The following is a 72089-nucleotide window of genomic DNA, read 5'->3' on the forward strand; positions in this document are numbered from 1 at the left end:
ATTGGATTAGGAGGCCATCCTACTTCCTGTATGAGTTTATCTTCACTAATTTTGGCAGGAATGACTTTATTTCAAACCAAACTCAAATTTTGAGGTGCCCTGTCTAAAGATTCCTACAAATAAGTTGGGAGACTTGGGGTGGTGAGAAAAATCTCATCTCCTAACCTTTTATCTTCCTCCCAGATTTTTACTGTGTGCGGCAGCGTGCCCCTTCCCCTGACCTGACCGGAGCCTTCAAATGATGCAATTCCTTCTTCTGTCCACCTCTCTAACAGCGTACTAACAATGGCCTTCTTGTCACTGAAATGTCACCATGTGTCGGAGGCTTTCCATATGCTGTTTTAAGCTTCATGGACCACGCTATTTCACCCATGTTTTAGTGAGTTAGGAAGTCAAGTCTTGCATAAATGGCTTACCTGCAGGTGCTAATAAAAAGGAACTGAGGGAGGCTTGTCTGGTAGAATGCCCAGCTGTCGTCCGCTATCCCCTGGTGACTTTTGACACACCAGGGGACACTATTCTGTCCAAAACAGGACAATTAGTTTGTCACCCATTGGCTGCTCTGGCTAGAATATGCAGTGGGGCAAATCTGGTCATTACATTATTTAATAAGCATGCGTTGAATGGCGTCAGTAGGAGAACAATTATCTGTTTGTGGAAAAAAAATAGTGCAAAGTGACACCAATAGAAATGGTTTCAGGTCCTACCTGCTGAGTGTGCTAGCTACTCGCTGGCCTTGCCAAAACTGTATCTATTCTTTGAGACACATATCATTAAATTTAAACCATTGTTTAGCCACTCTCATGTAAGAGTGTGGGGATTAAATGATACCATGGAGAAAAAAAAGTACCCAGCATGTACTGAGATTCTTGAAAACTCCTATTCTTCCCTTGTTCTTTGCTGCCTGCCTGGTGTTTTATGTGTGTTTCCTCCTGCAGCTATTGCTGTGGCCAAATTATACAAAATATTGCATTTGCTTTAGCAATAATTGCACTCAATGGCAAAGTAACAAATTAAAATAATGCGAACCAAAAAAGTGCTAATCCCACAAGGAAACAAAAAGAAGATAGTATTTGAAGGTCAGAGGAGCCGAATGTTTCTTCTGGTTGGCAATCCAACCCACTGGGTTTCAGTGATAAATGTATAAAGCCTAAGACACTCACTGCTGTGAAACTAATTCCTCTAGGAAATAGTTTTAATTAAAAATAAGAAGCTGTGAGGCTAGAGAGATGGCCCAGTGGTTAAAAGCACTGGCTACTGTTCCACAGGACCCAGGTTCAATTCCCAGCATCCACAACAATCTAACTACAAACCTTGGGAATCCAACAGCCCCTTGTGGACTCTATGGGCACTGCAGGCATATGGTATGCATGCATACATACATACACATGGGCAAAACACCCACTCAGGAAGAATAAAAATAAAGAGTAACTAAAAAAATTATTTCCTAGGGTTTGAAATGCAAGCAGGACAATGCTAGAGGAAAAGCATGGGGATCATGGTAGAGAAAAGTGACAGACCTTAGGTCCAGCTCCAGGTCAAAGGCTGCTGGAGACTTCTGTGCTTTCTTGGTTTCCTTCCTTCCTGACTGCTGTGGTTTGAGCATGGTGGGGGCATATACACACAAGGTTATGTGTGAGCAAGGCAGTGGGAGGTATATACACGCAAGTTCACGTGTGAGCATGGCAGTGGGGAGCTATACAAACAAGTTCATTGTGAGCAGGGCAGTGGGGGGCAGATACACAAAGTTCATGTGCTGAAAATTTAGCTCTGACTTTATACATTAATGGTATGTGGAGGCATGACCTTTGGGTGGGGACTTAGGGTTAGCTGAAAGTGGGAGTTCTTATCATAGTGTTAGTGGCTTCATAAACCACATGTGACCATCGTGACACATGAATACTTGAAAATAGGTTTCTGGGTTTTTGTTTGTTTATTTTGCATCAAATTCTTTGCAGTGGGTTTTGGTCATTGTGATCTCTGAACACAGTAGACATTCACAGGAGCTGCTCAGGTCCGTGCTGTTAGGAATCATAAAGAGCAGGACTGTAATGAGAAAACCAAGTCAGGTTGCTTTAAAGAAGAAAGAAAAGACATTCAGACGACATTCTCTGCCATGTTACAATATGTCCACACTCCCCTGACCAGATACTAGCACCATGCTCTTGGACTTCCCAGTCTGCAGGATCATGAATCAAGGGACCGTCTCCTCTTTATAAGTCACATGACCTACGGTACTGTGCTGTAGTCACAGCAAACAGACCCCAGGATATCAGCAAGAGGCTTACAGATATATACTTGTCCTAAAATTCTTTTTTTTTTTTTTTTTTTTTTTTTTTTTTTTTTTTTTTTGGTTTTTCGAGACAGGGTTTCTCTGTAGCTTTAGAGCCTGTCCTGGAACTAGCTCTTGTAGACCAGGCTGGTCTCGAACTCACAGAGATTCGCCTGCCTCTGCCTCCCGAGTGCTGGGATTAAAGGCGTGCGCCACCGCCGCCCGGCTTGTCCTAAAATTCTAAGAGTGTGTACTGCAGAGAAAATACATGTTTTTAAATTCTGAAATTGGTTCTGTTGGGTCCGGGGCGGGGGGGTCACCAAAGATGAGAACACCACCAAGTCTAATAAACCAGAAGTGAACTTTATTCCAGAAACCAGATCCTAGGGAAACCAGAAGCAAACTTAAAAATAATAATAATAAAAACACTGCGGGGCACAGAAGCTTATCAGTTAGCTGAGACCACAGCCAGAGATGGTGTTTGTTAGGCTGTGGCCAAAGGCCAGTTTCTGAACCCATCTTTTATAGTTAGGGCACCAAGCATTAGGTCTGAACAAAGGAATTTTTACGATCTTATCCTGACCCATGGGTCAGTCAATAGAGACCCTAGGGAGGGGAGTGAGTTCTAACATCAATGGGTAACTAGGCAGCTATCATGAAATATGTTTCAGAGTTGATCACAGCGAGAGTCACTAATTGCAAGAAAACAGATGTCTTTAGCAAGAGTCAGACAAAGGACTGCTAGTAATACTAGAAGGTTAATAAATTAGGATTAATTGGTTCTTAAGCTGGGAACTTAGGAGATAGCAGAAGGCTTTTCACACTATCTCAAGGTAAAACTCAGATATTGACTGCCATACTTTACAACCTCCATTTTCAGAGCTCATCAATTAAACCAGGGTATTTGTCCACTGTCTCCTGTGTTCCAGGTGCATACTGGAGTCCCATGCCTTCCCTTTGGTGGCGCCAGTTTTCCGTAACAGAGACAGTGTCTAACCCAAAGGTCACACATCTCTGTCTCCTAAAGGTTAACGCAGTTCACATCTGTCATTTATCAGGGATGGCCAGGACACTACTCTCAATTTGCAGGGAGAAACTCTGGCCTTGTAAATAAAACAGCCAGTTGTAAACTGAAATGACCTAAGCTGATGGAGGCTTCCCAAGCATCCGAGAAAATAGCTCACTGTGAATGACTGATCCTTGATCTGCTGAGAAAGCTGCTGACAGTTTGTTCTCATTCTCCTAGACTTACAACTTTATATTTTTTTAATCTTTACATTCTTATTTTTGGAATCTACATTTTTATTTTCTTATTCTTGGACTCTTCAGGTTCCTGTTTAGAGAGCCCAGATTGGATAAACTATAAATCATATCACCGGGGGTGGGGGCACCTATTCACCACCACTTATTCCAACCTTAACTTGCCTGTAGTTTGCTTTCTGGTTTCCTTTCTCTTTCTCCTCTGTCTTTATTTTCTTTCATGGTGGTAGTTATTATTAATATTGTTATTATTATTTGATTTTTGTTCTCTTTTTCTTATGACATATTTTTCTCCATATTTGTTAATTTCCCTTTTTAAAAAAAAGATTTGTCATGCGTGCGTGTGTGCGTGCGTGCGTGCGTGCGTGCGTGCGTGTGTGTGTGTGTGTGTGTGTGTGTGTGTGTGTGTGTCAGATGCCCTCTATGGTTATAGCAGAGAATCACATCCTCTGTAGCTGGAGTCACAAGCGTTTGTAAGCTGCCCAACACTGGAGTTTGGAACTGAACTCTGTTTCTAAGGGCAGCAAGTACCTCTAACTCCTGAGTCATCTCTCCAGCCCCTGCTTTTTCCTTCTTGAATTGGCCCAAATATGGAATCGGAACACAACAGCCAAGTATTTCATGTAACCATTTTCAAGCGAATGCTTTTTTCATATTCTTAATTAAGAATATTCTTGATACTCTTATTAGATAAATTGAACATTTATGACTGTCAAAGCTAAGTTAGTTAACATTGCTAGCATTAATTTTTGATGGCTCATTGACTTTTCCTCCAGTGATATATTTTGCATCCACTGACAAAGGGTACAGAAAGAAGGACATCAGTATGAAATGAGGAATTTCGAGAACAGCGTGTGAGTTTTCTATACCATACAGTCATGTTTTGCATTTAGAGTTTAAGAATGGAGATTGCTATTTGACCAGACATCAGGAAAATCCTTCTGTATATTTTCAACATAATTTTCAAAATATGTGTGTAAGGGTAGCAGTTTGTCTTCCTATTTTTTTACAGCTACTTTAGCAATGTAAAGACAAAACAAGACTCACATTGAACCTGGCAGGGCAGCATGGGTCAGGCTCTCCTCTTCCCTCACAGAAACTGTAATTCAGTTTCCCGTTTCTTTCCCATAGTTTCAGAAGATACCAGACTTCCACAGTCAATGGCTTCTATAATTTTTTCACTTCTGAGCTTTGTCTTAGCCATTCCTTATACATAACATGCCACCTCCTGTGTTCCCAACACACTTTCACGCCCCAGCAAAAAAGCCATTTATCTTACGAGTCGAATCACCTCTCTTGGATGCCCGAGTCGATGAGACAGCAAACGCCTTCTCCATTCCCACAGCCTGTACAGACCCTGGCAGAGCATGCACAAATGCTCTTTCCACTCACTGTCTGGGTCATGTGTGACTCTTCTTCTGCCTGTCAGACAGCAAAGGTCAGAGGTCGGAGGGGAGGGGCTCATGGCACATATACTTCTTTGCACTCCACACAGGTCCTCACGGGAAGAAAGGTTCAGTAAACAACCAAGCAGACCTGTAAGGGAGGGGAGGCACAACACATACATGAACAAAGGAGATATTGATGTAAGCATGTAGAAACAGGTGAAGGAATGAGCAGAACTAAAAAATGATTAGTCAAACAACTCTGGAAGGAGAAAGAAGGTCATGGGTTCTCTCCAGGGGATTAGAACACAAAGCTCTAAGACCTCGGACTTTTTTTTAAAATAACTCTGCAATAAGTTTGAATTAAATCAGGTCAGAGTTGAAGACTAGAGGTGAAACATTGTGTGCCTGTGTGCGTGCATGTATTTATACATGTGTAGGTATATATGCATGTGTATGTGCATGTATGTGGAGGCCAGAGGTTGGGCATCTTCTTCTATTGGTCTCCATTTTACTTTTTGAGATAGGGTTTTTTACTGAGCCTGGAGCTCACTGATTCAGCTAGAGAAGGTAACGACCATGTCAGAGACACAAATCCATCTGTTTCTGTGATTACAGGCACATGACACCACACCCATTTGTGTGTGTGTGTGTGTGTTAGTGCTTGGGATCTGAACTCACGTGCTCATGCTCTTGTAGTTAGTATTTTCCTGAATGAGCTATCTCTCCAGTCCCCAGAGATCCATCTTTAGGATGGGAAATACACATAGGAATAAAGTCAACATTCACCACAGCAAAACTAATGGTCAAGCATTGTCTCAAGTAGTTTTAGTGAGCGGATTCCTTGGAAACTGAGATGTTCAAATGACCCATCGCTAGGCCTGCGGTATGAAGAGGTAGCCCAACCCAGCCTTGGTTACATAGTTGTGACTGGAGGGGGAATGGAGTGTGATGAGCTGTTATGCACAAAAATAACAACCGGAAGTCCGGGTGTACAAATGTGATTACTTGGAAATAATGGAGTTGTAAAGTACAGACCTGAGCTTGTTTCATTATTTATTCCATCCCCCATACCTCACGCATCTCTCAAACCTTATGCATTGCCAGCCCCTCCTAGCAGGAAGGTATGAGTAACCAGCCTCACTAGAAAATGGTACTGCTCCGATCTCACATTTGGAGAACACAGCCGGAGACCATTGGGGAATCTTACCTTAAACAGTTGCTTAATTCACGAAGAGAGTGACCAGACGGCAGATCGTAAGACAGAGCCCCGGTTTCCTCATCCAATCAGGACCCGCATTTGGGGAGCACTGGAGTCACAGTAGGGACTGTTGTTTTCTGCTGCATCTGTTGGTCTCTCTCTACCTTCTCTTCCCAGGCTCACACCACGGTGCTCTTCTTCCCTATTGGAGCAGGATCTTTAAAGTGAAGGCTGGGTCCCCTTGCCCAGGACCCATGAGCACTGTGCTGCGTCACCACCACTCGGATAGACGGCTGGGCATTCAGTGTGGTTTCCGGGGCACACTCCTTACTGGGGTCCTTGCCTCGGCAGTCATACAGCACGCAGGAGATGAGGAACACCAAGAGTAGGATGACGTAGCTTGCAACTAGGATAATGAGGTTCAAGGTGACAGGGTCGATCTCCAGGTAAAACTCCATCACCTCTCGTACGGCGGGGGAGTGTGTCTAGAGAAAGGCATTTGGGGTCAGTTTGGGAATCGCAGGGAGCAGACACAAAGGCTGCATTGACTCTGGAATAAAAATACAATAATCCCCGCTGCTCCAGGAAACCTCGGGGATTAGAGCTGCTCAGTTTAATAACGTAAGCTCTTTGTGTTAATACCGCAGACACCAACGCTGGAGAGAGGAGTGCAGGCTGGAGAGGGAGAGCCACCTTAACCCAAGCGCTGCTAATGAGTGCACACTAAGACAATAGTCGCACACTTGGACTGCCCCGGAAGACTATGAAGTAGGGTTGCATTGTTAGTCTTTACCTAACGGAAGCTCAATGCCAAGCTTGGAGTGGTTTGGAGAGCCAGGCCTTTGGGGTTTAGATAAGCCTTTTTAATCAGGAGGAGTGTACCAGCACCTGGTAAATTCACTGTGGTGGTTTTGAGTAAGAATGGCCCTCAGAAGCTCCTGTGTTTGAACACCTGGTCTCCACTTGGTAGAACTGTTTGGGAAGAATTAGGAGGTGTGGCCTTGTTGGAAGAGGTATCTCACTGGGAATTGGTTTTGAAGCTTCAGAAGCCTCAAGCCATTCTAAGTGTGCTTCTGTCTGCTTCTTGCTCATGGGTCAGGAGGTGAACTCTCAGTTGTCCCTGCCACCATGCCTTTGCACACCCGTCACAACTCACCCCCCCTGAAGCCCCCCTGAAAAAATGGTGTATTTTATAAGCCGCCTTGGTCATGGTGCTTGTCGCAGAAATAGAACAGGAACAGAAACATTCACCCTCCTTTATTTTTCTCTTTCCACTCATCAATTTAAATACCTTTTCAAGTACTTCCGATGTCTCATAGTCTTCATTAAACGTCAGGCTGTGGTAAAGATAAGATAGTCTTGCAGAGAGACAGATGTTACACAATTCATTGCATAAATCACCATTTAAGGATGATGAGGTAGGCTGGAATCACGGCAGAGCAGTTAAGAGCACTTGTTGCTCTTGCAGAGGGGGGTTGAATTCCATTCCCACCACTCATAGGGTGACTCACAACTGCCTGTAATTCTGGCTCAGGGAAATCTAATATCTATGGCTCTGAAGGCATTTGCACTAATGTGTACATACTCACACACAGACACACTTATATACATAATTAAAAATAAAATAAGGCTTAAAAATTTAAAAACTGAAGGGTAGAAACAGAAACACATGTATAAGGGACATAACAAAAGAAGGGGTCCAGGATGGGTTAAAACAGTTCCATAAACAGAGTCAATTAGAAGGCTCAGCGGATAAAGGAGTCTGCCACGAAACCTGGTGACCCGAGTCTTGATTCCCAGGACTTTCATGGTTGAAGGAGAAAATCAACTTTCAAAAGTTGTCCTTGGGCTACCTGGAGCAAGAGTGTGTGGCGGCATGTGTCTTCCATCTACGAAATAAACAAGCTAACTAAAATGTAATTTTCAAAAGGCCAATAAGGAAGCAATATTTAACCCATGACCTGAAGGGTAAAATTTATCTAGCTAGGAACAGGTAGGAGGGGTTCTTCTGGTCACAGAAAATAGAGCATGTGGAAGATCTCAGAAGAAAGAAGCCTGGAACATTAGAAGAATGGAAACAGAGGTTTGTAATTGAAACAATGAGAAAGAAAGAAGAGCAAGGCAGATGGGTGGCTTGAGGGCTACACTAAGGACTGCAGGCTTGGCCCTAGAGCAAGGGTACCATTGGAGTTTCACTAGGAAGTAACAAGATCCTGTCTGCATTTTGAAGAGACCACATTGGCTGCAAGAGGGCATGCAAGTTGAAAGGAAGGTCATATGAATTTGAATAAATTATTCTTTTGTTTATAAATTTTTCCTACCTCACTTGTAGTCTTGTCCCATAGTGCTAAAGACCCATCTTCATCTTCTTATGATTTACACAGATGCACAGAACCCTATGCTTAGAATGTTCTGCTGCTGGCACCTTGAAAGTATCAATAAAAAAGTTTTTACTGGGCTTCTATAATAGCAAATCTTCATTGTTAGCTTGACTGGATTTAGAGTTGCCTCGGAGATCAGAGAAGTTCATTTAGGAGTGTCTGTGAGAGAGTTTTCAGAAAAGATTAACCCAGAATGGAGACAGACATTGAATATGGGTGGTACCACCCAACAGGCTAGCGGTCTGGACAGAGGAAAAGGAAAAAGGAGCTCTGTGCTAGCATTTCCCTGTTGTCTGCTTTATGAACCACGCAATGAACTTCCTATGCTCTGCCACACCTTCTTTGCCATGATGCACTGAACCCTCCAAATCCATGAGCCAAAATGGATTCTTTCTTAAGCTGCTTCTATGAGACCTTTGGTTGCTATGGTAAAAGCTAACTTACTCCATTCCCACAATTCATTTTTTATTTGTTTTTAGTGTGTATTTTTGGTTGTACAGTACATCAATTTCTCTATCCTTTCTCTAATAATAATGGCAGTGTTTTGATACTTCTAATTAAAGACTGATGCAACCAGAGGTTGAGGCTGGAAGGTTCTTTGTTTTGTTTTAGCATCTTAAATTAAGCTCTAATTGACAGCTTCTGCCACACCCATTTATACCTATCTTCCACAGTAACCTGAGAATTCAGGAATGCTTTAGAGGGTCAATTTTAATTCTCTGGAGATTTTTTTCCTCAAATAAAATATTCTATGATGGTGTGCTCCTGGAGTCAGGATGAATGTTTCTTGTATGCTGTAGGTTTGGGGATCAGCCTGCTTGGGTGCCCCTGGGCTTCTTATTATGGCAGATACCTGTATCTAACCAAGACAGATCTGGTGAGAATCTTTGGGACTTGGGTGTTGGATTCTGCATTAATAGAAGTCTTCATTGCTATTTTGCTATGCAAGTATGTTTGAGTCTTAAGCATAAAATATGAAAGTAGACTCTATGATTATATCACTCTGAATGTGCCCAATCTCATCTAATCTTAGAAGCAAAGCAGGGTGGGGTCTTGTTGGTACTTGGATGCAAGAATATGGAAGCAGAAGATGAGGGAAATGATCAAACGGACCTTGAATATTTGCCAAAAAATAATCCAGGGTGTGTTCAATATACAGTTCAAAAACTGTTCAATTGATTCAGAGAATTAATTTTACCAAGAGACAGTCCTTTTCCTGGTGACAGTTCCCATTTACCAAGCTTGTAGGAGACAGGTGTTAAAAATAGAGTGCCAATATATTGAACTCCTGGCTCTCACTCTGGAAGGACCAGGGTTTGCTTTCTTACTGGGGGCAAATCTATAGAAAAATCCATCTGCAATCAGGGAGTCTCTTGGTGAGCACAGGAACCCAGGAAGTGGGATTGTCAATCTGTCAATCACATGTAATGTCCCAGGCTGAAACCAGACTTCGAAAGGTAGCAGTCTGCCAGCCAATCATGTTCTTTTGCTCACAGTAAGACCTGGCTTCTTAATATCTGCAGTGAATTTGAATGCCCCAAACCCAGGTGTCTCCATGGGACAATTATGTAGGGTCACTTTGGCACCTTTAAACAAATGCATGGAGACTTGTTAAAATTGGCGAAAAAAAGCCGGGCGGTGGTGGCGCACGCCTTTAATCCCAGCACTCAGGAGGCATAGGCAGGTGGATCTCTGTGAGTTCGAGGCCAGCCTGGTCTACAAGAGCTAGTTCCAGGACGGGCTCTAAAAAAAGCTGCATAGAAACCCTGTCTCGAAAAACAAAACAAAACAAAACAAAAAAAAAATTGGCGAAAAAAATCCATATAGTATGGTCCATATTAAATCATGTCTGTGCAACCACTCTGCTCTTGTGAGTGGGGTTTCCCCACCAATTCTAGATTCTTTTGGCTATGATGATAAATCTGGTCTGGTTCTCTTCTTTCATCAGTCCAATTGTGCTGGTCTTACACTTGGTATCCTATAATATTTTGGTTAAGATTGTTGCTTCTGGCTTCAGGTTTTTAGTACCACCAGCATAGACTTCTGTTCCTCTTGTTCTGGTTGTCTCGTTGTTCTATCTCTGCTTAAACTTGATTTTATGGGGGGGGGCGGGGTGCTGGAGAGATGGCTTAGTAGTTAAGAACACTGGTTTCTCTTCCAGAGGACTCTAGGTTCAATTCCAAGCACCCACATCTGCCTGTAACTTCAGTTCCAGGGCTTCTGAGACCCTCACACAGACATACTTGCAGGCAAAACACCAATGAACATAAAATAAGTTATATACACACAAACCAACCAACCAACCAACCAACCAACCAACCAACCAACCAAACAAACAAACAAAAAAGCTTCTTTCTACGAACATCCCTTCTGATAGGTCTACTTCCTGTAATGTCTGAGGTGGAATGCAGCCTACAGGTTTTTTCTAATTAACACCAGGATGCCTGCTTCCCCCGACCCCACACACATTATGGCCAGCCTCTCCAATGGGATTGCCTTCTTTTAATGCCTAAAGCCTTTTCCTTTTGTGCCATCTAGTGGTTACTAAATAATGAAAACCAACTTGGCAATAGGCCAATGACAATGCTTGGCAGGCAAAGTTAATGTAAATACCAATAAGGAGTCAGGGTTCCTAGCAACCCCTCAGGGCAGGCAGGGTGCACTTGCTCCCCATTCCCTGCGAGCATTATTTGCACGCTTACCATGCTCGCAGGTGCTTGGGGATTTTGAGCTGGATTCGTGTAGCTGCAGCACACATGCACCGCTGCAGGCTCAGGGGGAAGAGTCAACTTCCGTCTCACTATTTGAGATTTATTCTCTGAATTTAGGAAAGATGAAGCTTAGAGAAGCCATACCATTTTACCCCGCCCCCCCCCCGCTTCTCTTCCTCCTCCTCCTCCCCTCCTTCCCCTCCCTCTCACCCCCTAGTGCCTGAAACAGGGATCCAGTGTCTGTATGGAACACTCTATGGTGGAGAGGTAGGCGTTCAGAACCCATGAGAGGAGTAGGCCATGTTTGTACTGAAGTCCCTTGTGACTGCTGACCTGGAACATCACTTGAGAAATACGCATTCCATCTTATTGCAACAGTATTGCGTTTCAAGGCAACTGGAGTTTGTTGCTTAAAATACCAAAGTATTTTTTTTCTGTATTTTAAATACTGTGGCTGGGAATTCATTCCTGATATTATATACAGAGCTCTCTGTATTCTATATAAGATACAAAGTCCAGGATTAATCTTTAATAGTGTCAGAGGCAAAAATACTACAAACCGGCCAGGCAGAGATGGAGCATGCTATTAATCCCAGCTCTTGGGAAGTAGAGACAGGCAGATCTCTACAAGTCTGCCTGGTCTACAAAGTGAGTTCCAGGACAGCCAGGGCTACACAGAGAAACCCTGTCTTGAAAAACCAAAAACCATAAACCAAAACAAAAAACAAAAAAAATTACAAACCTACAAAAATCATGGGAGATTTCATAATTTTCTTTTAGTTGAGGACAGTTATATTCAAAGAAGTGCTATTTTAGGGTCAAATAGTAAATGACAACAAGAAGACTTCTACCCTGAGTAGATAGGAAAGAACAGGTTTTGTAGCCCAGCCGTTCCCAGCCTTCCGAATGCTCCAACCATTTAATACAGTTCCTCATGTTGCGGTGATCCCCAACCATAGTATTATTTTCACTGATACTTCGTAACTGTAATTTTGCTACTGTTATGCACTGTAATGTAAACCTCTGAGTTTACTTTTTTTATGGTCTTAGGGAAGCCCAGTGAAAGGGTTGTTTAATCCCCCCAAATGGTCTCAATCCATAGCTTGAGAACTGTGGCTGTAGACACCTATGGAGCAAGAGCAGCAAAGGCAAACCATGTTACTAATCTGTATTTTCAGAAGAACACGTGACCTCACTGAAGCCAGGACCCTCTTCCAGCTCAGGCTTCCAGCCCTTCTGCAGCACTGGGTTGAATTGCATCTTCCCCCATCCCCAATTAACATCAACCTGGAACCTCAGACTGTAGCCTCATCTGGAGGCAAGGTGTACTTAGTTAAGGACTGATGCTGGTCTATTTAGTATACCGTGAGGACAAGATGCCTGAAGAGGAAAACACTATGTGGAGACAAGGGTGAGATGGGAGTCCTTATTCCATGGAGCATTTAAGATTGCCAGTAGCTACCAAAATGAGACAGATCTTCCCTCTGAACCTCCACAATGACTTCAGACTTCCAGTCTCCACAATTGAGGGATTAAATATCTTTGCTTTAAGTAATCCTTTGTGTGTGTGTGGGGGGGGGGGTCCCTTTTAATAACAGACTCAGAGAATGAACAGACTATGTCTTTACTCTGTGGGTGAGGTCAGATTCAGCTCAAAGAAAACTGAGGCTTACAAGGTTTTGAAAGACCCTCTTCTGCTTTAATTTAGGACTTGCCCCCTTTTGGTACTATGCTGGGCTCCTGGCTCCATTTTCTCAGGTATGGCTCCAGAACAAAGGGAGATGAAAGAAAATGCCTGTGTGCGGAATTTACTTCCATAAAAGATAAAGACCTTCGGTTTAAAATAGTTTCTTTTCGGCAGCCCTCAGGCGGCCTGTTGTAACTTCCTGGTGAAATTCCTCAGAAGACACAGAAAAAAAGACCCAGGCCTATAAAAATGATGGGGAACAATACTGCAAGGGGAAATAGTTCTTAAAGAGGCTAAGGTCGTCTCTCTCTCTCCTTCTCAAGAATCATTACAACTCTCTTCTCTTCCCCTTTATCATCCAGGATTTCTAAAGGTAGTGTCTCTTGGGAGAGATCCATCCTTGAAGAGTCAAATCCATCATTCTTGAGTTCTTTTGTACACTTCAGACATTTATACCAGCATCCAGAAGCCAAGAATTAGGCACTATGGATAGAGCAAGAGATATTTATAAATTTTAAAAAATATTGGTGTTGGGTAGCAAGAGGCTAAAAACGCTAAAACCTCCGAAACAAGACAAGGAGCAGCTTCCCTACTCATAAGGCAATGAAACTTTACAAGGGGGGGTTCCAAAGGCAACAAGAGTTCAGATGTGAATATGTGCCCCCCCACCCCCAGCTCCCTATCCTACCACATACCGAGAGACAGTCTGGGATCACCCGGGAGGGCATTCCAATACAGAAAAGGCTAGGCTTGTTCCATGTAATGGAAGGCTGGGGATGCATAGAGATGTCCCTCCTTCTCCCCATTCTGACCCTGCATATGGCACCATGCAGCAATATTCTGGAAAATAAAGTAGGGTAACTGAGAGAGGGCTAATAGGACAAACCATGAATAGGAAGCAAGAAAACTAGCCAAGAGTTTTCAAGACTCCGAGATGAGACCGAGTTGGCAAAACTGAGAGATAGTAAAGGGTACATAATTTTACCAAGAGCCAGAGTGGTAACCAGTCTATAGGAGCCTCATTGAGGGGACTATAGAGTTGACTCAGTGGTTAAGAGCACTAGCTGCTCTTGTAAGAGGACCAGGGTTCAATCTCCACTGTGCACGAGGTGGCTTGTACCTGTCTATAACGCAAATCCCAGGAGATTGGATGCCCCCATATGATGGCATATAGACAAGATGGGGGTGGCAATAGGATCAGATGTACCAAGAGAGCTTCTTAGGATGAGTTAATTTTGAGATGCAGGGGAGATGGGTAGATATCTGGGCATGGATCCTAGGGCAAAGGGCAGTGCTGTAAGCACAGACTTCAGAGCCATCAATGTGTAGTGTAGTACTTTGTACCATTGCAGAACTGAATGAGAAGCCTTGTAAAAATATTCAGGCAAGGAAAAGAGAGCTTAGGGTGATGGCCTAATCTTGAGAGGCCTAGCTACAGGCTGGGTGACACTTCCCAGTCACCCAGACCCAAAATAATTACACAGAAACTGTATAATTAAATCACTGCTTGGCCAATAGCTTAAGCATGTTTCTAGCTAGCTTTTATCCCTTAAATTAACCCATTCCTATTATTTTATATTTTACCACGAGGCTCATGGTTTACCGGTAAGGCTCCAGTGTCTGTCTCCTCCAGAGGCTATATGGTGTCTCCCTGATTCTGCCTACTCTCTCCTCCTCTATCTGCTTGGAATCCACACCTTGCCCTATTCTGTGATGCAATAGGCCCAAAGTAGCTTCTTTATTAACCAACGGTATTCACAGCATACAGAGGGGAAGCCTACATCACCCAGCAGAGAAGAAGAATCGGTAAAGGAGGAAGAGAAGGAGTGGCCAGTGGAGGAAGAGGAAACCCAGAATACAGCACCTTTGAAAATTAAGGGAGAAAGGGGTCTAATAAAAATGGATAATGGAACAACTGGGTTAAAAGTTGCTACATGATGGCTTGGCGAGATGGCACAGTGGGTAAAGGTGTTTGTCACCAGGCACAACCTAAGCTTAATTCCTAGGAGCCACAGAGTGGGAGGAGAGACCTGACATCCAGCAGTTGCCCTATTACCTCCATTTATGCTGGGTGGCATGTGTGTCAATACAAGTTTATTTTTTAAAAAATCTCTATTTATTTAAAGCAATACAAATGCTCATAGTCTTTGACATTATAGTACATATGATGATTTTTTTTTTTTTTGGTTTTTCGAGACAGGGTTTCTCTGTGGCTTTGGAGCCTGTCCTGGAACTAGCTCTTGTAGACCAGGCTGGTCTCGAACTCACAGAGATCCGCCTGCCTCTGCCTCCCGAGTGCTGGGATTAAAGGCGTGCGCCACCACCGCCCGGCCATATGATGATTTTTAATTGTTTTTATTGAGCTATGTATTTTTCTCTGCACCCCTCTCTTCCTCTCCCTTTCCCTTTTACCCTCTCCCATGTTCCCTGTGCTCTCAATTTACTCAGGAGATCTTGTCTTTTTTCTACTTCTCATGTAGATTACATCCACGTATGTCTCTCTTAGGGTCCTCTTTGTTGTCTAGGTTCTCTGGGATTAATATAATTAAAAAATGTAAAAGATGCAAAGGGGTTGTATTGTCTGAGGTTTTTGTCCCTCCTGGTTCCCTCAGTCATTAATTACCAAAGAAATCACGCAGAGGTCTACATTAGTTATAAACTGATTGGCCCATTAGCTCAGGCTTCTTATTAACTAATGCTTATAACTTACATTAGCCCATAATTCTTGTCTGAGTTAGCCACATGGCTTGGTACCTTTTTTGGCAAGGCAGTCACATCTTGCTTGTTCTGTGTCTGGATCACAACTGCAGAATGTAGAATCCTCTTCCCAGAATTCTCCTGTTCTCATTGCCTCACCTCTGCTTTCTGCATAGTTGCACCGCCTATACTTCCTGCCTAGCTACCAGCAACAGCATTTTATTAAACAAGTACAAGAAGCAAAGGTTTATAGGGTAAAACCATTGTCCCACAGTAGGGTTGGGTAATATAAGACTAGAGAACCGGTTGTTAGTTTTACAGTCTTCATCAAAACTAAAGAAATTTTCAGAGGAAGAGCAGAATGAGGGTGACATTTCTCCAATGTAGATTACAATACAAAAGAACTTAAAACAGACCATCATCGCAGTGAGTGTATATAGATTATAGATAGCTGTGATGATTTTGACTGGGAAGGATTTCAGAAAATGAGATTCTGTTTGGTTTTAGATGACACAGATAAAGCATAGATATGAGTCCATGGGAACAGTCTAATATAAAAGAATAAAGGAAAAAAAATCATAAAAGTTGCAAAGTTGGGATTCAGAATAAACATGGAAAAATGGACCTTAATCAGGAGTGGGACCACACTTCTATAGTGTACTGGCTGGTTATGTCAACTTGACATAAGCTAGAGTCATCAGCGAGGAGGGAACCTCAATTGAGAAAATGCCTCTGTATGATCAGGCTCTGAGGCATTTTCTTAATTAGTGATCATTGAAATTCAACAGTAGTCCGCCATCCAATTAGGGTATGCCTGTGCTAATCTAAAGAGACATATTAGCTCAAAGCAGATAGATGGTTTGGTTAAGAAGATGGAAGGTTTCATCAGGTGAGCAAAATGGGGCGGGGAGCGTTAGAAAACACTAGGAGGAAATGGTTCCGACACTAGATCAAAGCCTTGAAACTGCAGTGGGGATGAGGGAAACAGAGACATGTGACCAGTGTGTGTGTCTGCGGAATGCCATACACGGGGGAGTCAATGCAATGATGATCCGCGTGTGGGCAGAAGAGAGCTGGGAGATAGAACAGACATCCTGGGAAGATTTGGCGTTAGTAGCTGCAGCCTGGCAGTGTTGAAAGAGAGATTTTAGAGTTCTGGGGCGTGACAAGATTGGGAGAGCACTGGGAAGACACACAGCTGAGGTGGGAGGGACAAAGGACCTATCTTTTGTATCTTTCAAACTGAAACAGTCAGTGATCTGTATGACAAAAGTTTCCAACTGCCAAGCAGGGTGAAGAAGTAAGACTGAAGGGGACAACAGGTGAACTGAGAGCTAAAGGCATCAGGGACAAAGAGGAGGCTAAAGGCAGTCAAAAGAAGCATTTGGCAGTTAGCTCTGACCATGGGTCCATCACGAGCATGCTATCGTAGAATTTTGATGGAGAAAGAGGGAAAAAATGTTTAAAAGTCATAGTTTGGGGTAATAAATTGGCCTGCTGAATGTGCCAGCTTTGGTGTGTGCAGGCGTATCAGTTGCCTGTGACTGCTGTAACAAGGTAGCATAAGCTTTGTTGTTAGATCAGACATTCTCTCACAGTTCTGAAAGACAGAAGTACAAAATTAATACCTCTGGCCGCCTATCAAGGTATTGTCAAGTTTGTGCTTGCACTGGCCGGCTGGGTGAGCATCAGGATCTTTCAGTTTCTACCTCTCTCTCTGCCCTTTTTTGCTCCCTCCTTCCTCCTTCCTTAGTTTTTTTTTTTTTTTTTTTTTTTTTTTTTTTTAACAGTTTCAGGTTGGCCTCAGCCTCCTTAAGTAGCTGAAGCTGAGTTCTTGAACTCTATCCCCCTGCCTCCACATCCTGAATGTTATTGGAATTACAGGTCTGCCCTATCATGTCTACCTCTGCTCTTCCCACTAAGCTCCTGCTCTGTGATTGATCGCTTTCCTCTTTAAGGCCAGCATTTCAAATATGCATTCTGTTTTCTCATTGTCTCCTTTCTGCACATAAAATCTGCTGGTGATTGTAGTTTTAGCCCACTCAGACATTCCAGTTCCATCTCCCCATCTCAAGAACCTGGCTTTAGCTGTGTCTATGTGTGTAGGGTAACATACATGAGTTCCAGGAAATAGAATTATGGGTATCTTCTGGGAGGGTGACTTTCAGCCTACTACACAGAGCGAGGAAGAAACATGAGCCTCCATTTTCTAAGACGAGGATGAGTCAATGTCCCCAGGATTATCAGCTTTCATAAAAATTTTCATAATAATAATAATCATTGTAAAAATGTTTAACATTTAAATATTTTATTCATTGTTTTGGAATGTGTTTCAGGTGCACACATGGCACGGGGCTCACCATGTGTGACTCACACTCTAGTAGCCAATCTCGGTGGCAGTTGCTATTATCTGAGGATCAATCTTGCCAAACCCAATAAGATTTAATCTTGATTTAAAAATCTCAGACTGCATAAACCAAAAGCAAAGATCTGGGCTCTAAGCGTCATCTAAAATAAGAAACGTGGAGATGATACCACTTGCTCCTACCATCGAATCCGAGAGAACCTGATTTTGTATTTTGCTTTGGAAAGTTCTGACAAGAACCCTATCCAGAAACCAAGTCAGACACTGAACAATTGAACTGAGAAAGTACCCAGTTTTACGGACAGCAGGTTATTATCCCTTCCTGGATCTGTTCTCCACGTCTGCTCTCTTCTCCTCTCTGGTTAGAAATGCTTCACACCCATAATGATGTTCTGTATTTCCTTATCTGAGTCTCAGACCATCTGGAGGCATTCTGTCTTCCTCTTGCCTTTGGACTTTTTATAACCTGTGATTAGGGTACGGATGGTTAAAGACGCCTTCTTTATCTTCATCCAATTTCCCAAGTAGGGCTTACGTAATGCTAGTGTTCATTTATTTAGATATGTAGATTGGACTTGGGAAGACACACAAGGATTTGAGATGTATGCTTGGCTCTGAGATATAGAGAATGCTCAGATGTAACTGAGATTTTTGACAGTGTTAATTGCCAGAATGCTGAAGGCAACCCATAGGCGGGCACAAATGCCATATGGGGTAACAGAATCCCAGTGGCTCTGCACTCAAAATATCCCAGAACTCCAAACCTCTCTTACCATCTTACTGCTTTGGGGCTGTGCCAGGCCTCTGGTACCTTCTGACCAACTACTGCAATCGGACTATCTGCTCAACTCTCACACTGCCCCCTCTCCACCACAATAACCTTGACTGAGCCTCTGAAAGACTGACCATATTTTTCTTTTGCTCAGAATCTCTAAATGGGTTCTCACACTCCCCCAGCAACAGTCAACACTTTTACAAGGGCAACGAGGCCCTGAACAAGGACGTCTGGCTGTTTCCTGTCATTCCAAAGAACTGGTTCTATTCTAGACTCATTGATGGTCCTTGCATTCTCTTGGTCCTTCCCACCTTCCAGTCTTAGTAATGGTTATCCTTTCTGTGGCTACTTCCCCCCTCATCTGCGTATTCTCTTTCCTGGCTTCCTTTGGGCCGTTGCTCAAAGGTAACTCTGTTGGAGAGGCTTTCCATGGTGTTTATAAAATAGGGACTTTAGCCCGGTTTTCTCGACTAGCACCATAGCCCTTGTCCGTCATATTTCACATGTTGTTAATATTTGTCTGTAATAGGATTTTTTCAAAGAGTAAGATGCGTGGGCCAAGGAGTTATCCCTGCACTCTGCCCAAAGCAGAGCACTTGGTATGACTGTTATTGTGACTTCGTTTATTGTTTTATTAAAAGATAAATCTCGGGAGTTAAATATTAGGAAATAAACCTAAGAGATCACAAAACAACAGAGAAACAATCACCTGCTCCTCGTCTCCATCTTCTCAGAAGGAAAAGGCCTGCACATCTCTCGGAGCTCCTCCTTCCTTCTGTGTGTCCCTCTAGCTTTCTCTGAGTGGGCCCTAAAATTCCATGGTCCACTCTGGTCAGCTGAATGTGGACTCTGCCCTCTGAATCAAGGTCTCACTCCAAGGTCAGTCTTGGAGTGCCAACACAAACAAATCTCTCCTTTTTGTCTAAATAAAAAGGAAAGGTTTTAACTCTAAGAGAGTAAAACTATATACAATAAGAACAATTATCAAGTATTGTCTAAATAAAAAGGAAAGATATTAACTTTAACAAAATGAAACTGTGTACAGTAAGAACAATTATCAAGTACAAATTACATTCACAATGTCTAGTCTGCTTGCATTTGTTAAATTTAGAGAAAATGCTCCATTATCTTCACTTGGTGAGTCCAAAGTTTTGTACATAATTTACTTTCTAACATAACTAAGAAAAACTGTAACTGTAACTATCCAGTCTTCAACACCATCAGAGACCTGAAGGGATATAATATTACCTGAGTAAACAGGACTTGCAGAGAAAACAACTTTCAAGACTATAGAAACGATGGATAAATCTGGCTGTCTGGAAAGTCACCCCAAGGTTTTTCTGCAACACTGGGGCATCCATCTTCAGCCTATAGGTCTAGAATATTTGACAATTTTTTTTGTGAAGCAGGACATTTTTAAGGACTGTCCTTGTCTTGGTAAAGTTCAGCTGTCACTTTCTTTTGTGTCCTGCTTGTCCAATTTGGACAGCATACTGTCAGCAGTCAGGACAAGGGTCGTTTCTTGCCCAAATGACTAGCTTTGTCACATTGAAAACAAACTCCATATGGAGTTTCTTTGATGCCCATCATCCTTTTTTAAAGTAAATTGGTGCTGTCAGGAACAGACATGTCTCACTGTCATGAAGAGTCTTATTTTATTAAAAGATTTTATGTGCCTGATTCTGTAGGTCTCTGAAGTGCTTGAAGACTTTCTATTTAGAATATGTATCTATTTGACCTTGAAAAGGTATATAATATGACTATAAGTGAGATTGTTATACATGATTAACTACTAACTTGTCTTTATTATTTTAAATAGCTTCCTTCCTTCCTTCCTTCCTTCCTTCCTTCCTTCCTTCCTTCCTTCCTTCCTTCCTTTCTTCCTTTCTTCCTTCCTTTTTCTTTCTTTCTTTCTTTTTGTTTTTTCAAGGCAGGGTTTCTCTGTAGTTTTGGAGCCTGTCCTGGAACTAGTTCTTGTAGACCAGGTAGGCCTCAAACTCACAGGCATCCACCTGCCTCTGACTCCCAAGTGCTGGGATTAAAGGTGTGCACTACCATTGCCTGGCTCTAAATGGCTTTCAAGGATTAAAATGTTCCATTACATTTTTAAAACGAGCTTCATAGGTACAGTACCTTAGGCAAGAATATAAACATATATATAATATAACAAAAATAACCTTAAATTTGTATCAACATACAAAAATATCATAAACAAGAGTAGAAACATATATACAGTATAGCAAAAAACCTTAAATTTTTATCACTATACAAAAATATCTTAAACAAGAGCAGAAACATAAATACTATAAAATAAAGCTAACTTTAAATTTATATCAATATACAAATATCCATAACAATGTAAATTATTTGAGACTAGTGGTTGCTTTTTTAGTTTAAAAGTAGATTCAATAATTTACCCTCTTATCCTATCATTTCTATAGCACCACTTTTTCTTTTCAAAATGAGATACCTGAATCTAATCTCCTTTTTAGTTTCACCCTGACCATTACCAATAAAAGCTTTTAATCAGCTGCCCTAAATCATGACAAACATCCATCAAATGACCAAAAACTTTGCACACCACCTCTTGGGAATGTGGAGTCATTTTCTTAAAATTACTTCCTGCTCTCTGGGGGCCAAGACATTGTTAGTGGACCCTGAAAAATTGAAATAAAGATAAAACCCTGGGAGAACTCACTGATGCCCAGTCTTGGTGTGAGGGGAAAATACAGGGCTTATCTGAAGTTGTTGCTGGAGTGGTCTATGATGAGGGACCATCTTAGCTAACTGCCTTGAAATTGTCCTGAGCAGTTTGTAGTACAAAGCTGGTCTTTGGTGATGTTTGTCAGCTTAGTAGTGTTGCCACGATTCAGGTGGAATTGTTGTGGGGCACCGTCATCCTTTTGGAGATTTTAAAGGTCACTGCAGAAAACTTAAACATTTTAAATGTCACATGCAGCAGCAGATCTCAGAGAAGTTAAAGAACCATAATCTACTAAATATACCTGGATACAGAAACTTAATTCCTAATTATCTGCTTCAGACTCAAGCCTGAAATCATGGATAGGAAGCTAAATGAATTAGTTAGTTCTCTATATGACCATTATTATCATGATAGAAAAATTAATCTTATAAATTTTGAGATAATATTTATACCTTAAGAAAAGTTTTAAAGAATTAAAATAAATCCAATAGATTATGAGATTAGTGACAATGGAATAAGGCCTAATTTTGTTTTCCTTCTGTCCCATACCAGGTGGCTTTAAATTTTAATTGAGTTGGGACTACAAAAAGAACATTTGTCTTATATGTCTGTAGAGAACAGTAGAAACAAGGGTTTATATTTTTTTTTCTTGTTGGAAATGTATTATACCCTTAAGCCAATTTACTTCTTGGGGCTTTTTCTCTGGATGATTTTGTTCTCCTTCTTCAGATGTCTTATTTGTCCAGTGGTCTTAAGATTCTTTAGTTAGATGCTTTTATTCTCCTGGAAAGACAAAAGCAAAATACTGTCCCAACCCTAACTTTGGGGAGTTTCTCCTTTTGGCAAGTTATGTCTATTCAAATGAGTCAGTTTTATAAGTTAGATGGAGAGGCCATGAAGTTTGGTTTGGTGAACTATAGTCTCTCCTAATCAAGAAGTTTCTCCTGTTTGAAACTAATCTTTATCAATCTTAATACCCATAGATTTTCTTCTCCTGTGGAAACAAAAGCAAAACCTTGTCCCCAACATAATGCATACCCTGGTTTCCATTCTGATGTGATAACATCTTTTAAGTATACAGGATGGTTTAATTCAGCACTTTTTTTCTACTATGCAATGTCTCTCTGCAGTTGTCATCCCTTTCTCATTAGTATTTAAAAAATTTAAAGTTAATGAAGTATTGTGTAATCTATCTCCGGAGGTCTTTATTACCCCTTTCTGTTTATTAAGCATATCTCTTAAAGTGCAATTAGACCTTTCTATAACTGCCTGTCCGGTGGGGTATACCTGTAATATGCTTTATATTGCAATATGCAAAAACTGTTTCATTTCATTAGAGACATATACTGGAACATTGTCAGTCTTAATTTGTACAGGTATCCCCATGACGGTCATAACTTCTAATAAATGTGTGATTACAGAATCAGCTTTTTCAGAAGTCAGAGTAGTTTTCTGTTGAAATTCTGAATAAGTATCTATGGTTTAGTGTACATATTTTAATTTTCCAAACTCTGCAAAACGAAACAAGTAGGACTTTGTCTTATAATTTTCTTGGCTTGTTGTCAAGTAATAGAAAACTCTTTCTTCAAACCTTTGCTATTAGCATGGTGTTTCATTTTTTTTTCTCATTTTTTTTATTAAAGATTTCCATCTCCTCCCCCTTCCCTCCCCTCCCTTCCACCCATACCCCCACTCCACCCCTCTCCAAGACAAAGAGCCATCAGGGTTCCCTTCACTATGTTAAGTCCAAGGTCCTCCTAGTTCCACTTAAGTCCAGGAAGGTGAGCAACCAAACTGACAAGGTTCACAGTGAGCCCATCCATGCTGTAGAGTTCATGTTCATTGCCGTTGTCCTTGGTTTCTCAGTCCTCCTCCACCGTCAGCCACATTCAGAGAGTCCGGTTTGGTCCCCTGTTCCATGAGTCCCATTCCAACTGAACTTGGTGGTCTCCCGTTAGATCTGTCCCACCGTCTCAATGGGTAAACGCACTCCTCACGGTCCTGACTTCCTTGCTCATGATCTCCCTCCTTTTGCTCCTCATCGGGACCTTGGGATCTCAGTCCGGTGCTCCTATGTGGGGCTCTGTCATTTTCTCCATCCAATGCCAGGTGAAGGTTCTATGGTGATATGCAAGATATTCATGAGTATGGCAATAGGATCTGTACATTTCTGGCACCCTCTCCTCAGCTGCCCAAGGACCTAGCTGGGGGCGTCTTCCTGGACACCTGGGAACCCCTCTAGAGTCAAGTCTCTGCCAACCCTAGAATGGCTCCCTTAATTAAGATATATAATTCCTTGTTCCCATATCCACTTTTCCTATATCCCAACCATCCTATTCCCCCAAGCTCTTCCTATCCTCCACTTCACACTTTTCTCTCCCCATCCCTCCCTCCCCCCATCCCACCCCATCCCCATGTTCCCATTTTTTGTCCGGCAGTCTTGTCTACTTCCCGTATCCAGGAGGATAACTATATGTTTTTCTTTGGGTTCACCTTCTTATATAGCTTCTCTAGGATTTTTTACGAATTATAGGCTCGATGTCCTTTATTTATGAAACCAATTATTATTATTATTATTATTATTATTTAGAAATTATTATTATTATTTAGAAACCAATTATGAGTGAGTACATCCCATGTTCATCTTTTTGGGCCTGGGTTACCTCACTCAGGATGGTGTTTTCTATTTGCATCCATTTGCATGCAAAATTCAAGATGTCATTGTTTTTTTTACCGCCGAGTAGTACTCTAATATGTATATATTCCACACTTTCTTCATCCATTATTCCACTGAAGGGCATCTAGGTTGTTTCCAGGTTCTGGCTATTACAAATAATGCTGCTATAAACATAGTTGAACAAATGCTTTTGTAATATGATTGGGCATCTCTTGGGTAAATTCCCAAGAGTGGGATTGCTGGGTCCTGGGGTAGGTTGTCCAAATGGATTAAAGACCTCAATATCAATCTGAACACACTGAACCTGTTAGAGGAGAAAGTGGGAAGTACTCTACAACATTTGGGCACAGGAGACCGCTTCCTACGTATAGCCCCAGCAGCACAGACATTAAGGGGCAACATTGAATAAATGGGACCCTCCTGAAGCTGAGCAAGCTTCTGTAAAGCAAAGGACACTGTCACTAAGACAAAAAGGCAGCCTACTGACTGGGAAAAGATCTTCACCAACCCCGCAACAGACAAAGGTCTGATCTCCAAAATATATAAGGAACTCAAGAGACTAGACTTTAAAATGCTAATGAACACAATTAAAAAATGGGGCACTGAACTGAACAGAGAATTCTCAACAGACGAAGTTCGAATGGCCAAAAGACACTTAAGGGCATGCTCAACCTCCTTAGCAATCAGGGAAATTCAAATCAAAACAACGTTGAGATACCATCTTACACCTGTCAGATTGGCTAAAATCAAAAACACCAATGATAGCCTTTGCTGGAGAGGATGTGGAGTAAGGGGTACACTCATCCATTGCTGGTGGGAATGCAAACTTGTGCAACCACTTTGGAAAGCAGTGTGGAGGTTTCTCATGGTGTTTCATTTTTTGTTTTGTTTTTTTGAGACAGGGTTGCTCTGTGTAATAGCCCTGGCTGTCCTGGAACTAGCTCTTGTAAATTAGGCTGGCCTTGAACTCACAGAGATTCTCCTGCCTCTGCCTCCCAAGTGCTGGGATTAAAGGTATATACCACCACTGCCACCTGGCAGCAGATGAAATTCTGAGAATTCCAGCACAATTTTCTACCAACAACTGATCAATTTCATCCTTACCTTATGCTCAAGGGCCTGATTGGCTCAAACGTGTTGGAAGAGGGGCTGCTTGTTTTACCCAGTCACCTGACCCAAAATAATCACATAGAAACCATATTATTTAAATCACTGCTTGGCCCATTAGCTCTAGCTTCTTATTGGCTAACTCTTACATCTTAATTTAACCCATCTCTACTAATCTGTGCATCACCACAAGGTCATGGTCTACCAGCAAAGTTTTCAGCACGTCTGTCCTCTGGTGGTGGCTCCATGACTTCTCTCTCTCTGCTTTCCTTCTCCCAGCATTCAGTCCAGTTTTCCCTGCCTACCTAAGTTTCTGCCCTATCAACAGGTCAAGGCAGTTTCTTTATTCATTAACCAATAAAAGCAACACATAGACGAAGGACCACCCACACCCCATATGGGATCTGATATGTTTGTTATATATAAGAAATGATTCCTATTTATGATTATTTCTTATAACTGAATAAATAACAAATTCTGAATCACTTGGAATAACTTCAATAGTTTCAATATGTAAAAACTCTTTCTGCAAATTGAGAATCAGTAGCTATATTATAAGGTTCTGGAAAATCTAATAATACCATGAGAATAGAATATAATTCTGACTTTTGAACAGAACCATAAGGGCTTTGAGACACTTTACTTATATTTCCTGACTTATACCCTACCTTTCCTGATTTATTTGTATCTGTATAGAATGTAGGGGCTCCAGAAATTGGTGTTCTTTATACAATGTGTGGAAGGATTCAATTAACTCTTCTTTTAAACTGAATTCTCTTGCTTTGTGATATTTGTTGCTAATCTCTCCTGAAAAATTACTGCAAGTTCTTTGCTAATCTTCATATTCTGCCCACAATGAGGCAATTTCAGCATCAGCAAAAGGTATCACAATTGGGAGAGGGGAGTTCTATTAATTGACAAAGTCTCAACTTTCCTGTTGGAATCAATTCAGAAACCTTTTCTACATAGGTCTTTAAGTTTTTTTACTCTGTTTTTGTGGTAAAAAATACCCATTCTAAGACATTATCTTTTTCTGAATAAGAATTCCCATGGGAGAATTGTAGAAGGTGCTGTGACTAGGGCACAATCAAGCTCTGGATCCAAGTAATCCACATGTTCGTCCTGTAATTTCTTTTCTACCAAAGCCAATTCTCTCTCAACCTCAGCTGATAATTTTCTTGAACTATTTAAGTCCTTATCTCCTTGTAAGGTTTGAAATAAATTACTTAGTTCTTGAGGTGTTAATCCAACTGTGGTCCATAGACAGGTAATATCTCCTCTCAGTCTTTTTAAAAAATATCATTAAGAGTTCTTAATTGATTTCTTCTAATTTGTACTTTCTGTCATTGAATGTTTTGTAAACCTATCTTATATCCTAGGTAATTAATAGAATCTGCTCTTTGTATTTTCTTCAGGAGCAATTTGTAGTTCCCCCACAATGCAAAATTTCTTTAACCTCTTCAAATATTTTTCTAAGATATCTGAGTCTGAATCAGCTAGTAAGATATCATCCATAATGGCAAATTATAGATTGAGGAAACTGTTTATTAATTATTTCCAATGACTGTTGTGTAAAATATTGACACAAGGTAGGACTGTTTAACATCCCTTGTGGAATAATTTTCCACTATATTTAACAGGCTGGGAATTATCTTAAATAGGCATTATGAAGGCAAATTTTTCTCTATCCTGTGATTGTAAAGGCATAGTAAAAAAAAGCAGTTTTTCAAATCAATCACAATAATAAACCATTCTTGTACCGGTGGTCGGAGGAGTTTGGAAATAACCAAAATAGTCCTTTTATAATAAATCAGTTTTAATAAAAGGAGAAATAAGGGAACTTACAGAACCAAGGGTCCAGCGAAGCAGAAGGTAACGCGGGGGACAGAAAACAGGGCTCCTTCTCCGGCGCCCCGATCCTTTTTAAGGGTACCCTACTCCCCTGGGGCAGCCACGCCCCTGAACGCAGGGATTGGGCCCGCTGCCCCAACACATTCTTTAGGTAATAAAGAAGGCAAGGAAATTCCAGGCTGTAAAGAGCCCATTGGCTGAATCACCTTATTAATGACTCTTAAATCTGTTAACATTCTTCCTTTTCCAGACTTCTTTTTAATGACAAATACAGGAGAACTCCAAGAACTTGTTGGCCCTTCAATGTGTTGAGCATCTAGCTGCCCCTGTGCCAGCTGTAATGGTGCCTATAATTTCTCTGATGTCAAAGGCCTTTGTTCCCCCCACGCAGGTTTGTCACTTAGGCATTTTAAAGGTAGAGCGGTCGGTATCATTGAAAGGCCACCAACTGTTGTGCCCTGCTTATGTACAATCTGAACCATCTGTGACTGTTCTTGAAAATAGCTTTTACTATTTCTCTCAGAAGCATTCTTTATTTTATTGTTTGTTTCTGAGACTGAGGAATGCTAATCTGTGTTTTCTGTTGCTGCAACCAATCATGTCCCAGTAAATTCGTTGCTGTTACCCATATATGATTTTAATTTTCGTATCTGTTCTTCTGGCCCTATACATTCTACCCATCTTGCACTTTGTTTTACCTGAGATAAAGTTCTAATTCCAAGAAGCTGAACATTTACCTCCAGCAGAAGTTAATCTGGATATCAAGATTTTGGTGAAATTATTGTGACATTTGTTCCTGTGTCTACAAAACCCTCAATTTCAATGCCATTTATATATATTTTTAGCTTTGTTTCTCATCTTTTATAACAGTTTGCCAAAATACTTGTTCTCTGAGCTCTCCTGATCTTTTCGTTTTGTCTATAGAAGTTGTTCTGTCTTTGGTCACATCCAGAGCAGTGTAATTTTTAACAACAGGTATTAGGTCTTTTAAGTGCCCTGTGGATGATTTTCTCCAATGTTGACAGGAAATGATTGAGCTAAACTTGATAAGGCATTTCCTGATGGCAAAAGATTACCTTGCTGTCCTTTGTGGATTGCATTCATTAGTCTAATGCTAGCATTTGCTGCACCTTCTGCATATCCCAGAAGACTAGGGCCTTCTTTTTGGATCATATCTAGAGAAAAACATTGTTCCCAGTACCATCTTACCTACAATACATTTTCAAATGTTCTTTTTAATCACAATTAAAACATCTGACATTTTAATTTTTCTTAAAATTTCCAGAAATTGTTTCTTCTATCAAAGTAGCACCATAAGCATGCGATCCAATATCAGCCATATTTCTAATCCATTCACTTCTTAGTGCTGATCTTACCTTTAAGGGCCTAATCACCCTTTTTCATTCTGAATTAGCATTTTCAAAAGCCAAGGATTCAATTAATTTTTGTCTAACTTCTATATCTGATATCATTCTATTTACAGCTGAACTTAATCTTTGTAAAATATCAGTAAAGGCTTCTTTGGACCTTGTATAATTTTAGTAAATGACTCAGTCCTCTTTCCTGATTCTTTAGCCCTGTCACAAGCATTCAAAGCTGCTGTATGACATAGTGCCAAGGTGTGATCATCAAATGTAATCTGTCTTTGCAAATCAGCATACTGGCCTTCACAGAGAAGCTGGTCTTGGGAAATTTCCACACCTCTAGTCCTGACTCACTGTTCTATGACCCTGTCTTCCTTTTTCCATGATGTTTTGCATTGTAACTGAGGGCCAGCTTCCAATATTGCTGTAGGGTGAATCGTTCCTATCTTGTGGAATAATTCTGTTCTGACTTGCCCATGAATTTAATATCTGTTTCACATAGGGTGGATGCATAATACATGAAACAACTGCTTCTCTAAGTCTCATCAAATCTAAAACTTTTTTGTTTATTTGTTTTTCAAGACAGGGTTTCTTTATAGCTTTAGAGCCTGTCCTGGAACTTGCTTTGTATACCAGGCTGGTCTTGAACTCACAGAGATCCACCTGCCTCTGCCTCCCAAGTGCTGGGATTAAAGGCGTGCACTATCACCACCTGGATAAATCTAAAACTTCTAAGGCTTCTAGTTAACTTCTGCATACCCTTGAAAATGCCTATCATCTGGAGGCCATTCTTGTATGGTAACTGGATAAACTAAGATTGGTTTTCCAGTAACCTTGGGCCTCTCCTCTTCGATTTCATAATGTATGATAGATTCTGCTCTAAATTCCTCTGTTTGTGTCTGAATATTTTTCTTATTTTCATTAGTAGGTCTTTCTAAGGCTTGTATTTTATCATTCAAAAATTTTTTTAATCAGTAAGTCTTTCTAAGGCTTGTATCTTATCAGTAGTAAGTCTTTATAGGGCTTATATCTTATCAGGCAAATCTTTATTATTTTTATTAATAAATCCTCTTAAGGCTTGTATCTGTCAGTTCATATTTGGCACACTTTAAAAATAAAATATAAATAACCAAAGTAACAGAGTCAGAAAAAGGAATTTAGAGTAAACCGGGGGACCAGGCAGGGTATACCTCAATAAAAATGGTAGAACTTGGTCACCTGACCTAGCCATCAATTAAGATGGTGGTGAAACACCTGACCTCAGTTAAGATGGCAGTAAAGTCACCTGATCTCAGTTAAAGTGGTGGTCACATTGTTTGGGGAAGCTACATTTTTTGAGCCACGGGAGTGTTAAATATAATAGCAAGAGAGACCTAGAGGCATGATCTTCCCTGTCACTGCACCACTGTGCCACAAGCCACAGCAGAGAGAAAAGGCTGGAATTGAAAATGGCTGCCTCGTGGATTCAACTAACCTTGTCTGTTTCTATAGGACCAGCGGTAGCAGTGGTAGGGATAGTCTGAGGAAAGGCGGAGCTGGAAGGACAGTGGCAGAGCATTCACAGGCAGGTGGCTGATAGTTTGAGGGTTTATATTCCATAGCTGAAATATGAAAACACACAAAAACAACAAACGAACACTGCAAGGCCTGTAGAAGTTCTCTCTATAGGCGGGGCGTGGATGAAGCCTGACTGGCTCTGGGTCTGGGCAACTTGGAAACCAGAGGCTAGAGGCTGCTCTGAGTGGTCGCTCATGGCGGGGACCACTTACAAGTGGCCCAAAAACAAAGAAAAAGAAAAGAGAAAGAAAAATCCGAGGGACCCCAGGTCCCAAAGTGAACACACTCTTCAGCCTGTGCAGTGCTAGCGTGGGTGGACTACCTTGGGAAGTCAGAATCATGTTTTTAGCTATGGGAAGCAATCAGAGACGAATGTCAGCAAAGGGCCCAACCATAGGCATGAAGGCTGTGGTTGGCTGACTGGAAGGGGAAAACTCACCACCGCAGTTGCTGGTGTGCCTAGAGGTTAGCATTCAGGCAGATAGAATGCAGGGCTGTTGTAAAGAAACTCGGTTCCTGAGCCCGGGGTTCCACGTGTCCTCAGCTGGCCTGTCTGCAGGCCAGAGGGAATATGGAGAGGGCCTGGCTGAGTCACGAGCACCATTATTTTTACCATTAGGTAAAATGCCATTCCCTGAGGGGCCTGTGGGCCATGAGGGGCTGTGGGTCCCAGGCAGGGAGCTGTGTGGCAGGTGAGAGACCTCGGCAGGGCAACCGTGACTGTGGCAGGTGAGAGACAGAGACAGATAGGCACACCATGCAGAGTAGAGTTGGATATTTATTTAGTTGATTATGGAGGGAAAATGGAAATGAGGAAAGGGGAGAAGGAGGAAGAGGAGAGAGAGGCAGAGAGAGAGAAAGAGAGAGGGGGAAAGGAAAAGGGGGGAAGAAGGGGACAGTAGTTACCTCTTCAGGGGAGAGATGGAAAGGGAAGAGCTCAGGCTGAAAGTGGAAGGAAGATCCACTTGCCTAGGTAGATGTGGGGAGGGAGTGGGTAGGGCTTGTCTCTTAAAGGGACAGGACAGACCATTACAAAAGGAACTTGGGAAAACTGACCTTACTTTGGTCAGGCAAAGTAGGACAATCAAGCCCAAGGTGTTCAAAGTTGTATAGGGACCTGGTGACAGGTGAAACACAGGGCGGTATTTCTTAGTGGTTAGTGTTAACAGAATTCAGGTGGAGTAACCGTGCCCCATCTATCTTTTTTGGAGACCTTAGGGTCCCTGCTAGGAGTTGGCATTTCTGTCTATAATGGAAAGATTTGTATTAAATATTTGAAATGCCATATTAAATAGATCTCTGAAGCCTTTGAGGACCATTTCTGATTAAGTATACCTGATTTTAGGATTAATCTTGGAAACGCATACAGGAGCAGGAGACTATTGTAGACCTGTTGTTGTCTCTTTAGCCTTAAAAGTAGATATAATGATAAATGAAGAGTTCCTTAGGACTAAGAAGTTGTTTAATTGCTGCTTTATACTATGTGGTCATCTTAGGATGGTGAAGTCACATGGCACACACTCTTTAACCTAAATAAAGATAGTTGCCGGTCACATGGTTGCTTCCATCTTGAAGTCATCAGCCAGGATGGAGGAGAGCCACACGGTTGCTATTTAAAAACATCTGTTTTCCTAAACAAGGGTTGAATTCAAGTTACATATACAACAAGTAGATCTATTTTTCTAAATAAGAGTTGAATCACATATAGCAAATTAAGAGCCAACCTTTTGATGGAAGTTTTAAGCTAACTATTTGTTACAGGTTTTACAGCTTCTTTAACCCACCCACCGAACTTACAAATCTCGAGAGGAAGACTGTTTGCACAACAGTCTTTAAAGAGTTCACGAGAGCAGAGCACAGAGAAATCATAGAGAGAAAAGATTTTCAAGAGTGGGAAGTTGAAAAGCCTAGAGAGAAAAGACTTTGAAATAATTTGCTTGTGTGGTGGCAGAAGTTGTTACAAACTGTGGGAATCTGTAATTCGAGCATGCCATTTCGGGCCAAGCCGCTTACAGTAAGACAGTGAGATTTTAATAAAATCTCTGAGTCCAAGGAAAGAATTGAGTCCAAGGAGAAAAGGAGGAAGAGTTGAGAGCTGAACTCTGCCATGCGGAGGCTTCAAGAAACTCCAAGAGGAAGCTGAGAGACAGAGAGCAGTGTATCTGGGAGGGACAGGAGAAACAAGCTGGAACTCTACCCAAAGGAGGGTTCCAATATCACTGAGGCCTCAAGGGCATGGAAAACCTCAAGACTTCCTAGAGGGAGTTTATCGATAGGAGGGACAAGGTCAGGGAGCCACAGAAGGGCTTCAGAAAGCTGCTTGACTTAGGAGGCAGCTGCTAGGGGAGGTGAGGAAACTCACAAATTACAGGCTCTAGAGGGCGCAAGGCGCAATCGAGCTGGTAGCTCCAAGGGGGACGAGGCAAGGAAAGGGTTACAGACCCAGGAGCCTGTAGAGAGGCTCTGGAATTTAGCACAGCTCCTAGGGGAAGGCGAGGAAATTCCAAGAAGATGAGAGAGGCCTAGAAGGAGAAGAGGGGTTAATGTCATGGTGAAAAGTTCAATCTGAGCAACCCCAAACCGACCGAGAAACTTTTCAGAGAGAAATGTCCGAATCACAGAGGCGTCCGTCTTCATTGGTAGGAGCCTAGTAGGGTGAGAGGCGCTTCCTGGTACACCAGTGTGGCTTTTGTAGTAAAAGTAGACAAAGTAGGCAGCTCTATGTTGACACTTACCTAGTAGAGGAGGAGAGAGGATTGGAGCAGGAAGAGGAGAAAACCCGCTGAGGAGGGGGACTGGGAGAGACTCTTGGGAAAATGGAGCCTTCCAATAGAGGGGGAGAAGCAAAGGTCTTAATAAGTAGAGAGTTGTCTACGAGGTGGGGCCCCAAAGGGCGTAGAAGGAAGATGCCCATTTGGAGGGTGCTCCAGAGGGTATTGCAGGCTCCTGGAACCAGAGAGAGGATGCTTACCGAGTAAGCAAAGAGAGATGGATGGTTAGAGCTGGTGGATCGAAGACACTCTGAAATGTCAGGTTCTAGCGTTTGGAGCCAAATATGGTGGGTGGTCTAAGCTAGCAGACTTAAATGAGCCCTTCAAACCACAGGAAAGTCAAATTAGCAACTCGGTGCAGAGACATGGAGCTCCTTGGGAGGGAACTCATACTCCAGTCCTGTGACTTTGGCACCAGATGAAAGAGAAAGTAAATAAAAGAAGAAGGACATGCCTACTCCTAAAGTGTGGAGTTTTTATTGTAGATATAAGGGAGAAAGCAGGCTGAGGAAAGAGTCCTGGCTGAACATGGCTGGCAGACTAAACTGGACCATGAAAAGAGAAAGGGGAAGGGAGGGGAAGAGAGGTGTCTCTCACCAAGCTAACCCAGGTCAAGAGACCAAGAGGGTAAAGGGTAAACAAAAAGGGGCCAAGTAACCAAAATGGCTGGATTATATAGGGAAGGGCAGCTGGGGGAAGGGTAGCCCAGCCCCTGAGCTAGAGATGTTCAGGATAGAGGGCAGGGTATGCCAGCCATACCCTGTAATGGGTAGATACTGAGAAATGCTGGGAGAACCTGGTGGCCAGGTTCACTTTGATATATTAAATAGATACCTCTGTTAAACATTAGAGACCTAACAGTACCTTTCAAATGTATATGTTGTGAAATAAAAGTTTTGCGGTTGTTGTTTTAAGTATATGTTGAAGCCCTAGCCCTGGCAGCTCGGAATGTGACTGTATTTGGAGCTTGCCCCTTTAAGGAGGTGATTGATTTGCAGGTAGGACACTGGGAGGGCCTGAGTTCAATCTATTGTCATTATAATAAGAGGGAAACAAGACACAAGGAGACACCAGGGATGTGTGCACAGTGTTAAAGACTACACAAAGGCACAGTTAGAGAATGGTTGTCTGCAAGTCAAGGAGACAGACCTCAGAAGAGACCAAACCAGCAAGCCTCTTGCCTTGGATTTCCAGCTTCCAGAACATGAGAAAAAAAACAAACAAACAAAAAAAAAAAACATTGTTTTTCTTTAAGACAGTCTGTCTTCCTGTTTTATAATGCCAGCCCTAGGAATCTGTGTACTAGCTTTCAGGAAGAAGTGCTATGTTGAATTGTGCTTTCAAAGTGCCTGGTTCTAGAATGTGGCAGATGAGGGGTCAGCTCATTAACTTTCCTCGGGGCCTTGTGGTTCTAGGTAGTCCATTATCACCAAGCAGAAGAGAAGTCCTATTGCTCAGAGCAGCGGAGTAAAGCCAAAGGGACTTGAATACCAACATAGTAAGTGTTATGGTTTAAGTAAAATGCTGTAGGTCCCAGAAATGGCTGCAATGGGCAGTGGGCCATGAGACCACATGGCAGGTCCCTGAGTGGGGGGCAGGCAGTGGACAGTGGGCAGCGAGTCTCAAGAGCAGCCAGTCCCAGGCAGGGATGGTGCAGTTCCCCAAATGGCTGCAGTCTGCCACGAGGGGCAGCAAGTCCCACAAGGAGAGACAGACAGATGGGCATGCCACGAGACCACGCAGCAGATCTCCTCAGGTGGCTGGTCCTGGGCAGGGAGCCATGCAGTGGGCAAGAGACAGATAGATAGGCATGCCATGCAGAGTGAGGTTGTATATTTATTTAGTGGGTTATGGAGGGAAAAGAGGAGAAGGGGTAAGGGAAGAAGGGGGAAGAGCAGAGAGAAACAGAGAGAGATGGGAGGGGAGAAGTGGGGAGAATAGAAGGAAGCAGAAGTTACCTCTTGGGGAGAGACACAAGAGAGGAAGGACTCAGGCTGGAAGCTGAAGATCAGCTTTCCTCAGTGGCCAGGGAAGGCAGTGGGCATGGCTTGTCTCTTAAGGGACAGAGCAGATCATTACAGTAAGTTTTTTTTTGGGTATCTACCAGAGAAGACTGATTAGACATGGTTTTAAGTCAATAAAAATACTTTTTAAGCCAATTGGTGATTATACTGGTTATTCAGGATCCCAGTGTAGCATGGAACCCTTCTCAGGGTGAGCCTTTAAGAACAAAACCTATGTTCAGTTAATAAGAACAGTTAGCTTGAAACAGAACTGCAGAACCCCAAAAAACAAGATTAGTACATTTAAAGACTTTCCCAGAACTATGGGCTTTGATGGATTAGGTCCTTGTTTTTGTTTTGGCAGGTGGTGCTGTCTACATGCTGAGTTTTATGGCCTGAATGGTATTTCCATCATGGAGTCAGCTGTGATCAGGTCTGGGGCCCCTTACAGTGAATACTGGCCTAATAGGCAGAATGCCTTGTGTTATCAATGACGAGTACGACCCCTGGTGCAGGGCTTGCTACAGACCAGGTTCTCTAACTGCTTTACCAGCTTTGGGCAGTCCTCCCTACTCTATGAAAGACTGTCACTCATTTTCTGGTGAGGAAATGGAGGCACACGTTAATCCCAATGGCAAGAACGAGATCGCTACCAAAATTTAAGACAAATTTCAAGCAAGCGTCATTTGTTTATTGAGGTGCTCCCAAGAACTGGCCAGTGACTGCCTCCTAAATAATGTTAAAGAGAGCAGCCCCAAATCTATTTCTTGGGCCCTTTTTAAGGAGTAAAATCATGAGTAGTTTTACAGAAGGGAGCAATGGGGCAATAAGGCAGTAAAAACAAATCTAAAAAAAAGACCCATCAAGTAGTCACCACCTGATTAGGGAGAGTTTAGGGAGGGTCAGGGACGGTAAGGCTGTTCTCAGAAACAAGTCAAGGTCATGGGTTGGGAAAGGTCAGTTTCCAGGAGACAAAGCAACCCAGCTCTTACAGTAAATAGAAACTTATTTTTTTAACAACACAGCCCAATGACTCCTGCCTTCGAAACGGGGTCAGGCAGGTTTCTTAATTTCCCTCTTGACTTTCACTTCCCTGTCAAAGCTTTGATAAGGGGCTCTCTTAATCACGGGGCAGCAAGGATTCTAGAATTGTTTATCTGATGGGTGATCTAGTAGGTGACACTTCAGGGTGTTGTGGAATGTTTGTTTACACTGTGTGAAGAGGTGTCACTGTGGCTGTGACCGGTTTAGTAAAGAGCTGAATGGCCAACAGCTAGGCAGGAGAGATAGGCAGGATTTCCAGGGAGAGAGAAGAAGAGGAGGAGGAATCTAGGTGTGTGGATTACATCAGAGAGACCCCAGTGAGACTCTGAAGATGGCAGACACGTGGTATGGAGCAGAGGTAACCGAGCCACGTGGCAGAATGTAGATGAACAGAAACAAGTAAATTGAGTTATAAGAGCTAATTGAGGATGAGCCTAAGCTAAAGGACAAGCTTTCATAATTAGCAATAAGTCTTCATGTCATTATTTGGGGGCTGGTGAATCCAAAGAGAGTCTGAGAAGAAAGCTACTACATTGGAGGGCACAGGGCCCGATTGTGATAACTTGTGGGAATAACAGCAGAGGGTCAGCGAAGGGGGAGAACCATCTTATCCATATTGTGTAGCACATCTCTAATCGGTCTTAAATAAAAATCCAGAGTCAGGTCCCAGGGGGTAAAAGCTGAAAGATCAGAGAAGCAGAGCAGCCAGTCACTAGTTCTTACCTCTACGAAATCCTCAGATAGAATGGCGTATCCTCTCTACAAGTCCTTAGACTGAGTGCTAAGCTCCTGTCTCCTCCTGCCTTACGTTCCTCTCTCTGCCCAGTCTTACCACTTCCCATCTCTACCTCCTTAGTGCTGGGATTAAAGGTGTGAGCCACCACCACTTAATTCTGTTTCTCTTCTAGACCGATTCAATCTTGTGCAGCCCAGGGTGGCCTTGAACTCACAGAGATCCACCTGCCTCTGTCTATTGAGTGAGAGGACTAAAGGTGTGTGCCTGCCACCACTCCCTGGCCTCTCTGGCTAGCTAGTGTGGCTAGCTCCACACTCTGTTCTTCAGGCAAGCTTTATTTGTTAAAGCACAAACAAAATATCACTACATTCTTAGCCAGTCTAAATCTGTTTGAAAGATTTTGTCTATTTCTTTATGTAGATTATCAACTTGACTGTCAACAGTATGAGAGAAATCAGAGATAGTAAAACAGCACATTCTAGTAAATTACTGACGACCGAGATTATGTTTAAGTAAGAAGTAATCTATAGTAGCCCAATTTTTAAAGAACAGTTATTCTCAATTCTCCCATTTCTTGATTAATTTTTGCAAATATTTTTGCTATAATATTAACAGTTTTTAAAAAATTAGGCCGGCTATTTTAGAAACCTCCCTTTGTAGTCCAACAATTCCTGGGACAGGGAACAGAAAGGCTGCAGTGGCAGCAACTATAGTGGGAATTAATAGATGGAAGGAAGCAACACGATTTTCAGGGAGAGCTCTTGTAATTCTGTGAACAGGTTTCAAAGTTTTGCTGAGTAAAATAAGTATACATGGCCTATCTCACATAAACCCTCTATCCTGCTGGGAGAGCAGAATAAGCATTATTTTCACAGAAAAACATCCACCCTAAGGGTAATTGTTCACCAAAGGAGAGGGTGTGATAAGAAGTAGAACTACATTAACAAGGTGGTGTGGGAGGTCCTTCTGCTTATGTGTTGATTTTATTGGTTAATGAATAAAGAAAACTGGCATAGCCTATAGCATGGGAGGAGGAAGGTGGCTTTAGGAGACACCATGGAGCCACTGCCAGAGTCAGACATGCCGAAACTTTGCCGATAAGCCACTGCCACATGGTGATACACAGATTAATGGAGATGGGTTAAATTAATGTAAGAGTCAGCCAATAAGAAGCTAGAGCTAATGGACCAAGCAGTGATTTAAATAATACAGTTTCTGTGTGATTATTTGGGGTCTAAGCTAGCCAGGTGGCCGGGAACCAACAAGCGGCCCTTCTCCAACAAGAAGGGACATTTGTGCAATCAAAATATAGACAGTGGAGAAAAAACACATTATCAGTGGGAACATCAGCCACGGCTTTTAAAACATTACTGGGGACATGTTCCATTTTGCCCCCCTTTATCCGTGCATAATTTTCATAAGAAACCCCTATTTCATACATTTCTTTTTAGGAGCCTCAAAATAGAGGGATCCCCTCTGACAGAGAAGGAGTTTTCTCATTGCATTTTTAGTGCTAGATGGACCCAAAGATTATTTTCTATATTATTAGTTACAGACAGAATCACTCTGCATTTGTTAAATTCAACCGAAGTGATTAGTGAGTCTTCCCTTTCCCTTTTTATTTTAGAATACCTGTAATTTCCATTATCAGAACCCTTTAAAGAATATTTGATTATGCTGAAGTCTGTGTTATTATGTTGGGATTGGTCCATTAGATTAGTCCATCCCAAGCATCCTCTGAAATTACCTGGTGCGATTGAGAAGGAAACATGGAACATGGAACAAACCAGCTTAGGAGTTTATGGGGGGGGGGTATGTACAGGCTTAGTGAAGGTCAGTGTGGAGAGAGAGAGAGAGAGAGAGAGAGAGAGAGAGAGAGAGAGAGAGAGAGAGAGAGGGAGGAGGGGGACACATCCAGCTTTTAAAAGCTGCCTAGTGCATGCACACAGGGTGTTGACATGACTACGTCATACACAGATGACGGGGCTCACGCATGCACACAAGGGCTTAGCTGAGTCATACATGGATGATGCAACCACGCTGCACGTGGATCACGTGGTACCCTTTAAGATTCCTGGGGCCATTAGGCACTTTTGCCTGAGGGCTTCTCAGCACATGCATGGCCCTGGAACCTGGAAGTGTCAGCCATGTTGTGTGGCTGAATCATTACATCCTCCTCCATCCATCTGGATAAAGACTGGTCCCCTTCTTTTGCCCAAACTTTAAACCCTGGTAGATAAAGGCAATCTTTTGCATGGCAAGACAATATGATGGGGGTATCTTTTATTTCCTAGGTCAAGATGCATTTAGGTTCTGTTTGCACAGGTTTAGAACAAAACAACAAAATTGTTAGCCATAGAGCAATCATGAGGCATATTTCAACAGCAAGAAGGCAAAGTTAGGTTAGATGGTCAAATCTTAGAAAGTCTGATTTTTAATGGTTCGTTTTCAGTCACTTTTGACTTCTGGGGGTTGGGCTCCAGCCCCTCTGATTATATATCTGTCCATAAACATGAGCCGTGGCAAAAACATATCAGCTGTCTGTGTAGATGTTCACCTTGTTGCCTTCAGCCCATTTTAAAGCCTGTTTCAGAGCAATTATTTCTGCTCTCTGGGTGGATGTGCCTCTTGGCAAGGTTTGCGACCAAATGACCTCCTTCTGGCCTATGGCCACTGCTGCCCCAGCATTCCTGGTTCCTTTTTGAATGAAGCTTCTGCCATCCATATGAGATCTACACCTCTGGCAGTGAAAGGGACATCCGTCAGGACAGGTCATACACCTTGGATAATGTCCAGCATCTCCAGGCAGTCATGGATGAGCTCCTGAGGGTCATCATCCAGCAGGAGGATAGCAAGATTAATGGTCAAGGATTTATCAAGGGTCAGTTTGTTCTTATCTAAAAGAAGGGTTTGGTCAGATTGGCATTAGACATCCACCGGTTGGTAGTATCTCTCAAAGGAGCTTCCACAGCGTGTGGAGTTGTTACAGTTAGAATCTGTACCAACATGAGCTTGTCAGCTTCTTCTGCAAGAATTGTCATGGCTGCAATGGCTCTTAAACAACGGGGCCATCCAAAGGCTGCAGGATCTAGACTCTGTGAGATGTACGCTATCGGCCTTTTCCGGGGCTCCAGGATCTGAGTCAGGGCTCCCTTGGCAATGCCCTTTCTTTCATGGACATAAAGTTGAAAGGGCTTGGAGATATCGGGGAGAGTTAATATGGGGGCCTGTACGAGGGCCTCTTTTAAGTTCTTAAAGGCCTGTTCGTGTTCCACAGTCCATTCCAAAAGAGTGTCGCCCCTGACCATAGTGAAGTACGAGGGTTCGGCAACTTCAGCGGACCCAGGTATTTAAAGACGGCGACATCCAACAGCTCTCAGACATTCCCTAACTTGTTTCTTGGTGGTTGGAGACGGGATTGCTACACAGGTCTGAGGCAACAGTCTTTTCTCTTCTCTCAGTTCATATCCTGGGTAAGTAACCTGGGGTAAGCAAATTTGGGCTTTCTTTTTAAAAAACTGTATAGCCTAACTGTGCTAGAGCTTACAAAGGCCATCTTGTGGCTCCCAAACGGTCCTTATCTTTAGCAGCCAATAGTAAATCATCTACATTTTGAAGCAAGGTTACCTCAGGATACTTACTATGGAAGAGACTTAAATACTGGTTGTGTGTTTCATCAAAGATTGTGGGAGAGTTTTTGAAGACTTGATCTGGTCCAGGTTAGTTGTCCTAATATCTCCAGTTCAGGTCAGCCCATTCAAATGTGAAGGTGGACTGACTTATTTTTGACAGAGGGATAGAGAAGAATTCCTCTTTTATGTCCAATACAATATAAACTTTATGGTCTTGTGGTAATAACCTGAGGCGAAGTATAGGAATTTGGAACAGTTGGGTAAGTGGATTCTACCCTCTGGCTCACATCTCTCAAGTCTTGTACTAGTGTATAGTCTCCAATTCTAGGTTTTTAGATAGGCAACAAAGGGGTATTTCAGACTGACTGGCAAGGAATATGTATTGCTGCTTCAAGGAGGCACCTGGTATGAATCTTCGTCCCCTCCCTGGCTTCTGAACTGATAGGGTACTGCTGGGCTCGATGGGCATTGATGGGCAGCATATGTCTCACCAACAAGGACGACTGTCCTCTGCCCACACTGTAGGTATTTCCTGGATCAGCAACTTTGCCCATCCCCCTCCCAGGGAATGGGTCCTCACTTATTGGACAGGTTATAGTTAAAGCCTTAGCAGGGCTTCCCAGTTGCAACCTAGGAGTCTCCTGGGAATGATATTTTTGCCTGGAGTTTGTTCAAGAGGTCCCACCCTAGTAAAGGGTAGGGACGTTCAGGAACAACAATAAAAAAATGAGTCACAGTTCCTTGCCCTAGGTTAACAGTTCAGTCAGTGGTCCATTTGTATTCTTCGACATCCCCTGTTTCCCCCTGTACTTCCACTGTTTGGTTGATAAGGAATCCCAGGGGCTTCTGTAATACCGAAGGAGTAGCCCCTGCGTCCACCAGAAATTTTATAGACTGGCCCGCTATGGTGAAGGTCACCATAGGCTCTTGGGGGCCAAGCCTGAAGGAGCCTCAGCCTTGCGATTCCTCCACAGCTAGGATTGGCTTGGATTTGGGAGGGGATGGGAAGCTACCTGTTTTCGGCGTGGACATTCATTTTTTCCAGTGACTCATTTCTTTGCAATAGGCATATTGGCTACCTTTTCCAGAGACTCAAACATAAAGTCTTCAGAACATATCTGGAGAATTTTCTGTTCGGAATATAGAAATACAGTCTGGGCCAGTTACTTTGGTGCCATCCCTCTCTCCCTCCTTCCCTTTTCCTGTCTCCTTTTCTTCCTTCCTCCCTTATTCATGAATCCTTCATTTGTTACCTGCCAATACTGACAGCTACCTTCTTTTTGTTTGTTTGTTTGTTTGTTTGTTTTTCGAGACAGGGTTTCTTTTGTAGCTTTGGGGCTTGTCCTGGAACTAGCTCTTGCAGACCAGGCTGGCCTTGAACTCACAGAGATCTGCCTGCCTCTGTGTCCTGAGTGCTGGGATTAAAGGCTTGCACCACCACCGCCCCGTCTGACGGCTACGTTCTATCCACAGTATATTAAACTCTGTGGACTCAGACTTCTGTTGTCCTCTGTCCCCGTGTCCCTGCATCTTGTCTCTTTCCTCCTCCTTCTCATTTAACAGTTATATATAGACTCCTAGTGTTCCATCTCCTTCAACCCCCGTCATTATTCTCAATGCAGGCAGCCGCAGTGTGCCAAATCGGCCAGTAGAGGGCATCAGGAGACCAGGGCCTGGGTAAATCCAAGATTTATGGTCCGGATTTTCCTTACTTCAGGAGCAGGAAAACAGGTTCTGGATGGTAACACACGTTTCTCGTTTTCAGACCCTTGATATCAGCAATGACTTTTTTGGGCAGCAACTGAAACAATAAATTGTCCTTGCCTGATATGACCACCAGCCGATTGTAACTAGGTTCGATCTGTTCCCTCCACGTGCAGCAACTATTCCGCTCTAGTGTTAAGCACTTGCTGGAATCATCTGTGCGGGGAATTTCCAAATCACCACACCGCAGGGTCAACCCCCCCCTCCCTCCCCACGGCTCTTATCAGCTGCCTGTCTCGAATACACTTAACCCATTTTACGGCAAGCAGGATAAAAACCACAAAGTTCTTCAGCATGATGATCCCTAAATCCCCTGCCGTATCCAGAAAACATCTTTCATATCTGTACTTCAGAAGCTTTGCGGGTTGGAGTGGGCGTGGGGGTGCAACTCCCACAGCGGGCTGCAATCCTGCCGGGTACAGGCACAGTTATTTACCGTCTCCAAACAGGCCTTTTACTGTGAGAAAATCGTGCGGAGGAGGAAAAGGGGAAATCATTTAGGCCAATTATCTCTGGCCGCTGTGGAAAATTCGGAGACTATAGCGGCCACAGCCAGAAACAATATTTTTCTCCTGGGGCAGATTCTCTGCTAGAGTCAGAACGTCAGCTTCTGCAAACGTGGCCCAAGGACCCACACACTTTATACTCAGTCAAGATACAGTGAGCCATAAATTTTAGAAGCTGGGGACCGCTGCAGGAAGAATGGACTCAGATTGCCTAGGACATCTCACTAATAGTATAAACAGAGGCGCAAACTGAGGTCAGGAGCCAGTGGGATCCTGTTTCTCTAGTCCATGGCGCTTTTCCCCCTCCAACTGCCAATTGAAGGAACCTCTCTGGAGAGCTGTGGTTTCTTTTTAAGATGGTGTGAGGATAAAGTTGTAGGTGATTTTAATTGGGAGTGTGTGTGTGTGTGTGTGTGTGTGTGTGTGTACAAAAGGAAAAATATTCTTTTTAGACAGCAGGCTATGCGTGATCTTTTACCAAGAGAGGGCGCCCTCTGAGCGGGAATTTTGCTTTTAGCCCCTTGTATAGTTAGGAACCTACAAGGCAATCAGTCCTACCTAGATTACTGGATTCTTACTACAAACCCGGGTTTGGAAACTTTAGATTTATCCTAAGAAAATATTTGCCTCAGTAGAGATGGCGAAACTAGGCTCTGCCCACTAAGCCCCAGAAAACTGATCCCCTTTCTTCTGCATCTCCATAGCTTTCAGCATGCCAGGTCTTCCTCCTCTGAAGAGCTCCTGGCTACAGGTCAAGGTCTGGCCTCTGAATCCCAGAACCTCGCAAAGCCCAGAATGAGAGCACGTACTACCTGTTATTTTCGCGTGCCTTGCTGTCTGGACTGTGGAGCACTTCGATGCCAATAACTCACTGTATCCTAATTCCCAGCCCCAGGTCAGGTCCAGCCGACCTGCAGGGAAGTGTTTGTCAAACTTGAGTGCTCACACATCAGTCCCATCGCTGGATTATGATAGAGGTGTTATCACAGGTGGTTGCGATTACTCCAAGAGTCTGAAATGCATAGCTTAGCTGGTTTTGGTTTCTTTGCTGAGGTACTTTGGGGAGGCCATGTGCTTTGCATGCAAAAGACTGTACCAGAGTTTTGGACCAAGAACAGGATATGGAGGTGGAATTCCAGTTCTGGCACATGTATCTTGAGAGACCTTGGGCAAGCTAGTCACATTCTCACATCTTGTGCTTTTCTACTCTCCCGGGTTGAGAAACCTTCAGGGGACTTTGTTCATAGATGTTATTTAGTGTGAAAATAAAAAGAGCATGGGAGACCACCACCCTTTGCAGGTTTCCCCTGACTGCAGCACCAAGAGACGCCCACCAAGTACAAGACAGAACAGACTACAGTTTTGTTTTTTTTTTTAAGCCAGCCATTTTCCACCCCAAATTTGCCTGACAACTTCTAACTAATTTCTGTTAAAAGAACAACAACAACATCACCTTTGGATAGAGTTGGAGAGATGGCTTATTCAGAGTTCTTGCCATGTAGGAATGAGGACGCAAGTTTGGATCCCCAGCATCCACGTAAATAAAAAGCCACCTGCAGCAATTTGTGCCTGTAAATTCAGTGCCGGGGAGACAGACAACAACATCCCCGGGGCCTACTGGCCAGTCAGGCTATGTGGATTGATGAGCTTCAGGCTCAATGAGAGGCACTGCTTAGGAAAATACAATGGAGGGTATAGAGGACGATACCAGATGACAGTCTTGGGCCTCTCGCAATGCAGGAGCACGCGTGTGCACATGCAGGAGCACACATGTGTCCAGACAGCTACCATTCAGCTTTTCCTTCTAAATAAGTTAGCCTGTGAGGACACAGATCATCTATGAAGATGCACTTTCCGTACTCATTGCTTCATCTGTACTCTGCTAACTGCCTCTTTGAGCCAACGGAGAGGGTGGCCAGTAAGACTCTAAGAGGTTCCTTTGGAAGATGAGGTGTCTAAGTCATAGCCTACCCTCCATCTGAAAGCTGAGCTCTGTCCCCAAGCCTCAGGGAGGAGAGAGACACAAAAAACCTTGCTCTGAAACCAACAACACTTTGCAATTCCCTCTCTATTGAGGATCTTGAAAATCCCACTGGGACTCGACAAAAGGCCAGTGCAGTGGATGCACTGCATATGGAGAAACGGGGGGCAGAAATTGTCCTTGGCAGTGGAATTCCAGGGGGTGTCAAGACGAGAGCTGCCAATCCTTCCAGCTCAGAGATGTGAAACCTGTTGCTCCTATGGAGAGTCATGTACATCGAGCTGTCTCCGGAGCCCTCTTCTGCAAGGCAAATTCAACACTAGATTCAGGTAGCCAGGCACAGAAAATGAAGCAGATGCATTCTCTTCAGGACTCACAGGCAGTGATGCTCTTTGCCTCCCGCGGGGAGAGCTTAAACTATAGCTCATATCACAACTCACAGACTTCTCTCTCCAACCGCTTTCTAATGCTCAGGCCTTCTTAGTCATTCGTGTCCCTAGCGGCAATTGTTGGCGCTCCATAACTCCCAGACTAGACTAGAGCAAGACCTCTGTCATGGCGGGACCTCCCTAGTCCCCACACTGTCTGCCCTTCCCACTCCTGCTGGCTTCCTGGGGCTCCATGCTTAGCTTCTGGTTGAGCAAGGGTTCTCATTGCTTGTAGTTCGTGCCTGCCTTCTCCACAAGTCCTTTCCGTTGCCCACACAAGTCTTCCTAGCTTGCCTCAGGTGTTGTCATTTTGGGGGATGGTTTGCAAATCCTCAGCCGCAATCCTTCTCATCCCTGATTTGAGTTTAGCTTCTCTATTTCATTTAGCTTCCATAATCGTCTGCCTCCGTCTGTCCATTTGTTTTCATTGCATGTTCTAGTCATTATTTTTCTCTGTGGCCTGTGTGGCAAATTACTAATGACCAGTAAATGTTTGGGGAAGTGATTTTTTTTTTTTATTATTTAACTTTCGGCCTTGATAAGATGAGAATGTAACTACATATCAGATGACACATTGGAAGAATCTGATTCCAGGAAATTGAAAACCGTAACTGTATTCTCTCCCCTTTGAAACCTAGCCCTATTTTGAATAGACTGCTTTTCGTTCCAACCAATCATCAGTATACAGCCATTTGTTTTTTTTGTTTTTTTTTAATAAACAGGCAGCAATGGTACACACAACTGTTTAAGAAATGGAACGCAACCATAATAACCCATGAAGGGGACACAGAAATCTGAACCAAGACCCAAGGAAGAGCTGAACGTGGTAGACAATGGGAAGGCAGATATGAGGAGATAGCATTCCCGTGGCCGTTTGTCACCATGTGGCAGAGGTATTTCTCCTTTGAATAGGAGCGGAGCAGTCATATGAACTCAAGTGTTAGCGGTGTGGGTGAGCCAGTCCTCTTATCTTTATCTTATGATTTGTGCAAGATATTACTACTGAAAAAAAAAAAAACCCCACACTTACAGAATCTCGTAGTGTTATATAATGGCCTTGTCAATTTCCCAGCATGCTTTTAAAATATTGCTTTTGTTTTCTGCTATTCTTCTTTCTCTTTTACAGAAGATTCACAGCACGGGGGGGGGGGATGGGGAGGAGGGCAGGGATTTATGTAAGAACACCATACAGGCAGCCGTAGGTTCTCTTGGTTTAACATTTCCCATCCAGTCTACCCCACAGGGACAAACTATCTTTCTGGTTATAATAGAGGGCAGAGCATCTTTCTTGCAGCTCCCATCTTTTCCTTACCTTTGTTCTGTTTACATAATTTTTACCTGGATTGCTTGCTGATTCAAGGTACATTTTACCTAATCGTTTAGAGCATTTTTTTTTTCCGTGTCCTGTATACTCTTCTCTGGGACGGGGTGCGCGTTCACAGTGCGGGTCAACACAGTGGGTCTTATTTTCAACGTACAGCGTCTTGAATCAGATGCTCTTTGCCAATGTCCAGAAGAGATAACAACTGCTCTTATTTTCTAACCATTTTATCCTTCTGGGTACTCATTTCAGTCACCGCTTTCCCAGCTCAGATTTCTCTAGAGTACAAAATATCGATGCATAGCATGTCTGCCCTACCAGGGGATATTAGAACCGAGACAGGTAGAATATACCTATGTCTTTTTCGTTTCTCCTGTCCATATATTTCCAGCAGTCTCCCCTATTGACAAGTAATCCAGATGTGTAATAGCGGCACCGTGAGCATTGGCCACCATCCATAAGTGAGTCAGATGTTACCTGGAAACTTTATGCAGCTCAATCCTTCCTCCCTCCATGTTGTTCAAAGTCATCCCAGTCAATGGTTTCACTTTAGCGGAGTTGAACTAGAAGGTCTTTCTATTACATATATTCAGCTTTGGACTATTGGGGTCAGACATAGGAAAAAAGCAACGGGGCGCTTCATAACTAGTTTCCCTGATTACAAAGCTCCAGGTAAGGTAGAAACAATAGCAGCAGCTTTCAGTAGTTGGTATTCCTGTGAGCCACGTCCTCCCCCTTCTAATAATCTTCTGTGTAGTGATGACTTCAGAAGACCCTGTGAGGCAGGCAAATCAGCATCCTAGTTTTATTCTTGAAAAAACAGGGGCATACAAACTTTTAACATGTCCAGATGTGGAGAGCCTTTGTGCACAATCTGCTGAGCTACTGTTGGCCTGTGGGGGCCCATACAGGATTTTCTCTCCTTCTAATGAGACGGAGAGGATAAAGCCTGAACTCCACAAAAGCGAAGGCGCTGGTAAAAACTAGTACCAATCAGTTGGCTCCCATTTGGAGTGACAGCTGTTCCCTTATTTTCCCAGAGGTGTTTGGCATCTCAGTTTCCAGAAAATGGCATACACTGTGAAGTACCCTGTAGGCAGCCAGCAAATGGAAGCATGGTATTACAGTAGCCATTTGATCATCGATTCCTAAGAACAGGTTGTTATTGTTCCCAGAAAGCGATTACTGTTTAGTAACCTGTGCCTCATTCAGGAACACATTTGGACATTTCAATAAAGATCTCTGCTTTGGTGAGCCTCTGTGGAGCCTGCTAAGTGTGCAGTATGTGGTCCTAGTGGTACCAGTTTGTAGACTAGAGACGGGCAAGGAAAACAAAACGAAATTTCTCAGTTATCTCAACCTCTGTGATGCTGAGCCATTCCCTTAGGGAGCCAAGCTACAAGTTAATACAGGAGAAGAAGGAACATCAGCTGAAAAGGTTTCTTCATTATGGTTTCTAATCTGGTTCAACAAAATCAGTTTAACAAACAAGTGTGTTTTGTTTGTTGAGAGCAGCTGAAGTCAGCTTGAATTGCCCTCAGAAGGGCGAGGTTGATATAGCAGTACAGGATATTGTTAGAATGTCCTAGAATCTATGACAGAACTATATCTGGACTGAAACAGACGCTACGTGGAAAGCACTAAGGAGCCCACCCAGGAAACTGTCTTTCTCTATTTTGTTTTGTTTCTTCTATTCCGTGCAAATAACTATTTCTCATCTGCTCTTGATACAATGGCGCTAGCCTGACTCCCAGCGTGATGGGCACAGCTTCCATGTGAGCGAAGCCATTTTAAAAGAGTCATCCTCGGTCATGATTGGCAACTCCCAAAGAAGGGCTCTGATTGGCTCAGTCAGTTTCTGGAACCCCATCACTGTCCTGCCGGTTGAGTCCAAGGCAAAGCAACTAAAACATGGTCTCAAGGTTCCCAGTCCATGTGACACAGGGGGCCGGAGTAGAGAGCTGTAGTTAACAAAGGGTGACTCAGAGAAAGACCACAAAGGTCTCTTCTTTTCCATGTTTCATGCCTAGGTTTCGTATAAAACATCCCTCAGAATTTCAAAGGTTGTGCTGAGCTCAAGGACGTTGTCTCTTCTATTTAGGGAGACATATTTTTAAGAGTAAACCATTTCATTCGGGCAACAAAGTTTGAAGTCAACCGGAGTAAAGCCCGAAACACTAATTTGAATCTGCCGTGACTCAGCAAATATTATGAATCTGAACGCTAAGTAAAAATATTTTGGATTTTTTTTTTGACACCGCACCCTTAATTTGTGGGCACAATTAAGATGCCTCCCAGGTCCTAGGCTTGCTGATGATATTTGAGGCTTAGCTTAAATTAGACTACCACATTTCTTGCAGTTATTGATGGAGACTAGAGGGCTTGCAGAAGACGGGGTATAATTTTATTAGTCTGTCTGATGGGCTTATGAGCAGAGAGAGGAAATCCCTGCTATACTCCTAACGTATCTTTTCTAGTCTGAATGTTGAAAGGAATTTGAGAGTCCATTCTGCCTGGGCCTCCCATGTGACAGATAAAAAATGAAAAAGAGGGAGGGAAAGATGTTAGTCTGTTGCCCAGTGTCACCTGACATCTTAGAGAACCCATGACCACAGAAACTGTCATAACAGAAAACATTTAATTGGGGCTGGTTTAAGGCTCAGAGGTTTAGTCCATCATGGCGGGACACATGGCGGAGTGCAGGCACATACACTGCTGGGGAAGGAACTGAGAGTTCTACATCTTGATTCTCAGGCAGCAGGAAAAGAACTGTCAGTCACTGAGCCTGGGCTGGAGCATCTGAGCCCTTGAGGCCCACCCTTACAGTGACGTACTTCCTCTAAACTTCCTCTAACAAGGCCACACCTAACCCAACAAGGCCACCCTTCCTAAAGGCACTCAGACACACGAGTCCTGGGAACCATTCCTATTCAAGCAACCACACCTGAGTATCAGGTCTTGAATTAAAATCGAACATGGCCAGACTCTTCTGCCCGGTGTCACTCTCTATTCCAGTCTTCCTTTTAGTATGCCATATTATTAATATTAAGACTCACAAAGGCTGGGGGGATAATTTAGTCTGTAAGTATGAGGGCCTGAGTGTGAGCTGCAGAGCACATGTAAAGTAAGCCTCTTGTAGTGTTGTGTCCTCATAATCTCAGTTCTGGGGAGACAGAGACAGGGAACCATGAGGCTGATAGTCCAGCCTACTCTCTAATTCTACTGACTAATTTTAGTTAGAAAACTAACTAAATTTATTTAGTTATTATTAAATTGATAAACTCTACTAACTCATTTTAGGCCAGTGAGAGACTTTGTCTCAACAACAAAAGGTGCCCAAGGATTCACACTCAAATTTGTCTTCTGTCTGACATGCATGAACACAAATGTATACATACAAAGTGGCTGGATTCATTAAATAGCATCTGATAGCACCACTAGGTAGTTATACTGTCAGATACTAAATTGCATTCTTCTAATATCTGGACTGCACTTGTTCAGGGCAATTTTTTTAAAGTTTCTGAGTATAAATATTTTGGATCACTTTCTGTTCAATTCCGTTTACTTGCAGCAATAGCTAAGTGGTACCCACAATTAAATGACAGAGATAAATGAGGGATCTAGAGATGCAGTTCCGTGGTAGAACACTTATGGACATGCATGAGACTCTGCATCAAATCTCTACTTCAAAGGAAGGAAGGAAGGGAGGGAAGGCGGCCGAAATTCACTATTGTTTTGCAGAGGAGCGTGTTCACATTTTCTTAATTGCTAAGGCGGGAAGGTGTATACTTTGAAATTTGAAGCAAATATGTACTTCATGTCACATGGTTGAGGCATGTACATGGTTTCATAATTATAATCTTGATCAGCGTAATGATGAAAACACTTTACCCAGAAGCCTTTATCCCTCCCCCATCCCCTGCTCCATGTAGGCAGACTCCAAGAACTAGGTTTGAGGTTAGGCATTAAAACTGGTCCAAAGACTTGTATGTACAGAGGTCTTCTTTCTCTACCTCTATTCCTCCATTCCTCCTTCTCTGTTTCCATTTGTCCCTCCCTTCCTTCTTTGATGATCTGACAAAAATTCATGGGGTTTTTCTAAGATGACTCAAAATGTAGTTACAAAATTACCTAATATTTTAGATAATAAGAATATTAGAAATTGAAGACACTGGATTTTATATTTAGAATAATCAGACTCTTAGGCATAGTCAATAGTTCAAACCTGACTTAGAGCAAACACTTGCCCCCAGAGCAGGGTCTGATATGCACCTGTAGCCCAGTGACTCCTTAGGCTTGCAGGAAAGGCTGACTGCAGCCCTATCTTTCTAAGCAGTGTACACTGTGTAGGCCAGGAATCTACAGCAATCATCAGTAATGGGAACAAACCTATGAAAGACGCTGTACCCTATAGTAAAATAGTGTATCTGGGTCATCTTGCTTCCTTCTCTTAGTTTTTTTGATGTTGTTGTTCTGGGAATTGAACCCAGGGTCTTCAGTACAATAGGAAACTACCCTACAACTATTGAGCAGTACTCCCAGCCCCAAACTGAACTGGTCTCTAAATAAATAAACAAATAACTAACTAAATAAATAAATAGCCTCTACTTTGCACAGCTTCTTTTATTCTTTTATTCTCTCCCTTCATTGTTCAACCAAGAAGAAATGTGATGGACAGGACTTTACCAGTCCAAAAATTGTGATGTTTGGGATACAGAGGCAGCAGGTGTGTGTGTGTGTGTGTGTGTGTGTGTGTGTGTGTGTACCTGCACGTGTGTATGTGTGCGTGCGAGAGAGAGAGAGAGAGAGAGAGAGAGAGAGAGAGAGAGAGAGAGAGAGAGAGGCCTAGTGAACATAGATTTAAGTCTTTTTCTTCTATCACCCATAGATGAATCCATCCTGGATTTGAGTTTTGCCATGATGTATGTTAGTATAAGACTCTAAAAAAAATCTTTTATGCCAAACCCTCAGTGAGCTGTTTTGTTTGCAGAGTTTTATTTATCAGAGTCAGGGCGCCTTTCCTTTAGTTATTTCTAGACACGCTTATCTTCGATGTGAAGATGTTATGGAGCGGAGGTGCCTCTGGAAGGATCATGTCTTGGCTAAGAGTGGATGCCATTTTGGAAAGAGACTAGGTCATCAGAGCTCTGATCTGAGAAGCCAGTTAATCCACCGGTGGATTCATCTGAGTGGAGGTGGTGGGATTTAGGAGCGAGGCATGCCCTCGAAGAGTATGCCTTTTTTCTTTTTCTCTAGTTCTTCTCCCTCTGTCTCTGTTTCTGAGCCACCATAATGTAAGCAGCTTTGTTCTACCGTAACACTTGACTTCATGTCATACCTGAAGCATTGGGCAAGTGACAATGACAGAAACCTCTGAAGCCACGGGCCAGAACAAAACTTTCCCCCATTGCGTTAGTTTCCTTGGGCATCCTCTCATCATGAGGGAAAACTGTCAACACAGCGGGGACAGGTTTTTGTCTTTCTTTTAGGGACACTGCCATGAATGTGGCTGACTTGTTGCAAATCCTTACCCTCCCAGTGTCTCTACTGACCAACCAGCCAACCTCTTGTCTTGAGTCTGGCTCCCGATGTTGAAGAGCCAACAGGAAGAGAGCCGAGAACTGGATAAATTTCTCCATGCAATGAACTTTTAATTTTTTTTAATTTTTTTTTTTATTTATTTTTTTCGAGACAGGGTTTCTCTGCAGCTTTAGAGCCTGTCCTGGAGCTAGCACTTGTAGAACAGGCTGGTCTCGAACTCACAGAGATCCGCCTACCTCTGCCTCCCGAGTGCTGGGATTAAAGGCATGCACCACCAACGCCTGGCTGAACTTTTTATTTTTGCTTAATGGAAAAAAAGATAATTAACTGCCCTCTTAACAGTGGAGAGAGTCGGACCCCTTTTTCCATAACCATGCAGTCCTGATTTCATCTTGACCATCTGGGAGACAACTATCACATACTCCGAGCCTCCCCTGGTCCTGTGTGATAAGCAGCTTCCCTCTTACTGGCTTTCCCTCTGTTATTTTCCTTATTTCATGCATTAAGTCCATCACTACCTCTTCAGCCTCCTTTGTCAAGTGCTAATTCTTTGCCGACATCTTTAACACACTTCCGTCATTCCTACCATTTATATCATTTTCATTTGTATCAGTTCGTTTTCTTCCTTTGGGAAGGACGTTAGGCAGGTGATAGATGTGTATATTCCTCTAATGTGTTTGTCTTTAGGGAAATCAAGACTGACTGCATTCCATGTCTTGGTTCTTTCTCCTTTGCTTTCAATGATTTGTTTTGATAGGCTAACTCTTGATGTTGCTCCTCAAGTTAGAGGAAATAAATAACAGATGGAAGTCCTTATCTAGTTGGTAAACTTGCTTGCTTGCTTGTGTGTGTGTGTACAAGCATGTGTGTACGAAAGTTAGAGGCTAGCCATAGGTGTCTGTTCTCTATCACTTCCTATCTCAGTTTTTTGATGCGAGGTCGCTCACTGACCGGAGCTTGTGTAATTGGCTAGATGGGCTGCCCAGCAAGCCCCATGGATCCGTCGGTCTCCGCTTCCCCAATGCTGGGATTACATGTGTATACTGCTGCACCCAAATGTTTTTTACTCTGGTGCTGGGATCAAAGTTTCAATTATATAAGTATAGTAATGATAACTACTGCTTCACAACTTTCATTTAAAATTAAACTGAAAAGTTAAAAGCTATATATTACATATATTCTGTCAGTGTTATAGAGAAAATAAATGTGTTACAAGTTGCATTTTAGAAATATATTGTGGGACATTACTTTAACTAGGCAAAGGTGTATTGCATTTGTTTATGTGTGGAATATTTAACCATATAAAGGTGTGTTACATTTGTTTATGCTGTAGAAAATTACTTTAACTATATAAAGGTGTGTTACATTTGTTTATGCTGTGGAATATTTAACCATATAAAGGTGTGTTACATTTGTTTATGCTGTGGAATATTTAACCATATAAAGGTGTGTTACATTTGTTTATGCGGTGGAATATTACTTTAACCATATAAAGGTGTGTTACATTTGTTTATGCGGTGGAATATTACTTTAACTATATAAAGGTGTGTTACATTTGTTTATGCGGTGGAATATTACTTTAACCATATAAAGGTGTGTTACATTTGTTTATGCTGTGGAATATTTAACCATATAAAGGTGTGTTACATTTGTTTATGCTGTGGAATATTTAACCATATAAAGGTGTGTTACATTTGTTTATGCGGTGGAATATTACTTTAACTATATGAAGGTGTGTTACATTTGTTTATGCGGTGGAATATTACTTTAACTATATAAAGGTGTGTTACATTTGTTTATGCGGTAGAATATTACTTTAACTATATAAAGGTGTGTTACATTTGTTTATGCTGTGGAATATTTAACCATATAAAGGTGTGTTACATTTGTTTATGCTGTGGAATATTTAACCATATAAAGGTGTGTTACATTTGTTTATGCGGTGGAATATTACTTTAACTATATAAAGGTGTGTTACATTTGTTTATGCTGTGGAATATTTAACCATATAAAGGTGTGTTACATTTGTTTATGCGGTGGAATATTACTTTAGCTATATAAAGGTGTGTTACATTTGTTTATGCTGTGGAATATTTAACCATATAAAGGTGTGTTACATTTGTTTATACGGTGGAATATTACTTTAACTATATAAAGGTGTGTTACATTTGTTTATGCAGTGGAATATTACTTTAACTATATAAAGGTGTGTTACATTTGTTTATGCTGTGGAATATTTAACCATATAAAGGTGTGTTACATTTGTTTATGCTGTGGAATATTTAACCATATAAAGGTGTGTTACATTTGTTTATGCGGTGGAATATTACTTTAACTATATAAAGGTGTGTTACATTTGTTTATGCTGTGGAATATTTAACCATATAAAGGTGTGTTACATTTGTTTATGCGGTGGAATATTACTTTAACTATATAAAGGTGTGTTACATTTGTTTATGCTGTGGAATATTTAACCATATAAAGGTGTGTTACATTTGTTTATGCGGTGGAATATTTAACCATATAAAGGTGTGTTACATTTGTTTATGCTGTGGAATATTTAACCATATAAAGGTGTGTTACATTTGTTTATGCGGTGGAATATTACTTTAACTATATAAAGGTGTGTTACATTTGTTTATGCGGTAGAATATTATTTTAACTATATAAAGGTGTGTTACATTTGTTTATGCTGTGGAATATTTAACCATATGAAGGTGTGTTACATTTGTTTATGCTGTGGAATATTTAACCATATAAAGGTGTGTTACATTTGTTTATGCGGTGGAATATTACTTTAACTATATGAAGGTGTGTTACATTTGTTTATGCGGTGGAATATTACTTTAACTATATAAAGGTGTGTTACATTTGTTTATGCGGTGGAATATTACTTTAACTATATAAAGGTGTGTTACATTTGTTTATGCTGTGGAATATTTAACCATATAAAGGTGTGTTACATTTGTTTATGCTGTGGAATATTTAACCATATAAAGGTGTGTTACATTTGTTTATGCGGTGGAATATTACTTTAACTATATAAAGGTGTGTTACATTTGTTTATGCTGTGGAATATTTAACCATATAAAGGTGTGTTACATTTGTTTATGCGGTGGAATATTACTTTAGCTATATAAAGGTGTGTTACATTTGTTTATGCTGTGGAATATTTAACCATATAAAGGTGTGTTACATTTGTTTATACGGTGGAATATTACTTTAACTATATAAAGGTGTGTTACATTTGTTTATGCAGTGGAATATTACTTTAACTATATAAAGGTGTGTTACATTTGTTTATGCTGTGGAATATTTAACCATATAAAGGTGTGTTACATTTGTTTATGCTGTGGAATATTTAACCATATAAAGGTGTGTTACATTTGTTTATGCGGTGGAATATTACTTTAACTATATAAAGGTGTGTTACATTTGTTTATGCGGTGGAATATTACTTTAACTATATAAAAGGTGTGTTACATTTGTTTATGCTGTGGAATATTTAACCATATAAAGGTGTGTTACATTTGTTTATGCGGTGGAATATTACTTTAACTATATAAAGGTGTGTTACATTTGTTTATGCGGTGGAATATTACTTTAACTATATAAAAGGTGTGTTACATTTGTTTATGCTGTGGAATATTTAACCATATAAAGGTGTGTTACATTTGTTTATGCGGTGGAATATTACTTTAACTATATAAAGGTGTGTTACATTTGTTTATGCGGTGGAATATTTAACCATATAAAGGTGTGTTACATTTGTTTATGCTGTGGAATATTTAACCATATAAAGGTGTGTTACATTTGTTTATGCGGTGGAATATTACTTTAACTATATAAAGGTGTGTTACATTTGTTTATGCTGTGGAATATTTAACCATATAAAGGTGTGTTACATTTGTTTATGCGGTAGAATATTACTTTAACCATATAAAGGTGTGTTACATTTGTTTATGTGGTGGAATATTACTTTAACTATATAAAGATGTGTTACATTTGTTTATGCTGTGGAATATTTAACCATATAAAGGTGTGTTACATTTGTTTATGCGGTGGAATATTACTTTAACCATATAAAGGTGTGTTACATTTGTTTATGCGGTGGAATATTACTTTAACCATATAAAGGTGTGTTACATTTGTTTATGCGGTGGAATATTACTTTAACTATATAAAGGTGTGTTACATTTGTTTATGCGGTGGACTATTACTTTAACTATATAAAGGTGTGTTACATTTGTTTATGCTGTGGAATATTTAACCATATAAAGGTGTGTTACATTTGTTTATGCTGTGGAATATTTAACCATATAAAGGTGTGTTACATTTGTTTATGCGGTGGAATATTACTTTAACTATATAAAGGTGTGTTACATTTGTTTATGCGGTAGAATATTACTTTAACTATATAAAAGGTGTGTTACATTTGTTTATGCTGTGGAATATTTAACCATATAAAGGTGTGTTACATTTGTTTATGCGGTGGAATATTACTTTAACTATATAAAGGTGTGTTACATTTGTTTATGCTGTGGAATATTTAACCATATAAAGGTGTGTTACATTTGTTTATGCGGTGGAATATTACTTTAACTATATAAAGGTGTGTTACATTTGTTTATGCGGTGGAATATTTAACCATATAAAGGTGTGTTACATTTGTTTATGCTGTGGAATATTTAACCATATAAAGGTGTGTTACATTTGTTTATGCGGTGGAATATTACTTTAACCATATAAAGGTGTGTTACATTTGTTTATGCGGTGGAATATTACTTTAACTATATGAAGGTGTGTTACATTTGTTTATGCGGTGGACTATTACTTTAACTATATAAAGGTGTGTTACATTTGTTTATGCTGCATTTATCTAATTATGTAAATACATGTTGCTGTTTCACCTTGCCTCTCTATGGCAACTGAGTGGTCTGATAAAAAGCTGAATGTCCAATAGTGAGGCAGGAAAGGAACGGGCAGAGTTGGCAGGCAGAGAGAATGAGGAGGAAACCATCCAGACTTGAGATAGACGAGAAGAATGAAGAGAAGGAGGAGAAAGAGAAGATGCCCGGGGCCAGCGAAGCGGCCATCAGCCAGCCAGATATAGAGACAGGAGGAAAGTAAGGAAGAAAGGTAAAAAGACCGACACAAAAATGTAGATGAAGAGAAACAGGTTAATTTAAGTTAAAAAAAAATTGCTAGCCAGAAATGAGTATAAGCTAAGGCCAAGCATTCATAACTAGTAATAAGTCTCTGTGTCATGATTCGGGAGTTGGTTGGTGTCCCAAAAGAAAGCCTGGTAAAATATACAATTTAAAGTTGCTTTTAAAATGTAACTTCAAGTTTTAAAGAAGAGATAACAGCTAGAGTTTGGTATTCATTTCTGAATACTCAACTTCAGATCATCAGGTGTGGCAGGAAGTACTCTCACCCACTAAGCCACCTCGCTGTCCCTCTATAGAACATTTCAGACAGAAGCGTGTCCTGTACAAGAGTGTTCCACATGCTGAGAGTTTCTGGAACCCTTCAGTGAGGAAGGGTTCATGATGCTGGAGGGCTGGCAGATAAGTGGTAATTCTAAAACATGTGAAGGGTTATCAAACAAAGGAGGGAGTGGGCTGATTTAGTGTTTAACTGGGCAGCCTATTGTCACCGGAAAGTGCGGCAGGATAATTTCTTGCCTCTTAAGCACTGGGTTCTGCTTGGGATGTTACATAGACTGCTCCAGGGAGCAGCATTAAGCGTTCTGTTATCTTCGGCTTTCTGATGTCTGCTGTAGTCCGCTGTGAATATCTTTGTTTCCAGCCTCTGTAAAGTACTTCTATTTCTGTTGCAATAGATGTACGTGGACTACTAGGTCCCTGGCACTTGGGTGGCAGCATTGAAGAAGACAGGCAAAGCCCCTTTCTTTAAGAGAACTTCAGCAATGGTGAAGCCACTCCCTAGCACAGTCTCCATCCGCTCAACATCGCCTGCTTTATCATAGAGAAAGTGGTTTTTTAAAATTTTGTTTTTTACTTAAATTTTACTTTATGTGTATATCTGTTTTGCCTGCTTGCATGTCTGTGCATCACGTGACCGCAAGGGCCAGAAGAAAGCATCAGATTTATTGGAACTGGAGTTACAGACAGTTGTGAGCCACCAAGTGGGCGCTGGGAGTTAAACCTGAGCTATCTGGCAAAACAGTCAATGCTCTTTAAGGCTGAGCCATCTTGCCAGCGCCTCGTTTTTGGTTTTATTCTCATGGAGTAAGCTCCATGGGAACATTGGACATGTTAATGCATTTAAGAAGAGACTTCAAAGGAATGGGAGGGCTGTAAAGGAAGACATTTTGCAGTGAAATCCCACAGTCTAGAACACCTCTTAGAGAAGGTCTAGTGTATCACCGTCTGGCCTTGAACTTTTTCTGTGGCCTTGCACGACCTTGAACTTCTGATGCTTTTGGCTCTACCTCCAGAGTGCTGGGATGATGGACACGTGCCATCATGCTTGGGTAGAGCACCTCTTAGAATGTCGTTGCCAGAACCACCTTAGTGGGAATACTTTTGGTGATTGTTCTGACATGTAGACTTTATTTTTTTTAAGACAGTCTTGCTAGGTAGACCAGGCTTTCTTCCAATTCTTCATCCGCTTGCCTCTGATTCCCAAGTGCTTGGATGAGAAGCATTCCCCACCTGCCTGCAAATGCAGATTTACGATCCCCTCCCTACGTCCACCAATACTGAACTTCCGAGGAGGGTGAGTCTGAGAAAGCGACAGGTTACTGCCTGCAAAGAGCTGGGGAAGGCGTTTGCCCACTTAGCTTTCTGCACATCATGGGAAGTCGAAGACCTCTCCTGACTTTAGCCAACCTCTCGAGAGCATAGTTCAGCCCAAAGAGTCTAAAATCTGGGTGGAGACAAAGGCTGAAGAAGAAAACAGGTAATGAAGACAAATGATGTTGGTAAAGCCCAAGTATTGTTATACAAAGAACGATTATATTAGCTAAATTGGTGGAGTCCATAGCTACATGTTAAAACTGAAGAAGAAATCCATGGGATTTAAAATTAGAATAAAGCCAGTCATACCTCATGCTTTAGAAGAGGTTGACACAAGCTGTGCACGTTTTGGGGAACTCAGGTCAAAAATGTCGCAGTAACTATTAACAGCACCCTGTTCTCCATGCCTTCCGCTAACCGTTCGGAATTCATCTTCTTTCCTTTTCATATGTACTTGAATTTAGTAGAGGAGAAGAATTTGTCCATTGTTCATGCTGTGCATTTGGGACTGGGAGTTTTCCCTTTGATTGTAAGTTTTGCTATGCATTTAATTATTTTCTTTTGGTGATAGTTTCTCCCACATTGCTGTGTGTGTCTGATGTAGGAAGTCCTCTACCTCAGTTTAACCTTCCACCTCACAAGAAGTGACTCTTATCTCTTTATGTATTCATATTTTATAGATGAGGAAATCAAAGTTGAGAACGGGTAAACATATTACATAACATATTCTTCATGTGCCACCAGTCAGACATGGAGCCAGAGATGGATTTTGGTGCTGTTAGATTATAGGGCCTGCCCCCTCCATGACACCAAACTCACTATCCCATTGGAGGGAAGTAAAGGCCCAGAGATGCAATGAGCATGAATTTATAGGAACCAGCAATCGGGAGAGAAGAAATAAGCCATGTCAGGAAAAGAGGAATGAGTCACGACATGGATCCAGTAAAGAGGTGTTTGTCAATGGCTGAAATCAACGTCCTGTTTTTACAGGATCTGTGCCAGATAAAAGAAGATCTCCCTGGGTTTCGGTGCTCAAGAACTGACAAAATGGTTAAGATTAATGGCTTTTATTATTCATTACGAAAAATACATGTAATTGTGTAAGTCCTCCAGTTGTTGTGGTGGTGGTTGTGTAGGGTGTTAGACTACAGCCTGAGTAGGAAAGTCATTGTTCGGCATCTGGATATATATATGTGTGTGTGTGTGTGTGTGTGTGTGTGTATGGAACAGATTGGAATAATATAAAAAGTGTAAAATATGGGACTGTACACCCTCTGAAGGAGTCTCATTGAAAATAGCAAAGTTGCTCATAACAGTGACTGATAAATCGTACAGGTGGCCGTCATCTCCAGGATATTTACTCTCATCAGCTTTACCCTGGATAGCCCAATGGTCACCACTGGACGGCATTTACGCACATTCTGCAGAGGTGTTTGATAAGGTGCATTGGTGTTTGATGAAGCTGAATAATTTGCTTTATAAAATAAGTTATAAATAAGTCCCAGGTCTACCAGAGGCCAGCAGTTAACCTCTTGACAGTTGTTTATTCTAAGCTTAACTATGTAGAGAAATGTTCTTCAAGCACTATCACAAATCATATAAATTCTGTGGGAAAGAGAAAGCACATGCGTGCATGTGTGCGCGCGTGGTGTGTGTATGCCAGAAGTTGATATCGGGAGTTTTTCTAGATTGTCCTCCACTTTGTTTTTTGAGACAGGGTCTCTCACTGAAGCCTGGAGCTCAGATTGGCTACACTGGCTGGTCACTGAGTTCTGAGAATCCTTTTATTTCTGTCCCCACTGTGCTAGGGTTCCAGGTGCACACCTTATACCCAGATTTTATGTGGGATCTGGGGATCTGAACTCGGGTCCTCATGCCTGCTCAGCGGGCTCCTTACTGACTGAGCCATCACGTGGGCCATGAGAAATTTTAATCTAATGTAATCTACATCTTTGAATAATTTATAGTGGACTAGGAAAATATTAATTGCCAATGAAGCGTGGTGGGGATAAGGCAACCATGGATGAAGGGATGGGAATGTTTTTGAACAGCGGTTCTCCACCTTCCTAATGCCGTGACCCTTTAATACAGTTCCTCATGTTGTGGCGACCCCCAACCACATAATTATTTCATTGTTACTTCATAACTGTAATTTTGCTATTGTTATGAATCACAATGTAAATATCTATGTTTTTCAATGGTCTTATGCCACCTCTGTGAAAGGGCCGTTTGTCTTGCAAAGGGGTCGCGACCCACAGGTTGAGAACCACTGTTTTAGATGATCCCTGGAGGGAGCAGTTGTTGAAGTGGGCATTAGAAAAGAGATAAGATGTGTGGACATGCTGAATCAAGAGAATAAAAACAAAGAAGAAAATGGCAAATATTACAATTAGTAAGCAGAACAGGAGTAAAAACAAAAAGAGATGGCGAAAACCAGGCTTTTTTTTTTTTAAAGTTAAATTACCAGTTTGATTGAATAGACAGCATGCATGTGGGGGTTGGAAGAGCTAATTCTGTAAAACTCACAGTTGACAATATCAGCAGCATCAGTAATAATGATAGCTAATATTTGGCAGGCACTTAAAACAAGCTAAATCCTGTTTTTTTAAAAACTAATTTCCTCAATAAAACTTCTAATTTGTAAGATTGATATTATTCTCACCCCCATTTTACAGACTGGTAAATTGAGGCTGAGAGAAGTAAGCTGTTTATGGTCATATGGAATAAAATCCATTTTTGGTTGGTTCTGAAGCCTGTATTGTTATTTACAGAGTTTCTATTTTTAGCTACCCAGTCAGTACATGCTAACGTGGCTACAAATGGGCTGTTTCAGAGCTATAGTGCACGGGTACGTGTGTGTGTGTCTGTGTGTATCGGACAACTTTGGGTACTTGTCCTTGTCTTCTATTTCATTTGAGAGAGGGGACTGCAGGTGCAGGCCAGGAACACGGGGATTAAAGATGCAGGCTGGGAACACGGGCATTGCAGAGGCACGCCAGGAACATGGGTACTGCAGACACAGGCCGGGAACACGGGGATTGCAGAGGCAGGCAGGAAACATGGGGACCACAGGAGCAGGCCGGGAACACGGAGACTGCAGGTACAAGCCGGGAACATGGGGACTGCAGATGCACACCACTGCTTCTGGCTTTCTGTGGGATACAAACTCAGATCTTTCTGCTGGTGTGGCCTGTACTGTGCTCCCTGAGCTGTCTTCCCAGCCCCATAAGCTAGCTTTGATGGATTGGTGATATTTGATTTCTTCTTTTTTGTGTATGTATCAGGTATATGCTGTCATTCCCTGCAAACTAGAGTTAGTCCTAATTTCATTCACACAGAAAAAGAAAAAAAAGTAAATGACTCTCAGCTGCAGGGTAAACCATGTAGTGATTTTACTATCACACGCGGCTGTAAGAGAATGGAGCCACCCATCGTTAAATTCACACAGGAAAGGATTGGAGGGCATCGTCCCCGAGGTTCTGAGAACTGGGACGCTGTGTCTGACTTCCACATAGGATTACTGCTTGAGGGTAACTGCACATCCCGGTTTGCCGAGAGTGGCCCTTATTTATACCTGCTAATTCTGTGTGAATTTTCTCAGTACCACCATGACTTTTAGGGTGTCAATGTTTGGATGAGAAAACATGTGATCCCTCTACTGATGGCCAGAGGAGAGAAGACAGTTGGAGCACTTTCCAGCACCCTCGGTCTGGGTGGGGTTGCTTTCTGCCTAGACTCCTGGCAATTGGCTTTCTCTGGTTCTTCTCTGTGCTCTGGAAGGATAAGCCTTAGGGATATGGCTTCCACCCACAACTGCTGGTGTTTTGGCTGCTCCGGAGACAATGATGTCAGGTACTTTTCTTGGCATCTGCAGGGATGAACTCAGGGTGGAAGAAGAGAACGAGCTTTTCTCACCCATGAAGTCATGGGTTATGGGAAAGGGCGGTTCTGCAACAGGGACTCAGGGGATCTCATTGAAATTGGGGTCATGTGGGAGTCATGTGACGGCCTCACAGTGAACTTTACGGATAGAATGTTCCTTAATGAAGTATTTACGGACTCACCTTCAGCTAAGTATTTCTAGTGAATGAGTGTGGAAGAGTTATTCAAGTTCCACAGGCCAGAAATGTAGTATGTAAAATAATGCATGCTGCATTCCTTCATAAATTGGCATGCTTTGATTACTGAGGACTTGGTGGCTTTTTTTTTTTTTTTCTGGAGCGTGGGGCGCAAGAGTGGATGGGAAGGAAGAAGAAAGAGGGTGAGACGAGAGGGTTGTTGCACACGAGCTCACATTCAGAAGCTCAAATACACCAACCCGGAGAATATTTTTAAACACACCAGACAATACTGTGTGCTGTAAGGGAAGTGATTATATGCAACGAAAGTACAAAAACATGCATGGGAGCAATGCAACAGTCCGAGGGAGGGTAGGCGGGAAGGAAAGGGAAGGGCCTGGGCTTTAGCTGTGTGGAAAGCATTTTGTTTCTGAGTAGAGAAAATAAGGAGACCAAGGCTGAGAGCTAAAGGAGAGAGCGAGCGAGCATGAGAGTGGATGAGAGAGGATGGAAGAAAGGGGGACAAGAAGCAAAGTGAGCATCTTTTAGCATCCGTTATATCTCACTTCAGTGTGTAAAGATCTTTACAATGGCACCGGTGGTATTGTTTATCTAATTTCTTAAATGTTTTCTGATCAGGCATTAAAGTAAAACCGCACTCCATAAATATATACAATTAAAATAATTTTTAAAACGTACAATTCTCTAAGAAATATAGTTACGTTAAAAATGTAGGGCTTGGGATTGAAGAGGTGACATGATAGTTAGGAACATTGTCTGTTCTTCAAGAGGACCTGGATTTGATTCCCAGCACTTACACAACCATCTGAAACTTTAGTTCCAGGGATCAGACACTCTCTTCTGATCTCAAAAGGCAGTGGGGCCCACACATGGTATACAGACATACACACAGGTGAAACATCTGTATTCATAAAATAAGGATAAAAAATTTTAAAATGTATCACTCTTTTTTAATTATAAAGATTCGTTCTACAAAGATGTCTTAGTTGCTCTGGATCATTTTGGCTTGCTCTGAAGTTGTATTCTGTTATGATGGGGAAGCCAAAGAGGACCATGAAAGAGCTGGTCACATTGCATTCCCAGTCAGGAAGAGCATGATAAAAGCTTGTGCTTAGTTCACTTTCCCCTGTTATTATGGTCAAGGAGCCCTGTGTAGGGAATGGTGCCACCCACAGTGGTCTTTTCAGTTCAACCAACCCAACCAAAATACTCCCCCCAGCCTAGAGGCTGGTCTCCCAGGTGACTCGATGATTTTGTGAAATTGGCCATTGAGACTCTCACAAAGGAGGCAGTGAAGAAGAGAGATGAACACAGACAGTAAGAGGGGCAGGGCCAAGGCCTCGTGGAAGCCGTGAACTCTCTCCACCTGAGATCAGCTGTGAAGTTCAGCGTCTTCCTCTAAAAGAAACCTCTCTACCAGATCCAGGCAGCTGCTGAAAGTTGCTTTCTCAGCTGTGGAAGATATCTGAGTGATGCCAACATAAGAGTTCAAAAGACCAACCCTCAGCAACCTTTCATGCTGATACAGTTAGCCCTTCACTAAAATAACTAGTTTCTGAGGAAGTCATAGAACATTTGCCGAGTTTGGACTTCCACGGCTCAGGGTTTAAGTCAGTGAGACCTTGCTGGCCTCTGGTGACATTGTTCCTTATAGTGGTGAGATGGGGCACAGTGAGACCGTCGACTGTGTTTTTGTGGGTGAAACTTTAAGAAAAGATGGGAATGGGGGTGGAGGATGGCTCATCAAGTAAGAGCAGTTGCTACCCTTGCAGAGGACTTATGACAGGTGACTTAGAACCACCTGTAATTCCAGTTTGGGGAAGCTGGACACCCTCTTCTAGACTCTGAGTATACCTGCCTTCACGTGCATGTACCCCCACATATATACATCATTGAAAATAAAATGAATGTTAGAAAAATGTGAAAAGATAGGGGTCGCTATAGAGAGAAAATGAGAATAAGTGTGTGATATACTTCACTTGAGGGAAATAGGAGCCCCCTAGTTACACCCAAATGAGAAGTGACCGCCCGTCTAGTCTTTAGCAAGCTAAGAATATACCGAGGTTCTCATGACTCCAGGGGTCGTGTGGAACAATGGTGGGTGGAAACCTGGGGGTTCTGGGACAGATGGTGCTTGGTACTGGAAGCTGGGCCAGGCCACACACGTTGTTTATCCACCTTTCAGATTGGATCCCCAGGAATCGTGGTGGTAGGGCACGCCTTTAGTCCCAGCACTGGGGAGGCAGAGATAAGCGGATCTCTGTGAGTTCGAGGCCAGCCTGGTCTACAAGAGCTAGTTCTAGGACATCCAGGGTTGTGACACAGAGAAGCCCTGTCTCAAAAAACCAAAAACTAAAACCAAAAACCAAAACCAAAAAAAAAAAGGAAAGAAAGGATTCCCACATGCAAGCACACTGGGAACTTCTATTGTTCTGTTTTTGTTTTTTGTTAAATTGACACAAGACAGAGTGGAAGGGAACCTTGAAAGAGAAAATGCCTGCATCAGATGGCCTGTAGGCAAGTCTGTAAGAGCATTGTCTTGATTAATTTCGGTGGCAGGGTCAGCTCCTTGTGGGCAATGCCACCCCTAGACAAGTGGCCCTGGGATGGTCTAAGAAAGCAGGCTGAACAACCCTCAGGGAGTAAGCCAGTAAGCAACAGGCCTCTGCTTCGGGACCTGCTTTTAAGCTCCCTCTGTGAGTTCTTACACTGACTCCCTTCAAGAGGGACTGGATGCCATAGGAGGGAGATAAACCCTTTCCTCTTTGGGTTGCTTTAGGTCAGTGTTCATAGCAATAGAAATCAAAGCACGATATCTATCAGGTTGCTGCCTGTGACCCCAGAAGGGACTGAGATAGGCAATCCCCTTGCCCTGACTGGTGAGAAGGCACCAAGATGGAAAAGCAACAGCAAGACACCTCTACTCAGATATCATTCATCTTTTGTTTTGAACAGGTACGACATTCGCTAAGGGTCTTGTAGCAGCTGAACTTTACCACTTGAAAGGGAAAGCAGCTGATGCGGTTTGGGGTTTGGGCTGGGGAGGTAGAGAGGAAGGAGGGCTTCACAAAGGGAGGTGGAAAGGGTCCGGAAGAGCTCAAGGGAGGAGAAACCAAACAGGTTTCTTGGAAATGAAACTGCTCTCCCAGGAGGGCAGCCTGATGTGATAAGCAGAGAGTAATGAAACACAGACAGCTCACATTTCCCTGGATGTGGGAAGCCAGACAACAAGTGGGCTTTGGCTCTTCCCAGATCACTGTATCTGACCAAGTCTTTCCTTGGGCTCTGGCGTGGGAAGGGGGGTGGGGGGAATCTTGCTTCAGAAACTCTCTACTGACTTTTTGGTGAAGAGGTCAAGGGTGTGGAAAGAACAAGGCCCTTGTGGCTCTGCTCCCAGGTGCAATCACTCACCATAGCACGCAGATCAAGTGGCCCTCCCTCAGTCCTCCACTTCATTTCCCCCACCTCTGTCCTCTGTCCCCGCTTTAGCTGCTTCACTGAATTTTCCACCCTCGAGAGAACTGCCCACAGGCTTGCACTTATTTTCTTGCTGTGTGGAGGGCTTGTCTCATTTTGAAGGTACGTGGAATCTCCCATGTTCACCATAAGAGAGTTTTATCTGATAGCCTGGTTCAAATCGGTCAGGGATGGTATACGATACCCAGTTAAGCAGAGTCCCCTCCCCTTCACCTCAAACCTACCTCCTCCTAAGCAGGCCCTCCAGAACTCTGGCCGCTTGCACCAAAAGCACAGTCTGAATTCTTGCATCACCAAACGACTGCCCTTTCTGAAACCTGGCAGGCACACTGTGTTTCTGTGCCAGCTGGAAAGGAAACAAGGCAGGTCTCTAAGAAGAACTGAGACCTTGCTTCCAGCAGACAGAGGTCCTCGTATCTGGAGGAATGGGCTCAATGTTATTCATCTGTGAGTCCTCCGTTCTGCGGGAACAGCAGGAGGGGCCCATCCCAAGGCCCCTTCAGTCGCACTGAAGACCATAGATGCCCTGAAGTTTTTCCCTAATCAGTTGGTGACAGGGTCTAGGCATTGATCCTTTCATGGCTTTTCTGGATCCAAATAGCTATGAACTTCCAAATGCTGGGTCCAATTTGATGGAACACGATCTCTCCCTTCCTTTAGTGGTCTTGGAGCCCAGCAAAGTGATACTGGCTGGGTTCAGATTGTGTGTACAGAGGGACCTTATGTGATCTGGGTGCGCGGCGGTGGTTGTTGAAAGTGTGGCTGATCTGACAGGTGGAGATAGAACATGACCTGATTTCAAAATGACTTGGCTTAGATTTAGCAAGGTGCTCAGATGACCGCAAAGTAATACTAAAGGTACAGAGTAACCTACATACCTAATTCATAAGAGAAAAACAATTCTGCATGTGTACGTCTGTGTGTGTGTGTGTGTGTGTGTTGTTTTATATGTGCTAAAGGTACAGAGTAACCTACATACCTAATTCATAAGAGAAAAACAATTCTGCATGTGTACGTCTGTGTGTGTGTATGTGCTGTTTTATATGTGAGCAGTCAGTACATCTGCATGAGTACATGTGGGTATGTGCATGTGTGTGTGGGGGGGGCAGAGGAGGACATGGTATGTGTTCTTTCCTGCTAGCCACTTTATATTCTTGAAACAGGGCCTCTCATCAAACCTGTCTCTGTCCTTGAACACTGACACTACAGACATGTGGAGCCACATGTAGCTTTTAGATGGGGGCTGGAATTCAAACTCATGTCCTTGTGTTTGGAGAGCAAGGGCTGGTATCTACTCTGCCATCTTCCTGGCTTCAAGAAAAAGCTTTATTGTCATATATTAATTGTATAATGTAATGGATTTCACTATGTCATTTTCATACACACACTCTCTCTCACACACACACATAATGACTTTTAATCATATTAACCACTCTTGTCCCCATTCTGCTCCTCTTGTCCCTTTTCTCTTCCCCAATCGTCTCCCTTTTACTTTCTTTTGGGTGTGCCCATATGTGGGCAATGTCCAGATGTTGACTTTACATGTCTGCCTCGGTCACTGTCTGTTTTATTTTTTGAGTCAGGATCTCTCACCGAATCCAGAGCACAGCAATTGGCTAGGCTGGCTGTCCAGCAAGCTCTAATGATCCTTCTGCCTACATCGTTCCAGCACTGGAATGACAGGGATGTGCCACTGTGCCCAGGTTTTCACATGGGCATAGTGGGTGGAGAACTAAGTTCTTCATGCTTGTGTGGTGGTTGCTTGATGTGGGATTCCCCTCTGTATGCTAGGAATATGTTTTATTACCATTGGTTGATAAAGAAGCGGCTTTAGCCTATGGCAGGGCAGAATATAGCCAGGCTGGAAGAGATACATATAGAGAGAGTAGGTGGAGTCAAGGAGACACCATGTAGCTGCTGAAAGAGACAGATGCCGGAACATTACTGGTAGGTTACAGCCTCGTGGTGATACATTGATTAATAGAAATAGGTTAATTTAAGATGTAAGAGTTAGTTAATAAGAATCCTGAGCTAGTAGGCTAAGCAGTGTCGGAATTAATATAATTTCTGTGTGATTATTCGGGTCTGGGCAGCCGGGAAGGAAGGCTCAGTCTCTGTTTACAGTCACTGTAGTGACTAAGCCACCTCCAGGGAAGCCATACTTTATTTGTTTGTTTATTGTGTATCCACAGATGGGCATGCATGTAGAGGTCAAAGGACTGTTTTGGGGTATTGATTCTCTCCTTCTACCATGTGGGTTCTGAAGATCAAACTCAGGTGGTCAGGTTTGGCAGCAAGTGCCTTACCCTCAGAGCAAACTCATCCCTTTCCCCATACATTTTCTTTCTTAATAGAAACCTTATAGGAGATTCTTATCTGTTAAAACTTAAGCTCCAACTTCAGGGGTTATGTTTTTTTTCTGCCTTTCTCCAAAGTCTCGAAGTCTGCCTAGACATACTACACAGTGCCAATACTCAATGAAGTTGAATGGACAGATCTACTCTGGTGCCAAATCTTCCTTATATTAAGTACCTAGTAGATGATCTACTTCCTACATTTATGATAATTATTGTGGGTACCCTAAAGATAAGTAACTAAACTGAATTTAATTCCCTTGGTGATTCAGAGCCTGCTAGTGCCTTAATTATACTATCCTAGGAACAGGGTAGCCATCCTCAGTTTTCTGCAGCCAGGTTCCTGTCCAGCAACCCTACTGCATGCTCTATTGTGACTCTTAGATTGACCCTACAAGGGTAAGGGCAACTTTAGCATCCTGCTAGTGTTTGGGCATCTACTCGCAACCTCCTTAGCTCAATTTTGTTTTTATCGAAGTCTATAACCTGTGGGGCATAGTATGGTGAAATAAAGGCCTAGCCCTTGGATATATGTGCATTAGATAAGCTCACTAGTTCCCCTACAAGTCAGTGTCATCTTTAAAAGAGGACTACAAATACTACTCTGGTGATTCTGAGAACTCTGAAAAGTAGTTTATGTTGGCTGAGGTATAACTCAGTGGGTAATGTACTTGCCGTCCATGCGTGGAGACCTGAGTTTAGATCCCCAGGACCCATGTGAAACTGTACATGCTAGCGCTTGGATGTAATCTTAGCACTCCTACAGCATGAACACACACACGCATGCATACATATGCACGCACACACATGCATGAACACACACGTGCATGAACACATGCACACACAAATGTACACTGTGAGGGTGAGTATATACGTGAGACACTAAAGAACTCACAGGCCTCTGAAGACAATATATTTCAAGTTCATACTTTCCTTTGTCCTTCCCAGATCTCAGTGTCCCCTTAGTTCTGTCTCAGAGTTTCCGAAGGGGCGTCCTGCCTACATGTTTGCTTTTCCTCTGTTCCACTCTCCTCTAACATGGGTGCTGTTCTGTTTGAATGGAGCCTCAGCACTGTGGCAGTTTCTCGGGTGAGCACCAATGTGCATTTGGAGGGCTGCCCAGACAAGTTCTGCTGGATTCTGAGTAGAAGAAAGCTCCTTCTCTGGCAGCTGAGTACTGTTGCATCATCATCATCATCACCACCACCATCATCATCATCATCATCATCATCATCATCATCATCATCAGTAGCAGCAGCAGCAGCAGCAGCATCTCCATCAGCAGCAACAACAACAGCAGTAGCGTATACAGTGGCCTCACCTGGGATGACCTGCCTGTATTGCTCTCTACTTAGACCCATGTGCTGTCCTTCCTCAACAGTGGCTCCTTTGGTCTATGTCCTCTTCTCTCCTAATACTATGAACTGCAGGCAATGTGACCCATGTAGGAATGGTACCATTCTCTCTACTCTACAGACCACCCTCCCTTGCTTAGATTAAAATAAAGTTGTTTGAAACTGTGTTACAAGCCTAAGCTGTGAGTGGGAGGGAGAACACTTCCTTATGAGAATATAGTGCCTTCTTCTGATGCTGAAGATCTGAACTGGAAGGATTCCAAAGAGGAACCGGTGTTGATAGGGGAGGATGCACGGGACAATCAGAGGGAGGCCAGGGAATTATTGCTATGGTCCGAATATGTGCTCGCAGAACCCCAGGCATCGAGAGACCCTCCCCTCCAGGGGTGGCATTAGGAGACGGTGCCTTTGGAAGGCCTCACACAGGGGTCGCCGAACCCCTGCTCCTGTGTGCTCTAAGGTATATGAGAAGATGGGCAATGCAATGAATGTGGCTCTTAGTAAACATGGAATATGAATCTGTCCTATACCAAGCCTGTTCCTTGGGGCCACCAACCAGCTCCCAAATCATCACATGGAGATTTATTATTAGTTTTGAATGCCCGATGTAGGCTCATTTCTGGCTAGCTCTTTTAATTTAAATGAACCTGTTTCTCTTTATCTACCTTTTGTCTTTCATTCTTTCTGCTTATCTTACCTTCCTGCTGTCTCCACGTGTAGCTAGCTGCTGCCTGACTTCTGCCCTGGGTCTATCCCTCTCTTTTTCCCTATTCTTTCTTCTTCTCTCTCCTTGCCTAGATTTTGCCTCCTACTTATTCTCTCTGCCTACCAGCTCTGCCTATCCTTTGCTCTGCCTAGCTATTGGCCATTCAGCCCTTGATTAGACCTTAGTCAGATAAGGTGAAACAAATGTAACACATCATTAGATAATTAAACACATCCTTACATTGTTAAACAAATGCAGCATAAACAAATGTAACACAACTTTATATGGTTAAAGTAATATTTCACAGCATAAACAAATATAACATTTTTACGTAGTTAAGATAATATTTTACAACACTTTCCTCTTGGATTTTCTAACCCCTTGAACTGTGAGAAATAAATTTATGGTGTTTATAACCCTACGTTGACGGTGGTAGATCAGCCAGAGCAGATTAAGATAAATACTAGCCTAACTTTTATTCTGAGTCGTGTCTGCCGGCTCAACTTTGTGTTGCCAAGTATATCCAGCAAGAATGTTCCCAGGCAATGAATCTAGCACCCAAGAATAATATAAATCCATTCATTCAATTGATTGAACTTCTACTGTAAGCGAGACATGCTGCCCTGCTGGATCCAGTGGTCATTGATCCCTACCTAGGAGAGACTTTAGTCAGTTAGGAATGGAAGGTATCAATTAGCCAACTGGACTAACGTACGATTACAAATTACTGTTATTAGAATGATGGTGGTAGTAAAATAAGTGTTTAATGAATTCTTATGTCTGTGCAAGAGACTGTGTGTCAATTGATGTGAGGATGTTTATTGTTCCTATTTTCCAAATGACAAAAGTAAGGCTCGGAGACTCTGCTTAACTTTCCTATGTTTACCGAGTTACTAAGTAGAAAATCCGGGATGCTAACTGATAGCCTCCATTTTCACATGGATGCATACTGTGGTTATTGCTTTGAAAGAACTGCAATTTCTTGGAACTCTAGTCCAGTGAGCTATAGCATCGTGCGACAGCTCCAATGTAGTTCAGAGTCGAGAGGTCAAGGTAGGCTTCTGTGTGGCAATGGTATTTTAATGAGACAGGAGGGAGAGGAGGTAAGGGGGTGGGGCATGGGCTGGCAACTAGAAAAGCTTTGCACACAGAGGGAAATGGCATACAGGGCGGAGCGGGCCTGAGTTGGAAAGCATTTCGATGCTCTGGGAACAGTGAGAGAAAATTCGGAGCATGAGCTGCGGCTCATCTTCTAGGCTGAGGTTAGAAGCAACGGTGCCCAGAAGTCATGGGAAGCAGTGCTGGGCAGAAAGGAACTGATGCGGGACAACAGACGTGTTCTCCTACTGTCCCAGCGCCGCCCGATCACCAGATCTCACTACTTCCTGCAAAGTTTCTTTCAATTTGAGCTCAAGACCACGAACATATTATGTTTTTCTTATCACCCTGCTTAAAAATCCATCTGCCTCCTTATTATGTTTTAGATGAAGATGAAACTCCTTTAAGCTGCATGTGGGCTGGCGCCTCCCTGCTCTCTGGCTGACCTTTTCACCCTGTTCTTGCTGGCTCTTTGTGCTCTAAACTTGTGCTAAATGCTGTCGAGGTGCTTTGTGCTCCTCCACTGCTCTCTACC

Source organism: Arvicola amphibius, chromosome 4, assembly GCF_903992535.2.
Source record: "Arvicola amphibius chromosome 4, mArvAmp1.2, whole genome shotgun sequence".
In the NCBI taxonomy this organism is placed as follows: domain Eukaryota; kingdom Metazoa; phylum Chordata; class Mammalia; order Rodentia; family Cricetidae; genus Arvicola; species Arvicola amphibius.